At 34.4% G+C, this 72,089-nt stretch overlaps 2 protein-coding genes and 1 non-coding gene across 9 annotated transcripts; 2 read left to right on the forward strand and 1 right to left on the reverse strand.

The window, feature by feature from the left end:
* The first annotated feature begins 24,876 nt into the window (after window positions 1-24,876).
* Window positions 24,877-40,501, forward strand: LOC114759920 (pentatricopeptide repeat-containing protein At1g08070, chloroplastic). Of its 5 annotated transcripts, none has more exons than XM_028949153.1 (3): window positions 24,877-25,213; window positions 25,288-25,355; window positions 37,979-40,501. In XM_028949153.1, exon 3 carries the CDS (start codon window positions 38,012-38,014, stop codon window positions 40,052-40,054), a length of 2,043 nt encoding a protein of 680 aa, XP_028804986.1. In that variant the 5' UTR covers window positions 24,877-25,213; window positions 25,288-25,355; window positions 37,979-38,011; the 3' UTR covers window positions 40,055-40,501. The 5 variants fall into 5 exon arrangements, with proteins under 5 accessions (XP_028804986.1, XP_028804987.1, XP_028804985.1 ...); XM_028949154.1 differs by lacking the exon at window positions 25,288-25,355 and adding an exon at window positions 35,731-35,799; XM_028949155.1 differs by lacking the exons at window positions 24,877-25,213; window positions 25,288-25,355 and adding exons at window positions 29,553-29,572; window positions 35,731-35,799.
* Window positions 40,502-42,829: 2,328 nt separating this feature from the next.
* On the forward strand, window positions 42,830-46,457 carry LOC114759921 (DEAD-box ATP-dependent RNA helicase 39). 3 transcript variants are annotated; one of them, XR_003741989.1, is made up of 6 exons: window positions 42,830-43,441; window positions 44,292-44,381; window positions 44,488-44,661; window positions 45,210-45,350; window positions 45,458-45,997; window positions 46,115-46,457. XR_003741989.1 is itself a non-coding variant. In XM_028949157.1 (5 exons), exons 1-5 carry the CDS (start codon window positions 42,956-42,958, stop codon window positions 45,620-45,622), a joined length of 1,056 nt encoding a protein of 351 aa, XP_028804990.1. In that variant the 5' UTR covers window positions 42,830-42,955; the 3' UTR covers window positions 45,623-46,075. The 3 variants fall into 3 exon arrangements, 2 of the variants coding, with proteins under 2 accessions (XP_028804990.1, XP_028804992.1); XM_028949157.1 differs by lacking the exon at window positions 46,115-46,457 and having other exon boundaries at window positions 45,458-46,075; XM_028949159.1 differs by lacking the exons at window positions 45,210-45,350; window positions 46,115-46,457 and having other exon boundaries at window positions 45,458-46,075.
* Window positions 46,458-66,867: 20,410 nt separating this feature from the next.
* LOC114759927 (small nucleolar RNA R71) lies at window positions 66,868-66,974 on the reverse strand. The gene has a single exon (XR_003741990.1). It is a non-coding gene; the product is annotated as a small nucleolar RNA R71 (small nucleolar RNA).
* Window positions 66,975-72,089: the final 5,115 nt, after the last annotated feature.

Raw genomic sequence — 72,089 nt, forward strand, 5'->3', positions numbered from 1 at the left:
TAGCATTTAATAACAGGTTTTCCGGACAACAATTGGTCGCCGGAGCTCTGACAATTGAAAATAATTTTTTTGAAATTTTTTTACAAATTCAATATAACGGTTAACAACTTTTATAACGCTATTAACAATTTCACTATAGCAGTTAACAAGTTTTTTGGGAAATTCAACAATTGGTCGCTAGAGCTCCGGCAGTTGGAAACAATGTTTTTGAAAACTTTTTTTTTGGTGAAAATGTTTTTGAAAACTTTTACAACTTCAGTATAATGGTTAACAATTTTTGTAACGCTATTAACAACTTTATTATAGCAGTTAACAATAGGTTTTTTGGGAAATTCAAAAATTGGTTGTTGGAGTTCTGATGGCCAGAAACATTTTTTTTTGAAAATTTTTACAACTTCAGTATAACGGTTAACAACTTTTGTAACGCTATTAGCAACTTTCAATATAATGGTTAATAACAGGTTTTTGAGTTTGTTAAGGGCATTACTGAAATTGTAAAAATGCTACTTTTTGAATTTTTTAAAAAACCTGTTATTAACTGCTATACCGAAGTTGTTAATAGTGTCACCGAAGTTGTTAACCGTTATACTGAAATTGTAAAATTTTTCAAAAAAAAATAGTTGTTAAAGTTATAAAAATGCCATTTTTTTTAATTTTTAAGAAAACTTATTATTAAATGCTATACCAAAGTTGTTGATAGAATCACAGAACTTATTAATGATATTACTGAAGTTTTACAATGCTACTTTTTGAATTTTTTGGAAAACTTGTTGTTAACTGCTATATTGAAGTTGTTAATAACATTACAAAAGTTGTTAGCTATTATACTGGAGTTGTAAAAATTTTTTTTTAAAAAATAGTTGCTAAAGTTGTAAAAATGCCATTTTTTTTAATTTTTAAGAAAACCTGTTGATAAATGTTATACCAAAGTTGTTAACAAAGTTACGAAACTTGTTAATGGAATTATTGAAGTTGTAAAAATGCTACTTTTTGAATTTCTCAAAATACCTGTTGTTAATAGCGTTACAAAAGTTGTTAACTGTTATACTGAAATTATAAAAATTTTTAAAAAAATTATTTGCAACTGCCAAAACTCCAGCAACCAATTGTTGAATTTTCTGAAAAACTTGATGCTGCTATACCGAAGTTGTTAATAGCGTTACAAAAATTGTTAACAGTTATATTGAAGTTGTAAATTTTTTTTTCAAAAAAGTAGTTATTAAAGTTATAAAAATGCCATTTTTTTGAATTTTTAAGAAAACCGGTTGTTAAATGTTATACCGAAGTTGTTAATAGAGTTAAAAAAACTTGTTAACGGCATTACTGAAGTTGTAAAAATGCTACTTTTTGAATTTTTTGAAAAACTTGTTAACTGGTATGTTGAAGTTCTTAATAACATTACAAAAGTTGTTAGCCATTGCTTTAGTTTGCTGAATATTTCTTGCTCTCATATTATTCCATATGATTGGGTTACAATTTATAGAGTCCAGATGAGAGAAATCAATCCGGTTACAATCAATCAGTCATAAATTACAAATATTGCAATATCACAAGAAATCAGGAAGTATATTTTCCAGCTACTATCATGGGTAATTAATAGAGAGAATCAAGAGAGAAAATCAGGGGCTTTCTAACACTCCCCCTCAAGCTGGAGAGTAGATGTCAACCATTCCCAGCTTGCTTCGAAGCCCTTCAAACTTGACTCTAGCTAAAGGGTTGGTCATGACGTCAGCAATCTGATCAGTTGAGCGCACATAGCTCAGGTTAATTGTGCCATCTTCAACCTTTTCTTTGATGAAGTGCCGATCAATGTCAACATGCTTTGTTCGGTCATGATACACAGGATTCTTGGTCATTTCAATGCTGGCTTGGTTGTCACACCAGAGGTTCATAGGTCCTTCATAGGAAATTCTCAATTCCTTCAGAAGTCTGATCACCCACATTCCTTCACATACCCCCAGGGCTACAGCTCTTAGCTCAGCTTCAGCACTACTCCTTGAGACTATTGTCTGTTTCTTGCTTTGCCAAGTGACTAGGTTTCCCCAAACATAAGTGCTGTATCTTGTGACAGATCTTCTGTTATCCACAGCTCTCCCATGATCTGCATCAGTGTAGACCTCTATGTTCCTTGTACTCCCCTTTTTAAAGAATATTCCTCTTCCAGGATTGAGTTTGAGGTAGGTCAGGATTCTATATACTGCTTTCATATGTTCTTCCTGGGGTTGATACATAAATTGGCTTACCACTCCAACTGCATAGCTAATGTCAGGCCTTGTATGAGTCAAGTAGATCAGTTTACCTACAAGTCTTTTGTACCTTTTTGAGTTAACTGGTACCCTGTCTGGTTTCACTTCCTGATTACATGACTCTTCCATAGGCGTCTCACTAGGTTTAGCCCTAAGTATTCTTGTTTCATAGAGCAAATCAAGTGTGTACTTTCGTTGAGACACACTTATACCCTTTTTGGATCTAGCAACCTCCATTCCAAGAAAGTACTTCATTTGTCCTAGGTCCTTCACTTGGAATTCCCTAGCTACGGCTTTCTTGAGTTGGGAGATAGAAACCTCATCACTGCCAGTTATGACTATATCATCAACATACACAATTGGGATCGTTACCTTTCCATTACTGTGTTTAACGAAGAGAGTGTGATCAGCTTGTCCTTGGATGTAGCCAAACCTTTTGATCGCCTTGGCAAACCTGTCGAACCACGCTCTTGGAGACTGTTTCAGGCCATATAGTGATTTCTTCAGTTTGCAAACTGAGTTGGGTGGAGCTATTACTCCATCTGGGATTTCCATGTATACTTCCTCCTCCAAATCTCCATTTAGGAAAGCATTCTTCACATCTAGTTGATGTAGGGACCAGTCAAGGTTAGCAACTAGGGACACGAGTACCTGGATGGTGTTGAACTTTGCCATAGGAGCAAACGTTTCTTCATAATCAATCCCATAAATTTGGGTGTACCCTTTGGCAACTAATCTTCCTTTGTACTTGTTGATACTTCCATCAGGATTGAATTTAGGGGTGAAGATCCACTTGCAACCCACTGCTTTCTTGCCCTTAGGAAGTGTGGTAATATCGCACGTGTTATTTTCCTTTAAGGCTCTCAACTCCTCATATGTGGCGCGTTTCCAATTAGGATCTTTCATAGCCTGTTGAAATGTTTCTGGAATCTTCACCTATGAGCTATTCACCACAAAGGTTTGCATTCTAGTAGATAAATTGCCATAGGAGACAAATTTTTAAATAGGATGCTGAGTACACGATCTTACCCCCTTTCTAAGTGTAATGGGCCATCCTAGCTCTTCAGGATCCAACTCTGGATTGGAATCATGTTGCTGCCTTGGAATGGAAGGAACCCTACTACTACTGTCCTGTTCACCTGATTGAGGACTTGAGCGCTCTGTCACCCCTGCATCAATTTCAGCATTGGTTTCCATTGGGTGAGGAGTGTTTGTGGGGTTTTGGTGCTCTAGTGGAGGTGTAGGACTAGGGGTTTTTGGTTCCGGTTCAGGGATTTTTGCTTGTGGTATGGAAGGTTCAAGATGGTCAAGATGTGTGTTGGAGTTGGTCATAGGTTCAAGTGTAATTAGCCATTCTACTCCATAGTGCTCTCCCTAAATGGGTAATTTGGGATAATAAGCATCATCCTCATAAAAGACTGTGTCTTTGGAGATTATGAGTTTTCTGGTAGTGGGACAATAACACTTATACCCCTTTTTGGTGGAGGAATACCTAAGGAAAATACATTTTTCTGCTCTAGCACCAAGTTTGCCCCCATCATGTTTATGAACAAAGACGACACATCCAAAGACCTTTTGAGGGATGATATTGATGATAGGTGAGGTGGGGTAGGTCTCAAGGAGTTTTTGAATGGGGGTACTGAAATGGAGAATTTTGGAGGCCATTCGATTGATAAGATAAGCTGCGGTTATCACAACATCTCCCCAAAACAGACTTGGAACATTTCTTTCCATCATAATAGCTCAGGTTACTTCCAAAAGATTCTTATTTTTTCACTCAGCAACTCTATTTTGTTGAGGAGTATAGACACATGAGGTTTGTGATGGATTCCTTCCTGCTCAAGAAATTCCCTAAAGGCTCCACTCACGTACTCTTTGGCATCGTCACTTCTCAGAACTTTGATGGGAGTTTGGAATTGGGTTCTCACAAAAGAGTGAGATTTTTTGAAAATTTGTAAAGCTTCAGATTTCTCTTTCATAAGGTAAACCCATGTGACCCGGGTGTGATCATCGATGAATGTAATAAACCACTTTGTGCCTGTTCGGGTGTAGATTTTGGCTGGTCCCCAAATGTCGGTATGGATCATTGTAAACGGGCCAGTAGGTTTGTAAGTATGTTTGGGATAAGAGGCGCAAGTTTGTTTGGCAATTTGACACGTTTCATATTAGAAAGGAGAAGAATTTTTATTGAATAAAGTTGGGAACACATGCTTCATATAATCAAAGCTAGGGTGGTCTAATCTTTGATGCCAAAACATTACATTTTTATTTTGAGAATTAGAGCTAACCATAGCTTTCTTTGCTCCTGCAGTCTTCACATTCTTTCCTTCAAAGTAGTAGAGTCCATCCCATTCTTTAGCAGTCAAAATCTTCCTCCCCGAGGTTGAATCCTGAAAAACACACTTAACATCATCAAAGATTACCCGACATACTTGTCTTTTAGTCAATTTGCTCACAGATATAAGGTTACAGGTAATAGCAGGAATAAACAAAACATTATGGATTTCTAGATCATCGGATAGGGCCACAATGCCAACACCCTCAACTTTAGTATATAGTCCAGTTGCTACTTTTACCCTAAGGTTCTCATGGCAATATTTAAGGGTTTTGAAGAAGGACTTATTACCAATTATGTGGTCTGTAGCACCGGAGTCAACAATCCTTGTCTCATCACTAGTTACCATTGCATTAAGGGCTATAATGGAATTACCTGACTGAATCAAGTTCACATTGGGGAGAGATTTTGATTTGTTTTGTTTTTCAAGTATCTTATGAAGCATTTGAAGCTCTTCTCTGGTCAACTGGTCTCCATCATCACCTTTTTCTTCAGAGGAGGTATGGTGGCTCTTTCTATCTTCTCGTTGTTTCTGCTTCCCTTGGGTTGGTTTCCCATATAGTTTCCAACATTCATCTCTGGTGTGGCCTTTCTTGTTACAGTGATTACACCACTTGTTCCCTTTCTTCTTAGATCCCTCGAAGGTTGGGGACCTCCTCGTGACCAATGCTAAGCCATCTACTGGAGTTTGGTTACCTTGAGTGAGGTGTCTCTGGCTTTCTTCGAACTTGACCATACTGAAGACTTCAAATAGGGATAGAAGCGGTTTTAGACCCATAATTCTGCCTCTTACTTCTTCAAAGACATCATTCAAGCCCAATAGAAAGTCATAGGTTCGTCCTTTTTCCACTAGTTGTTTGTAGTAATTAGCATCATCCATATCCTTCCAAGGATGTACTTCAAAGAGATCCAACTACTGTCATATCTTTGTCAAAGTGTTGTAATATTGTGTTACAGTTAAGTTTCCTTGCTTCAGATCTTTGAGTTGCCTCCTTAGATCCAATAAGGCTGCAGTGTTGTCTAGTGTAGAGTAAGTCCTCTTAGCAGCGTCCTAGATTTCCTTAGCTATGCTTGCCAGGAGGTATCCTTTACTGATTTCGAGAGTCATTGAGTTGCACAGCCAAGACATCACCTGATTATTTTCAGCAAACCAGGTGTCAAATTTGGGATCATTATGTGAAGGTTGTTTTGCCTCTCCATTGATATATTTTTCCTTACGCTTCCCACGTAGATACATTAATACACTTTGAGACTATTGGAGATAGTTGCTACCATTAAGTTTGTGAGCCACCACCATAGCTTGATGTTCAGAGGCTAAGGATGGTTCTGGATCAGAGGCTTGAGAGGTGACCATTGGTGAAGAAGGAGTGCTTTGAGTATTTAAAGATGTACTGGACATAAGGGCCATTGGAATATTACGAACGGTCCCAAAAAGGGGTGGGAATTCTGATGGGTTCATTTTCTAGATCTCTGGGAGGTACTGTCAGTTTTCGGCGGCGGCGCGTGGAATTCACGCGCAGTGGCAATGGCAGCACGTGGGCTTCATGCCCGGAGCTTGTGACGACATGTGGGCTTCACGCACAGCTCCATTGGACGTCGTCTTCAAGGGATGCGCCGATCAGAGGATGCCGGTGAGGACTGGAGGGGCGGTGTCGTCCACGGTCTGCTCCTAGCTTTAGATCTGGGACGCCTCACTCTCTCTCTCCTCGCTTTCTCTCTCTGTCTCACGGCAGATGCTCACAAAATTTTCTGGGTTCAGATCGAACCCTTAGCTCTGATACCATGCTTCAGTTTGCTGAATATTTCTTGCTCTCATATTATTCCATATGATTGGGTTACAATTTATAGAGTCCAGATGAGAGAAATCAATCCGATTACAATCAATCAGTCATAAATTACAGATATTGCAATATCACAAGAAATCAGGAAGTATATTTTCTAGCTAATATCATGGGTAGTTAATAGAGAGAATCAAGGGAGAAAATCAGGGGCTTTCTAACAGCCATTATGTTGAAGTTGTAAAATTTTTTTTAAAAAAAAATAGTTGCTAAAGTTGTAAAAATACCATTTTTTTTAATTTTTAAGAAACCCTATACCAAAGTTGTTAATAGAGTTACAAAAGTTGTTAACGGCATTATTGAAGTTGTAAAAATACTACTTTTTAAATTTTCCGAAAAATATGTTGTTAATAGCGTTACAAAAGTTGTTAATCATTATACTCAAGTTGTAAAAATTTTCAAAAAATTTGTTTCTAGCTGCTAGAGCTCTAGTGACCAATTGTTGAATTTCCTGAAAAACTTGTTCTTAACTACTATACTGAAATTGTTAATAACGTTACAAAAGTTGTTGATCATTATACTGAAGTTGTAAGAATTTTCAAAAAAATTGTTTATGGCTGTCGGAGCTCCGGCGACCAATTGTTGAATTTCCTAGAAAACCTGTTATTAACTGTTATACTGAAGTTGTTAATAACATTATAAAAGTTGTCATTGTTATAATGAAGTTATAAATTTTTTTAAAAAAATTGTTTCCGATCGTCGGAGCAATTGTTGAATTTTCCAAAAAACATGTTCTTAACTGTTATATTAAAGTTGTTAATAAGTCAAGGGTACTCTCTCAGTACTATTTAACCATCCTGGGGAGGCTTTCACATCTTAATTCATCCTTGGTCATCTCATATTTATGCCTTAAGAGGTATTACCCTCACAGCTTAACATATCATCTTATTCTCATACCTCAAGAGGTATCACCCTCTCGGTCTAGTATCTTCCCTTTAGGCTTGGTCTACTATAACCCTAGGAGCTACTGTGCCCCATCATGAGCCTCTTCAGGATTCATCAATCTTGGATTTACGTTCTTCCTAGGCTATGTTCTATCATAAGTCTAATTCATACTCATATTTTATACCAGTGGATTGGGTTAAGGAGTAAGTCGCTCATCCCTAGTCGATAACTTGACTGATTATTTCCCAAGACTACTCACAGATGCCAATATTGCCTTTTTAGGCCTTACTCAATCCCTCCTGTAACTTCAACATCATTCCTTACCAAAATCTCATAACTTTTAATTCATTAGTTCTTAATGCCATTACTTATTATTCATCCTACTATGCCTCTTTAATTCCTTGGGCCAATTGTTCATCTCCATGGCTTTTAACTTTACTTTTACTAATGCCAATTTGCTTTATGCTTGGACTCTACGATCCTTACTATCCATTCTCCTTCAATACCCTGTTAAACTGGAGGAACATTCTATCCCTTGTATTGCTATTGTATTACTATTCTATCGTTCTTGACCAGTTTCGCTCTCCATGGGGTAAGGTCAACATATCACGTCTAGCCTCTACTGCTTTTATGGGAGACAACTGATAACCCATCATTTATACAGTCATTGATGGAGGATATATCACTGTCAACTTCATCCTAACTGTTTCTCTGTATTTTTTTTTTTTCAGAGAATAGCTCGCTCTTGGTAGAGTAGTATTAACTCAAAATCAAAGGACCATTCCCAATTTCAAAGAGGTACTCTCATAGTCACGACTTTTCCTTGTATTCAATCTCTATTAGGGTGCCTATTTCACATGCCATATTTCTATTAAAAGGGGTTTTTCTCACTAGACTTTAATTGGTCACTTAAGTAGTGGCAATCATCTGTAGGAATTTCAATCCTAGGTTTCTTATTAACTTGAGGTTACAGTCATATTTCTCATAGATGCCTTAAAGTCAAAGGATTTCATCTAATTCTAAACACTATTGAACATCAAGGCATCATTGGAAGCATCTTTATTTCCCTATTCTGATTACCAGTAAAATCATTATCTATAACATTCTTATCTATTTCTTATTTGCTCTATCCTCTCTTAGCCCTTGGCTAGTCACTTACATGAGGATCCATTGGTCATCACACATCCAATAGGCATAATCTTTCAAATATCTCTATTATATAATATCTAGGTTAGGTATCCATTTCATCGGTAGCCTCATCATTTTGGATTTAGATAAAAGGCCTTTATTGGGTCATCCTGTAATTAGGGTTTCTAACACTTGACCCATCAATTTTATTCATGATCATCAGCCTCATATATTTGAGCTACAGTCCAAATCAAATCTTTATCTAAGATATTTAATTCTATTTTTCCTCAATAAGTCCTGTTAAAACAAAACAGTTTGACTATTGCCTTAGATAGGTCATCATAAAGTGATTCACTAAACCATCTAGTCTTTCATTTCACCTCTCTATCTTGTGATGACTTGTGTCCTCATGACAACATACTTATGTCGTCTTGCTTACCTCATACTTACATCATCACATCATATATTCTTAACCTAACTGTACATGTGTCGTTCATCCAATCGTACATGTGTCACTCATTTATTAGAACAGTTAATGGTATTTATTTCAGAGTAGCTCGACCAACTTCTCTCTACCAGTCCACGACTTTGAGAATCCATCTCTGAGTACTAATACTGTCTATTCCTCATAAGGGATTTCTCTAATTTTCTTAAGTCAAAAGTCAATCTTTAAACAATTTACTTTGGCTTTCTTCGGATAGTGTATAAATATGCTTTTAAATTCTATCAAAGCTAGCCTTAAACTTCATATGACCATCCATAAAACACAATTTCAACATCAAATTTTCTATCCATCAAACTCATATATCATGCAATATAAAGCAAAGCTCAAGCACACATTAATAAGGATACTATACTAGGAGCACTTAATTGATACAAAGATGCATCAATACTCAATTCTTATTGGCCAATACTGGGTAATATAAATAAATAACTCATATTTAATTTAAATACTGTAGCCAAGGAATAACCATTACTTGATTCGTACCTCGAGTCATAGGAGGCGGCTCTTGAATCTCATTTTGTGGAAGGGCAGAAGTTCTTTTCTCATTATGAAGTACCAAAGCATCTGTCTTTCAATGACAGTGCCTCACATAGTGTTCAGTTTCACCATATTTGTAGCAGATATCTGATCCTGCCAGACAAGGCTTGCTCCCATGCTATTTCCCACATAGGTTACACCCTTTTACCCTTCTTTGTAAATTAAATCTCGTTCGTTTATGACTTCTTCTAGTCTGCTTGCTCGTTTGAACTCTCTTTCTTTTAGAAGTACTTCCTAAATTTCTATTCCCAAGGGTGTCTTCCATCATAACTTAATGGTTTTGACCACTTTCTATTACTCTGTAGACTTGTGTCACCGTATTAAAGTCCATTAGTTGCATAAGGGCTATGCGTTCCTTGAGACTAGGTTTGAAACCTTTAATCAACTTTTCTATATTCCACCTTGCAGCTTGCTGTAAGTAAGTGGAATAATGTTACAAATACATATGTCTAGTTACATAGCCTTTAAAGGACTCATCTTCAGCCTATTTCAGAGTAAGGAACTCTATTTCCTTGTTATCTCTCTCAACTTGGGGAACATATTTTGCGTAAAATCATTCCAAGAATACCTCCCAGATAATTGGGGTATTCCTTGCCTGTAGGGTTGACTTCAAGTCCTACCACCATTATCCAACATCTTCTTTTAGAACCAAAATAGGCAGTTGTACTCTTTGTTCAAAAGGGCAATTCATGTTTTGAAATATTGTTCTGAGATTCATAATCCAATCCTCTACTATCTGAATATCAGCGTTTCTTTTAAAAATGGGAGGGTTATATCCATAAAATTTTGTAATCCATTACTGCCTTATGTCCTCTCCTGTAGTTATTCCAGCTTGTTCTAACAAATGGATTTAGAATTGCATCGGCCTTTCAGGGAGTCATGGGATCCTTGGTTCTAGGTGCAGTCAAGGAATACTAGCTGCTATTGCCGCCATTGTAGCTTCCCTATCTTGTCTAGCTTGTGCTACCATGAATTGCTCCATCATCTTTTGCTGTTCATCTAAACAATTTACTAGAGTTTCTAACGGATTAGTAGAGGATCTGGCTTGCTCCTCTTGTTGTGTTCCTATCTAAACATTGGTGTTGAATCTATACATCTTGATATCTTCCTTAGCATTTAAAGAAATGAGGAAATCACATTTTTAACATTATACCTCTTTCCATTTATTACTATCATGGCACAACAGTCATACAAATTTCACCTTTGTGTCAAAATAAATAGACAATCACTTGGTACTATTGATTTCGTAAGTGATTTCTGACTATTCTTTTAAAATTTGAAATAGTCTCTTTTCCTGTAGCTTTACCACTATCGAGGCCTTATCACTCAATTAACATACTAAGGCATAGTGTCACATCTCAATTTTTAGATCCAAAAGCCCTAGAAGTAACCTAAAGAAGGTAGGCTACTAAGTCCCTTTTAAGTAGAAGTCCCAAATATGATAAAGGAAGTCAAAATAGTTTTAGAGACTGAACTACAAAGTGAGAGTTTTTAGGGGCTGAGGTGTAATCAAAGTTAGAGGTTTCAGTAAAGTCTCAAGTGCCCAGAAAAAGAAAAGAAATTAGAAAGAGGCCAAGGGGAAGGTTAGAAATCTCAAAGAGATGGTTGTATGAAATTAAGTCTAAGCAGGGACTAAACTGTAAATTCAGAAAGTTACAACTAACAGGGGTAAAAATGAAAAGTATAAAGAAAATTCTAAGAAAATCCCAAAAAATGAGAAATAATATTCTAAGACTCTTTTGTGAAGGGAAATAACAAAAATACCCCTGAGACAGCTTAAATCAAATTTATAAGGTTATGGTCGGTAAAAAGTGTACTGTTTGAGGTAATTATTTAAAATAGCAAGAGACATAAAAAATGTACACAAAAATGAGGTCAAATGTTTGAAAGGTTGTACTAATTTATAAAATTAGTCTCGCAACTAAAAGGCTAGTGGAATGGCTTTAATAAATTAAAAAGCCAATTATGCTGATAAAAAGGGTATTTTAGTAAATGATTTTTATGCAAAGCTTAAAGGAAGTATTATGGCTTGAGAAAATTCATAGATTTTTTTTAAGGGTGGAAGGAATTTTTGGAGTAGGCAGAATAATTTTCAGAGCTCCAGAAAGCCAAAAGGAAACCCCGAAAAACGAGGATCAAGTAAATAGAGGAAAATATCTAAGGAAAAGACAAAAGTCATGATAGCTCATTAATGCATCATGTAAGGCAATCATGACACATATGAAGGCATTAAATAGGAGAGAAGAGGTAGTGGAATGAGACAAAATTGATGTGACAAATATATTAGTGCTCTAGGAGACCAGAATTGAGAAAGGGGACCGAAAAAGTGCACTCATAAGGTGTAAAGGTACACTTACTTTTTACTTGGCCTATATTGTGCCACTTGTCAAGCTCCCTGTGAAGAGGATTTTGAATTTGAACATCAATTTCATTTGGAGTGGAAAATGGTTCAAGGAGCCTTCATAAGTTGACACCTCACCCTTGTAATTTGAATGAACTTAAGGGGTATTTTGGTCCATTCAACTAAAGTTTTGGCTATAAATACCGCACCTTGGAAGAGCACTTTGGCAGCCATTTATAGTGGGAAAAATCTACCGAAAATTAGAGAGAAAAATGTGGGAGTGAAGGCAAAGAAGAAGGAACAAGATTCAAGCTTCAACATCAAGGTATGTGATGGTTATAGCATCTACCTTGATGTCTATTTCGAATAAGTTACTCTTTGTATCTGATTCTAAAATTTGGCATGATTAAAGTACACTCTGTGAGCTTTAAATCCATAGGTAGAACACTTCATTTGGATATGTGTACAATTTTTGGTGATTTTTCAAAGTTAAGGTTTAAAATCTGGAAACAGTTTTTAACCATTGGAAGAGTAGCAAATTCCGTACAATTTTGGTACTGTTTCACATAGAATTGGTTCCCAAAACTATTTTTCTTTTAAAGAAAACTTAAGGAGATTTCAGTGGGACTTGGAATCACTCAATTTTGATTTTTTCTGGAATTAATTATGAATTTTCAAAGTTGAGTAAAATATCTGGAATTTCTGTGAACAATACCTGTAAAACCCTTAACCTCATAACATTTTAATCTCACCATAAAACCACTACTATGGTAGAAAAGGAAAGAGGTTACAATAAACTACCATAGTAGAAATAGATTGCATAATTTTAGAAATTAACATTTAAACTCGGTTCAAACTCGAACTCGGTTGCATGCAACTAAGAATCATTCGTTCACATCCACTGGGCCTCCAAGCCTCCGGCCCGGGTAACAAAATACATCTACATCAGGCCATATAAATAGTTCCAACAACATAGATCAAAGTTCCACAAACAATAGAAAGGGCCTCCGGCCAATTAAAAGTGAGAAAATACACTTCCTCCGGTTTACCATAAAGCCGGGCAATCAAAATATTTCAAAAGACCCTACTGTGGCAATATACAACTGGTCATACATAAACAAAGGCTAGAGGCCTAAAGCTAACCAAGCTCAAGCCTCTGCGTCTCTTCCCGAAGGCGCACGCCTAGCACCTTCACCTGAAAACATTGTAAACCACGGGGTGAGACAAACGTCCCAGTAACCAACCTTTCCAATTCAAGGTACTACTAAATAGGTGCTCGTGAGGTGTCAAGTGGGGCATTTCACAAGTAATATAATAAATGACAGCCACAACAATTCATGCAGGTACAATGATGCAATCCCATCAACCATATCCCTCACTTTGGGGGATTTTCAAGAGCCGAACCCGGCCTATCCCTCACTATGGAGGACGTAAGGAGCCATAAAAGGCCTATCCCTCACTCTGGGGGACGTAGGGAGCCAAAAGGCCTATCCCTCACTATGGGGGACGTAAAGAGCCAACCATCATGCATTAATGGAGGCCTTACCACGTGGTAGTAACTATCAAAAACTCTCACCAATTCCCAATTCATGCATCATGCTCAAACCATAATCAAATAGTAATTGAACATTTCATAATTAACTTCTTGCAGTGGCATATCTTTCACAATTCCAAGATTCATTCATCATTAATCGAAATCCCACAAGACGGTTTTCCTTTTTATATACAACATACACTTTGAACATAATTACTACTTGGAGCACAAAACATAGATCTACTCACAATACCACAGAAACAAGTACTAAGGATTGGAAGGTGGTTACCTCTCATCTGAGCAAGGAATAACAAACCAACAATGTGGCCCCGTGCACCAACAAGACTCACAATCGGTCTACACAAGCACACAAGCACACAACCATCATGTATTAGCTTTCAAACTAATAATGTGGCCAAAACAACATTTGGGGACACAAAATTCCTAGCTCCAACCAAAACTCTACCTAACTCAAAGGGTATAACCATCCAAAACAACACTCTAAAGTCATAAAAGTCTACTAAAAATCAAGTCTCCTTCCAAGCATCAATTAGAGTTCAAACCTCAAGGACCCACTATAGGAATTCTACGCCCAAACATCCCATTTGAACAATTGAAGTTCTAACAATAATCTAAACCGATTAAACATCCAATTTAACCCTCCTTAACATAACCCAAATCACAAAACTTAGAATCAACCTCTACACTGTCAACCTCAATCACAAACCTCCCATTTCCATAAACCCTAGCTTCAAAAGCTCAAGATCCTTTAAATCCAAGAAAACTACACCGATTAAATACTTAAACTAACCCAAAGCAATCAATTAAACTCAAAACAATCGGTCAAAAACCTCAATTCCATCACAACTTAGAAAATCCTAGGGTTCCACCAAAAATCTTCAGAAATTCCAAGAAAGAAAGTAGATTAGAGGTTAAAATCACTTACTTGAGGTAATGAATCCTTAGAAATGTCTTTCCCAAGCCTCAACACCAAAACCCTAGCAGAGCTCCTCTCTCCTCCTTTAGATTTTCTAATTTTCGCACACTGAACCCCTCCCACGACTATATAGATTCGGGACCTTTCACCGCGACGAACCCATATCTTCGCCGTGGCGAACTAATCCCGAGAGGGATTACTCGCTAAAAACTCGACTTCACCGCGGCGAAAGCTTCCCGAGAGGAAACTCTCGCTCGCCCAGAAAAACTTTGCCGCGGCGAAACCTTCCTGAAAGGATACTCTCCCCTGGAACTCCCGGTGCGCTGCAGCGAAGTTTTACTTCGCCACGGCGAACATACCCTGAGAGGGGTACGTTCACCTATTCCTCCAACATACCTCAATTTCAACCCAAACACCAAGATCAACATTTAAATCACTAATCTATCCTCAAAATCAACCAAAAGAGGTAATTAAAACCCGATAAAACTCAGGATGTTACAATACCCGTGAAGCAAAATTTTCAGATTTGATCTTCTTGAATCTAAGGCCATCTAAAGTAGTCCTAATTGACAAGAAATGAACCTTAAGGATGGGAAATGATGAGGTTTATGTTAGAAAAGTTAGGGAAAAAAACCCTAAAACCAGAAGAAAGGATTGAGGTTCAAGAGAGTTAGTCTTAAATATTATGTCATCTCTTAGTCCTAATAGATTGAATGATCAATATGGCTATGTTTAGGACCTTGAAACATCCAAGAGGATGTTTGGTGATGTTAACCGAATGCCCATATGGTTGGAAAGTCAAGGGAGTCAAAGGAAAAGTAAGAGGAAAGCTTGAAATGCAAGGTAGTGAACTTACCCTTTATGTGCTTAATGTGGTATGCTTGTGTGTTGGTTTGTTTTGTTGATATTTGTATGATGTTGTGACATGATGATTGTTGCTGGAAATGCTGTTTTTAATATGTTTCCATGGCTATGCATTTTTATACCAAGCATAAAGCATGATGGCATATCACTGGTTAACTTAAGTTTATAGAAAACTACATACGATACACTAGCATCCATCTTGTGCATGTATGGAGTAATGTTTGCTATTGAGATTCCTCCGAATCTCATTCCTTCCTAACCAACCATTTAGGTCAATCAATGATGGGTAATAATGGCATGAGAAGCAAGGAGAAGAAAGTTGAGAATTATTGATGCTAATGAATGAGATTATGTTCAATGTATAATTCTCCTACGTTGTAAATTATGTTATGAATGCCATCAATGCAATGTATGTGTTTAAAATGTTTATGGCATGAATGAAAATCTATGAGCATGAATGGAAAAGATAAAACCCAAGTTATGTATGCCAAAGAAATAAAAAGAATTAAAGCAAGCAAAAGTAAAAGGATAAAACGTAGGTCCTGGAGTAGTTAGTTTCGAGCTTCAGTTTGACCTATCAAATGAACGAGCTAAGCTATGAATTTGGTGTACCTATAGTAAACATCTCAAGCTTTAAAATGAGAGATAAATCACCTTAATTAGACGTGTACACAATGAGATATGAATTTTCAAATTTGAAGCATAGAATCTAGAAGATCCAGATTTTACCAAATGAACAGTAATCTTTATCCAATAAACTGTACGAATTGGGCAAGGATAAGTCTAATTAGATTTTTTTTCTTAAAAAGCATTGAAAGAGCTTTCTGTGGAATTTTAGAACACTTTGATACGATTGTTTTAGAATTAGCTGAGTTTTCAAAGTTGGACCTGGAATCTAGAAAATGTACAGTGAACAATAAAAATCTGAAAATAAGTGTTTTGTGGAATTTTTGAGCTCAGGACCATCCAAAGTGGTTCGAAATGGCTCTAAATGGATTCTAAGGTATGTTACATAGACTAACATCCCCTACCTATTTTGCTCTATTAATGCCATCTTTCTCGGGAAAATTTTCTTAACTTTACTTATATCCTATTTAGACTTTTCAATTTAGTCATTGTTTTCCTAGAGGAGATTCTGCAAATAATGGCTACCCATCTCCCAGTTATTCTCTGTCATTCCTTCTCCTCTATGTCTACTTCCCCTGATGTAATCATCTCAACTACTCAACCTTAATTAGACTAATCTAGGCAACCCATCCCTTTCGGTTTTTGTACTTTTCTCATAATGCAGCAAACTAAACAAACAAATATAGTATTGGGCACACAGCACAACATAATGTAATATTGTACGAGCATAATAATCAGTCATCAAACAGCTATTCAACACATTTACTCATAGCACACTATAATAAGCTAGAACCTTTACTCTGATACCAAAAAGTGTCATGCCTCTCTTTATTAATATATGATACCAGATTTAGGACCTTTGGAATTATTATTCAAGCCTTAAAGGTAAGAAAATTGCAATTTTTAAAATTTAGTCTCAAATTACTATTCATTATTCATTGAAATTTTTGCAAATTTTGAAATTTCATAGCTAGTTGTAGAAAAATTGAAATGAGATAGTTCCAAGCTCTATTTAAAGATTGTAGTATGTTCTTTAAGGAAAAAATACTCATTGGTATTATATCCTCATGAAACAAAGTCAAAAAATGTGTAAAGTTGCACTGTTCATTTAAACATTTTTCAATTTTTCAGTATTTTAGCCCAATTTGAAAGGGCATAACTTTTAGCTAAAAATGAGATCTATAAGTTAAAAAACCTCAGGTTCCAACTCATCCATTTGCTCATTATTTTATATGTCTCAAATTCATCCAGTTTTAGGGTATTTTTATCCCTTTAATCAGTTTTCTTGAATTTTCTTTTCTCTCTTTCATACCACAGCAATTCAGCCATACCAAACCATAGAATAGTAATGCAACTTTATAATTATGTGGTCTCAAGGTTTACCACATCCATAATCCATCACAAAATCATATCAAAATTCATCAATATACAACATAATATTACAAAGCCATAAAAGTCATATAGTTTCACTATCCCAAGACCAATTTCTTGTCTTTATCCTTACTTGATCCACTTCCTATTTAGTGCATAATTTAACATAGGAAGGAATAATATTTTATAGAAATCTCAGTAGCAATGAATTATAATTGTCATGTCAATCATGCTTCATATAATGTGACATGTTATAATGCTTAATAACAATTTCCAAACTCACAAACAACACGTTATTCCGTTAAGAAAATTAGCACATATTCACATTTCATATCACTGTGCATTTGGCACCATAGTATAACTTATCATTTCTTGGCAAAACAAAGCAAGCAACGCATACATATTAAATCAGCTTTTTATCCTCGATTTAATTCGGCTTCCTCAAGGATTTAGTGTTCTCTTTGGTTCTTCTCCACAAAACCTATCAATCCAAGTATAATTACAAGCCATATTATCAACTATTCAAGCTTGATAATAAGTACTTAACCTTAAACCTAGTTAAATCCTCTTTTTCTTTGATTTTCAATGTTATTGTTTCTTCTTTGATTTCATTAATCTCTTAGTTCATTCCTACACACTTTTTCATATAAAATCCAAATATCAAGTCAAGTCTAACAAAATCACTCTCCTTCCCTTTCAACTAGTGTTGGCCAAATAGTACCCCCATTTTTGTTTAAAATTTTTAATTTTGATTCTAATGATTCCAAATACTTTTTCTTAGTGTTTATTTACATAAAAACACATTTAATCTCATTGGAATCATCAAAACACAGCAAAACAAACTCCTACACCAAGAGCACAAGGTGGCCGAATGGTAGGCATAAAATCCGTAACTTGCTTTTCTTCCAAAAATTAATCCAATCATCACTTAAATATGATAATTCCAACTTATTTTTAAGGATTCTATCCTTCCCTAAGTCATGCTTCATTTGATTGAAAATGGACAGCATAATGACCTGGGATTATGACTTGAATTTCTAACCAAAATAAGCTTTAAACTTAACCAAAACAAAGCTCAAACTTACCTTAATAAATTCTTGACCAAAGCTTGGTATTTCCTCCTTCAAATGCACTATCTAAGACTTACTTCTAAGCTCAAAAATTCAGTTTGACAGCATCTTTTCTTTTTTGTAAATTTTTAGCCAATTTAGTGTAATTAGGGGGTATTTATGGAAAAATTTCTGACCTCTTCCCGCTTCATAAGTAGCATGTTGTGCTGTCACATATGAGGCCAAGTGGCTGCCATCATATGCTTCAAAATTTCTGATTTTGCCAAGTGTCCAAATTTAAGAATATTCCATTGGTTTTTAGGGTTAATTAGGCTTAAATCCATTTAAATATTGGGCCACCATTTTGCATGAAATTTTTGGGCTTTCTTGGCCCAAAATATGACCCAATTCTGATCTGGAATGATAAAGGAAGATGACCCAATTATAAAATATCAATTCCAAGCAAAAATGAATCTTATCAGTTACTCTTTACTTGTAACTTTTCATAATTATTCTAGGGCTCCAAAATTATATTTTTCTTCACAAAAAATCCTATATTAATAAAGGAAGGCATTTTGAAAAATTTTAGAATTTTTCTCCACCTCTAACTGTTTATTTTGAATTTGCTCCGAGTAGGGTTTTATCTGTAAGACTTTTGAAAATAAATTTCTTAAAATTAATTCCTGTACTTTCAGGGCCTAAAATCAATTTTATAAATATAATTAAATATTTATATAATTATTCCACATTTTTTGGGAATTACTGGGGCCTCTAAATATTTAAAATAATTATTTTCACTCAATTTTTTTTTTGAAAAACCTCTGTTTTAAGGAAATTCTGTAATAAGCTATTTTCGTACTATTTTCACCTTTAAGGCTTCTATTGAGGTTTCAAAACCTCTAATTTACTTTTTTATTATACTCTGAAATTTTTTTAGAATTTTTCTTAAATTTTTCTATTTCACCCTTCCTGAACCGATAATTTTAAAAATATCAGTCCAAACAACAGTCAAATCTCAACTCCAAAGTTGTTTTGCCTTTGAATCTACTTTATCACTTGACCTTTTGCCTAATTTATTATTCACATCTCTCGGGTCAAATTTGACGGGATGTGACATATTAGTTGGAAAAGGTTTGACTTTTAAGAGGTAATTAATTTTGGTGTAATGGAATTGAGTTTTGAAAGAGAATCTGATTCTATCATAATAGTCGAAACTGATTCCTTTATGAGGCTTAAGAAAATGTTGAGCATCTATGTAACTATAAAATTTTTTTGATAATTCTACATTTATTTATGTTGACAGAATTAACTTAGTTGCTGGTGCTTAATGATTGCTATTTAGAAGCCAATATAGAGGTAGTGAAAGATGAGGGAGAGTTTGTATTAAACCTGATAAATTGATCATGTTAAGTACTTGAGATGCCTGCAACAAGGAAAGTCTAAGTTTATGTGACTGGCAGTATGCTTCTTTGATGGATGATTACAGCAAAAAGGTGCTAGAAGTGAAGATTTTTACTATAGGCATATTGGTATAGGTCGTATGCTAGGGTTATAATTCTGACTTGTACTTGCTTTCTGGTATTAGTGAGTGTAACATTTTTTTTTAAATTCATAAAAATGACTTTTTTGGCACAAAAAAAAGATCATCAAATGGAAGGTGGATACTTCAATGGCAATTTGCAACTTGCTCACATGAACTTCAGGTTGTTCACGCTTGGATCATGGCCACACTTCTCTAATTGGTAAGTTTGACATATAATTTCATCTTTGAGACTTTATGAATCTTCCCATCATTAACATAATTAATATCAATTGAAAATATGACAAACCTTATTATGTACTTGAATTAAATTAATGCATTCATATAAAATACTTATTAATGCATTTCCTTTTCAATTTCTATTGAGATATGTATTTTAATTAGTGCCATCATGTGAGGAACAAATTTTCAATAGCAACCTTGCTTCATTCCATTCATGTAAAAGGATCAAGTATCCTTTAGGTTTATATGTAGACTAAAGTTATAAAACATGCAAATTCTAATGATTGCATTTTTTGTGCTCAAAATTTGATTTGACATTTTTGTCCAACCAAGTTAGTTTAATATATCCAACCATATGTTTGAACAGAATTTGAGCAGGAAAGTTACTTAGGATACTTTAGAAGTATTCATGAAATTGTCATTAACTTAGCATGCTTTCAAAATATTGCTATGATTAATATTGTTGTACGTAAAAAGTAGGGAGAATTATAATGAGGTTCTAAGGAAGAAAAATAATTACAAAACAAGCATTCTCTACTCTGAAAATTGTCATTACAAGTTGTTTAGGTTGTTATTGAGATTTTTTTAATATTTATTTAGCTAGAAATTTAATTTCTATTATGTTGACGAGTGAGAAGCAATAGAACTGGCAATACAATTTGAATGTAATCCTGTAGCAAGCTGGAAAAAGCTGTATACCAATACTATAAGGATAATGAAGCTGAAGGTACAAGTAATATTATTTAGCTAGAAGCAATATTATTTTACCTCTTCAGCGAATAGTTTGCGATACTTGGCCCCCAAAATTGATTTGGTTGTGATGTTTTGTTGGTTGTATTGTAAATTATAGATGTGCATGTATTGCATATCTCTTTCATTTTCATTCATCTTTCTTTCTTTCTTTTTTTTCCTTTTCCTTTCTTTAATAACGTTGATGGTCTTTGTCATTGTAAGTTTAATTATACTATTGACTTCCTTCATAGTTATAATGAATACAATTCATTGAATATTTAATTGAAATTAGTGCACCATATTTGACTATTAAGGGCATCATAATTAAAATCGGTGAAGTTTACTAGCCTCATTCAAAGCATCCAAATTAGAACCATCAAAATGAAATGCAACAAAAAATTATAATTATAGGGCCAGTGTAAATTTAAATAAAGTAAACTTGCCTCGTTGAAGTTTACTCAAGAAATTAAAAACCGGACTGAATACTAAACTAGTTGAGATAGTGGTTGAATGATCAGTCGGACTAGGTTTAACTTGGGGTCAAACCAGTAATATTAAAATAATATAATTTAATTAAAAATAAAAAATATAACAATATTAATAATCACTATTAATAAAATATAAGAAAATATAATAATAGTTTAATTGTAATAATAACAAAGTATAAAAATATTAAGAATTTTGATCTTTATCATTCATTAATAACTAAAATTAATAATTACTGATACTAAAATCATTGTTAAAATTCTTTCAATCTATAGTGATTGAGATATTAAGGGCTGAATAAAAAAAATAACACCAATATTAATGTAATCATCGAAATTGGTTCATATCGGTTTTTATCGGTTCAATATCAGTTTAACTCCCATCCAACTCAGCAACCAAACGAAAATGAAACTAGTGAACAAACCAACTCCCTGGGAGTTTACTATATTTTTGTATGACATAAAAGCAGTTTGTCCTTTTGATTCCTTGGGCAAAGCCATGAGATTCACCAAATTGCCCAATGGCTCATGCACATAATCTTGGCTTATTATTTCCATTATAAGTTTTGTTGGTTGTGTCGTGGTAGCCAAGTCATTCTTCAATTACTACAGCAATCATAAAGAAATTCAAAACTTGCCAAGTCTCACCTATTGGATAGGTTGTATTTTTGCAGAATTTACTAGTTCTTATACTTGCTCTAATGAGTTCTAATTGCAACTAAAAATTCATACATGACATGACAAAGGAATGATAGTAAAAAAATTTTAGACAATAACTTTTCCATGCTTAAAAAGGTAAGCATATTGATTGAAGCTCACTATGCTCTCATTATTAGGGGTGTGCAATCGGATATTTGGTTCAGTTCGGTCTAGAAACCAAAATAACCGATCACCGAATTAGAATATTTTTAGGCACCGAACCAAACTGAAGTTCTATCACTAATAGAATAGAAACAGAACCGAAATATCTCGGTTTGGTTGGTTCATTCGGTTAATGCTACTGACTTTTTCCTCTGTTTAAACCCGCCATAAAATCCTAGGTGCGAGGGAGATGAAGCGGTAAGCACAGCCACAATAGCAGAGACTATAGAGAAGAATAGAAGTGTCAATGTGAAGATGAAATGGAGAAGAAAAGTGGAGATGAAGTAGAGACACCGCAAAGAAGAAGAGCAAAAGCATCAATATATTGTTTTTGAAGAGAGAGAGAGAGGCGCTATTGTGACAGCAATGAAGAAGTGTGAGGGAGAGGGCAGCAATGAAGAGTAAGAGAGTGTGAGGGAGAGGGCATTCTACCTGAGATCAATGAGCAAGAAGATAATAGTATTGTTTTTTACTTTTTGAAATTGAGAGGATGCTGGGAAGGAGGCTGCGGCTAGAGAGAATGAGAGATGATGAGCTATCTTACATTAGGTTAGGGTTTGAGATATATTGGGCTGGGTTTAGAAGTATACTTTGGGCGTGTTAGTTCTTTTTGACCGAATTGGGCTTATTAGTTTATTGCTAACTTAGTGTCATATTATATACCTTGGCCAAAAAAAATATATATATATATATATGCTAATATACACACACACATGTAGGTTTTTCGGTTTAAAATTGAAATTTTTTTAATAAATCGAACCGAAAACCGAAAACCAAAATTTATTAGAAATAAAAATCGAATCGAAACCGAACACCGAAATAACCGAACTGAAAAACCGAAAATACATTTGGTTCGGTTCGGTTATCGGTTTCGGTTCGGTTCGGTTATCGGTTTTGCTCATCCCTACTCATTATACTAGCCTCTTTTATCAACAAATTCAAAATAAAATCATGCCAATAGACTTTTCCTTAATTATAGCTACCCCATACCATGTAGCCTCCCTTACCATCAGGTCATAGTTACTTTTACCGCATAAATAGCAAGGACCATTTCGTCTTCTTATCATTCACCCTGCATTATGTGTGCTATGGTATTTTTATATCTTTGAATAAATCATCTATGAATTAGAAGCATGATAGGATGAAAAACATTTTTGCATAATGGCAAAAACTATTGTAAAAAATTAACTACTATTGGAAGATGTAGGAATTTGCAAATAACATGATATCCAAATGTTAAGTGGAAGCATAGTCATAAAAGATAATGTTAGATACATACTATGATCTCTTGTGCATTGAAGGCTAAAATGTCATAACTTTTGTCTAATTAATACTAAGAAATTATTTTAAATTGATTTGTACTGGACACAAATGTAACGAAACTATTATAATAATTTAAACGGAGTTTAAATATTGCATCTAGAAGTTTTCTTATCTTCCTCTTTTATATGCTTTGTTGTAATAGTGCGGTGAATTCATGAAATGTTTTGGATTATAATATATTGCTTCCGGTATTCTCGTTGACTAATTTGAGTAGATTAAAGATAAGTTTACGCGTTGTCTTTCCCAAAATATTTTTGCTAATCAAGTATATTGGCTAGAGCTATCATTATTACAATGACTACTTTGAAAAAAAATGAATAAATATGAAAAACAAAGTGGATTGAGATCTTATATTTAGGACTAAAATAAAATTCAAATGAACTATGATATTAAGGACCGAAGGTAGTAGTTATTTATAGTGGAATGTGTGAGTTTTTTAACAAATTAAAATATAAAAACTCCAAACTACAAACCCCGCACACCACGCACGCTATTTTATACTCTTCTGGTCCTATTTATAAATAACTTTTAATATGTATTATACAAACTAAGAAAAACTTTAAATTTTATTAATTCTTATTTAAAACTTAATAATTTTCTGACTTTATTTCTATTCAATAGACATTATATTTCATGTAAATAAAATTAACATATAAATAAAATTATATATTGATACAAAAAATGTATCAGTACTTTATAATGTGAAAAAATGTCTTTTTTCTATAACGAGAGAAGTGCTTTATAATATGTTAGTGATTAGCCTCGTATATTGATCTTAGGCTTTGTTTGGTTAGAAAGTTGTTGAGGGGAGGGGAGGGAAGGATAGGGGAAGGGAGGGGATGAGATTAGTGTGTTTGGTTGGGAAAAATAGAGAGGAAGGGAGAAAAAAATTGTCTTTTAGTGCTCTTCTCTCTTCTTTTTGCTCCCCTCCAAATTTAGGGTTTTTTGGAAGGGGAGGAAATATTATGTTTAATATTGACTAAACTACCCATACTAACTTTTCTATATTTTAAGTTTATCTCTCTTATTAGAAATCTTTTCTCACTTCTTTCTCTTTTCAGCCACTAATGATATTTGATAATATAATATTTCTATTATGACAGTAATTTTTTTGTAATATAATACGATAAGTGTACATTAATAGAGGGTGATGTATTATAATTATATAATATATACATATTATATATATTAATACCCATGAATGTGTATTGTAATTATAAAATTAATGAGATATAATGTTAAACCTTTTACCATATTTCTTTATTTTTTTTAGTTTTATCATAATTTTTTATCACGTGTAATTGAGGTAATTGATTTTTTTAAAATTGATAAATTAAGAAATGATAATTTTGATATAAATATTATAATAAAAAAATAGTCTAAATATAGAGATAATGACATATTTATCAATTTATAATCACTTCCCTTCTCCTCCTCTTATGAACCAAATAAAAAATCTTTTTTCCCTTTTTCTTTCCTCTAGCCAAACAAAACCCATTTCTTCCATTCTCCTCTTCTCCCCCTTCTTTTAATGAACCTCTCCTCCCCTGTTCTCTACTGAAACAAACAAAGCCTTAACCCAAAAAATCTCCCGCCCCCGATCTCTTCTTCGACGGCTAGCTTCCTTCGCTGCCGAGCCGCGGATTAGCAAGTCATGTCACCATCACACATCTTTAACGTTCAGCTCTTCTCATCGACAGTCTTGGTCTTCGTCCAATTCCCCCACAAACAGCGGTCTTCTTGTCTTGGCCGGAGGGGGCGACACTGGGGAAGAAATGATGGAGGTCATTAGCGTCAAGTCCCAGTTACCAGATAATCCACCTCACGCCGTCAGTAGCCATTGCACCGATTAGGTATCTCTTTTTCCTGATTTCTTTATTTTCTTCTTGAAACGGTAAATCTTCTGATAGCTATGGTGATGCATTAGGGATTGATACAAACTGGAGTAGAAAGAATAAGAGGCTTAAGCTTTCTTCTTCTTTTCCTTCTTTTACGGTAAGTGTAGCACAACGGAACGTATTGTGCTAGGCTTGGCACATTGAAGACATGCATGCATGGCGTTTGATGAAAGTCCTGAATGAAAGATAATTAACTGGGGGGCTGTGTATTGATTATTTTGTTTGTTTCAGAACTGGAATAAATATATTATCTTTGAACTGGTCATTCTAGAAATTAATTCACTGCAAAAACTTCTTTGCAAGTGTTCTTTCTAGAATTATAATTAGTTTGCTCATCATTTTTAATATGACATAATGTATTTGTTATACTTCCTCTCGTTATGTTCCTAATTAGTTGGCTGTTTTGGCATAACGGATGTTCAATTGGTGTATGGTAATCTGCTGGTTATTGTATTTTATTTCCCTTAATTCAACCATTGAGAGATTCTTACCTTCCCCTAATAGCAGCCTTATCTTTTATTGAACCATATTAAGCAGGACATTTTTCTTTGGGTTGAGATTTTTCTATTTTATGTTCTAAAGTTCAGACTTTATTAATGGCAGTTCCTTCTGCTGTATTCTGTTTCTTATAAACAATAACCTATGGCCCATGGGTTACAGTGTTCTTTATCAAATTTTCTGATAAAAAAGTTTTAGCTGATGGTTGGTTATTTAAATTTGAAGAATCTAATGATTCTGAAGTTCTATTTTATTTGAATAGAATGATAAATAGATACAATTCCCTCAATGAATGAGGTGATCAGACTGAGATTCTAGGGATCAGGTGAGATATTAGGAGTCTAAATCAATTCCTAGGACACAATCGGAAAGGAATTAGGATCTATCTAATAAACAGAAATTTAAATTAAAGAATCAAACAGATTTGCACAGCCCATGACCCGAATAGACTGAATAGCCAATACTCCCCCTCAAGCTGGAATGTAGATATCAAGCATTCCCAGCTTGTCTCTAAACTTTTCAAATTTGCCTCAGTCTAGTGGCTTTGTAAGAACATCAGCTACGTGTGACCTAGAGTTTATATGAGATAGGTCAATGATCTTTGATTTAATCTTCTCCTTTATAAAACAGCAATCAATATCAACATGTTTTGTCCTGTCATGATGAACAGGATTATTAAACATTTGAAGTGTTGACATGTTGTCGCACCAAAGCTTAATTGGTGTGTCTACACTGATTCTGATTTCTTTTAGGACACGTATGATCCACATTCCTTTGTGAACCCCATTAGCCAATGCTCTTAACTCTGCTTTTGCACTGCTTCTAGAAACCATAGTTTGCTTTTTGCTCCTCTATGTTACCAAATTTCCCCAAACAAAAGTAAAGTATCCCCCTGTTGACCTTTTATCAACAAGTGATTTTCTATGGTCTGCATCTGTAGATACTACTCTATCTTTTGATCCCCCCTTTTTGAAGAAGACCCCTCTTCCAAGTGTTATTTTCAAGTATTTAGGGATAGTATATATTGCTTCCATATGTTGTTCTTGTGGTTGTGAAGAGAATTGACTAACCACTTCCACTGCATAACTAATATCTGGTCTTGTGTGTGATAGATAGCTAAGTTTTCCTACCAATCGTTTGTACCTTTCTGCATCAACTGGTATGCCATCCTTTTTATATTCAAGGTTGACGGAGGGATCCATAGGTGTTGGTGATGGCTTAGCTCCCAACAAGCCAGTTTTTTTAAGTAGATCCAGTGTGTACTTTCTTTGTGACACTGAGATGCCTTCTTTCAGCCTGGCAATCTCCATTCCAAGAAAGTACTTAGACTTTCTAAGTCTTTCACCTCAAATTCTGCTGCCAAAATCTCCTTTAATCTCGCTATTTCTTCACTGTCTCTCCTGGTTATAACAATGTCATCTACATACACGATTAGGATAGACACTTTTCCTTCTGAATGTCTAACAAATAATGTGTGATTTGACTGGCATTGCACATAACTAGATTCCTTCACCACTTTGGTGAATCTTTCGAATCATGCCCTTGGAGATTGTTTGAGACCATAGAGAGATTTATATAGTTTGCATGCCCTTTTTAAGTTTCCATGTTCTGCTAGTCCTTCAGGGATTCTCATATACACTTCTTCCTCGAGATTCCCATTTAGAAAAGCATTCTTTACATTAAGTTGGTGAAGTGGTCAATCAAGATTGGCTGCTAAGAACAATAATATCCTCATAGTATTTAATTTTGCTATTGGTGCAAATGTTTCTTGATAATCAATGCCCTCTGTTTGAGAAAAACCTTTCGCCACTAGTTGAGCCTTAAACTTGCTTATAGACCCATCTAGATTGTATTTAGTCGTGAAGACCCACTTACACCCTGCAGCCTTCGTTCCATGTGGGAGACTCACAATCTTCCAAGTTTGATTTTGTTGGAAGACAAAGCCCAAGCCCAATAAGCTGTGTTTTATTTGTTAATTTCATTCTTTGTATTTATTTTATCAGTTCGATTAGATTTATTAGCCAAATTAGGATAGATCTCTTTGATTTATCCATTTATCCTAGATTTACCCTAGCTTATCTAGTTATATAATGTACTCCACTGCTTCAAGTATAATGCAAGTATCACTATTCGCTCTACTCTCTCATGGTATCAGAGCTGGCGACCAAGAGAGAGAGAGAAAGTGCCGGCCTTAATTGCAACTAAGACCAGTCAGACTGGTCGCACGAAGACACGCCAACAACATGACCTTGATCGCGACTAAGACTAGTTAGACTGGTTGCAGGAAGAAACGTCGACAACAGAGCCATTTGATCACGCCTAAGTTAGCGATTGGGACCGAGTAGCCTGTCGCACAAAGATATGCGGACGATCGAGCAATTTGGTTGATCGAGACTGAGGAACCTGTCGCACGAATGTACACTGACGATCGAGCAATTTGGCCGCATTTGAGTGAGCGACCGAGACCGAGTCACACAAAGGCACGATCATAATCATGCAACCCAGCGAACCTAACATGAACGAGATGGAGTCTGGAGAATTTCCGCCTCTGTTTGGCACAATGAGGCGATCTTCATCGGCGTTTACAACACGTATAGCACCATCATCTTCTTCTTCCGCGTTGGGCTCTTCTGGAACGGGTCCCTCTGCATCGGGTTCTTCCTCTTTGATGGGAATAGAACCTGGAGTAACTACCGAGATGCCACAGATGTTGATCACTCACAAGTTGAATGGAAGTAATTATTTACAATGGTCTCAAAGTGTCCTAATGTACTTAGAGGCAGAAGAAAAGAAAAATACATAACTGGGGAGGCTCCACAACCAAGTCCTGATGACTCAAAGTATGATACTTGGTCTGCCGAAAATAATCTTGTGATGACATGGTTATGTAATTCCATGACAGTAGACATTAGTGAAGGATATTTGCTTGCTAAGACAGCAAAGGAGATATGGGATGCTGCAAAAAGAACATACTTAGCTATGGAAAATACTGTTGCTCTATTTCAAATCAAAAAATTGCAGAGAGAGATGAAACAAGGAAGCATGACAGTGACACAGTATTATACTGCTCTCGCACGTTTGTGGCAGCAGCTGGACATGTTTGATGTCCATGAATGGAAGTGCAGCAATGATGCCTAACTATATAGTGAACTAGTCGAAAAAGAAAGAACCTATGAGTTCTTACTTGGTCTCATTGACATGTTTGATGACATAAGAGGAAGAATTATGGGGATGAAACCGCTGCCATCACTATTCGAAGCTTTCAACATGGTCAGATGTGAAGAAAGCAGAAAACAACTCACCCTGAGTGTATCTGCACCCTCTGAGAGTTCGGCATTAACAGTACATGGCATCAATGGACCAGAACTGAGAGGAAAGAAGAACTCCAGAGGATGGTGTGATCATTGCAACAAAAATAGTCATAGTAGGGATATATGCTGGAAATTACATGGCAAAGCAGCAAATCTGAAACAAAAACAAAGACCAGAGAGTAGGGGGTATGCTGTTGTGACTGAGGAGAATGAGGAGAATGGAGAAACTCTTAGCCGAGAAGAATTACAAGTACTCAAACGAATTCTTGAGAAGCACAATAACTCTACCTCTACTCCTAAAGCAAATTTAGTAAAGTCAGGTAATTCTATTATAGCCCTAAATGCTATGGTAACCAGTGATAATACCTGGATTGTTGACTCTGGAGTTACAGACCATATGACGGGTAATAAAACTTTGTTCAGAATTCTAAAGTATTGTCATGATGAGAACCTTAAAGTGGACGGACTCTATTATCTTGAAGGGTCAAGGATCACCAATAGACATGTGGGCAAGGCTTTGTTTAGCTCAAAATCTTCAAATAAGGATGTATTATTATGGCACTCTAGGACAGGCCATCCCAGTGTTGACTATATGAAAAACTTATTTCCAGATTTATTGAATAAAAATTTAGTTTATTTTCTTTGTGAAACTTGCCAATTTGCAAAACAAACTAGAACTTCCTATTCCAAACAATCCTATAAACCAACAGCACCTTTTACCTTAATACATAGTGATATTTGGGGACCCGCAAGGGTTAAATCAACCTCTAGTGCTAGGTGGTTTGTGACCTTTATTGATGACCACACTCGAGTGACTTGGGTATACCTAATGAAAGAAAAATCGGAAATTTTTAACATTTTCAAAAGTTTCCACACGTTTATGAAAACTCAATTCCAAGGGACAATCAAGATATTAAGAAGTGACAATGCAAGAGAGTACCTCAGCACAACCTTGAGAGAATTCCTTGACCAGCAAGGAATCCACCACCAAACCTCATGCACAAACACCCCGCAACAGAATGGGGTAGCTGAACAAAAGAACCGACATCTCCTAGAAGTCACTCACGCTATTATGATTGCCAGAAATGTTCCAAACCTATTTTGGGGAGAAGCTATTCTCACATCAGCCTACTTGATCAACCGAATGTCCACCAAAGTACTCAACTACCAAACTCCCATCCAAAAACTTCTTGAAACCTATCCAAATTCACCCCTAGTCTTAGGCATTCCCTTAAAAGTATTTGGATTGTAGTATATATACATCGAGATGATGGCAACAAACTTGAATCAAGAGCTCTAAATTGTATCTTTCTTGGGTACTCTCCTACCCAAAAAGGTTTTAAGTGTTATTGTCCTACAACCAGGAGAGTTTATGTTACTAAGGATGCTGTTTTTTCAGAAGATGATGCCTACTATCCCAAGTTGCTCATTCAGAGGGAGAATTATGACACTGAAGAATGGCTAACTTTGGATGTCCCTGTTCAAACAAGCCTAGACAACCTTGAGAACCTAGCTTCCCTTGCTCAATCCGAACTTGAAGATCCAAACCCACAAACTTCCTCTACTCAACAAAACCACAGCCATCTGGAAAATAGTGTTGAGGTGAACACAGGAATGGACCAGGAGGGTAGTGCTGAATCTGATAATGAAGAAGAAGAACAACTCTCAGAAGAGGAGCAAGATAATAGAGTCTCTCACATTCCGAGGCATAGCCAAGTCTCCAATCCAATGTTAGATCCAGAAGAACTTGGGTGGCCAATTGCTCTCAGAAAGGGGGTAAGATCCTGTACTCAGCATCCAATCAGTAAATTTGTTTCCTATGATAAATTATCTTCTAGAATGTAGACATTTGTGGCCAACTTATCCAGTGCAAGAGTACCTAAGACGTTCCAAGAGGCTATTGGTGACTCTAATTGGAAACAGGCTATAAATGAAGAGTTGGAAGTATTGAAACAGAATGAAACATGGCAAATCACTGATTTACCAACAAGAAAGAAGACTGTGGGGGTGTCAATGGGTTTTCACCATCAAGTACAATCCAGATTGAAGCATAAACAATTATAAAGCAAGACTTGTAGCCCAAGGATATACATAGACATATGGGGTTGACTATCAAGATACCTTTGCTCCGGTAGCTAAGCTCAACACCATTAAGGTTCTTTTATCAGTAGCAGCAAATCTAGATTGGCCACTTTATCAGTTAGATGTGAAAAATGCTTTTCTAAACGGAGATCTTAAAGAAGAAGTATATATGGAGATACCTGCTGGCTTGAAGAATTCAACAAATTGCTCAAAGATTTGTAAACTCCAGAAATCATTATATGGATTGAAACAATCCACTAGAGCTTGGTTCGGAAGATTCTCGATGACCATGAAAAAAATGGGATACTCACAAGGGCAATCAATTCACACACTCTTCATAAAGCATGCTGGTGATCAAATCACTATCCTAATAGTATATGTAGACGACATTGTGATTACAGGAAATGATGAAAGTGCCGTAAGAAAGTTAAAGAGATCATGGGCAGCTGAGTTCGAGATGAAAGATTTGGGACAGATGAGGTATTTCCTTGGGATGGAGATTGGTAGAACCAAACAGGGAATAAATGTCTCTAAGAGAAAGTATACACTAGACCTGTTGCAGGAAACTGGTATGCTTGGAGCCAAACCTGCAGAAACTCCCATGGAAACTGGCTGCAATTTAGAATACAAGAAGGATGGCATACTGGTTGACACTGGAAGATACAAGCAGTTGGTAGGAAAGCTCATTTATCTAGCTCATACACGACCAGATATAAGCTACGTTGTGGGAGTTGTAAGTAGTTCATGAATCAACCGCAAGAACAACATGTGGAAGCTGTGTACAGAATCCTGAAATATTTAAAGATGAATCCAAGGAAAGGGTTATCCTTCAAGAAAGGAGAATCCAGAGGAATAGAGATTTACACGGATGCAGATCATGGGCGGTCCTTGCTAGATAGAAGGTCCACTACTGGATACATCACCTACTTATGGGGAAATCTGATTACCTGGAGAAGTAAGAAGCAACCAGTAGTTTCCAGAAGCAGTGCAGAGGTAGAACTAAGGGCACTTGCCCTTGGGGTCTGCGAAGGAATCTGGATAATTAGAGTCCTAAAAGAACTTAGACTACTGCATACTGGACCAATAATGTACCCTAGTTTATCAAGTTATATAATGTACTCCACTGCTTCAAGTATAATGCAAGTATCACTATTCGCTCTACTCTCTCAGATTTTTATCAAGTGCCTGCAACTCCTCATCTATGGCTGCCTTCCACTTAAGATCCTTAGTAGCTTCATCAAATGTTCTGGGAATTTGATCCCTATCAATTCTGGTAACAAAACTCTTCATGCACAGTGCTAGCTTATCATAAGGTACAAAATGACTAATAGGGTGTTGCGTAAACTTTCTTACCCTCTTTCTAAGTGCAATAGGCCATCCAAGATTATCAGGTTGGGTTGATTCTTGGCGTTTCTTAGAACCTGAAGAACCTCCACTGTTTGACTCTTGTTCCTCATTGGAATCTGCATCTTATTGGTCATCATCATTTCCTTGTATTGCATTGTCAGGCATCGTGCTAGGGTTAAGTGCATCAAGGTTGGTTTTGGGTGGAGTAGAATTGGTTTCAAATTCTGTTTCTGGAGTTGTAGAGGGCTATTGAGGGTCAGATTCTAATGTGGAAAGTTTTGTTGTGGCTGTAGTTACAGCATGTTCAGTTTCTGGTTAGGATTTTCTGTTTCTGGCACAGGATTTTCTATTTCTGGTGTAGAAGTAGTAGGTATGGTAAGTTGGGTTTTTTGTGGTTTAGGGGAAGGATTGTGAGGTTTGTGAGGTCAAAAGCTCCCATTCTCTGAAATTATTCCCCTGAATGGGAGACTTTAGATAGTAGGCTTGGGTCTCATCAAATTTGACATTCATAGTACCAAAGAATTTATGCAAGAATGGGGAATAGCATTTATACCTTTTTTTGAGTAGAGGAATAGCCTAAAAAGATGCACTTTAGAGTTCTCGGGTCAAGTTTATCCCCATGGTTGTGATAAATGTATGCTACACATCCAAAGACTCTTAGTGGAAGGTCAAGAGTAAGAGAGTTAGAGGGATATGCTTTTGTGAGTAGGTTTACTGGGGTTTGGAAACCAAGAGTTTTGGATGGGAGTCAGTTGATCAAGTGGATAGCAGCAAGGAGGGTTTCTTCCCAGTATTGTTTAGGAACATTATGGGTAAACATAAGGGATCGGGTAACCTCTAATAGGTGATGATTCTTGTGTTCTGCGGTCCCATTTTGCTGTGGGGTGTCGACGTAACTGGTTTGGTGAATAATTCCGTGTTCTTGAAGATATTGCTATAGGGTGTGGCACATGTACTCTTGACCATTGTCACTCCAAAGGGTGAGAATTTGAGTTTGAAATTGAGTTAGGATCATTTTGTGAAATTTGATGAAAGTGGCAGGTAGGTTAGATTTTTCTTTCATTAGGAACACCCAGGTAAGTCGTGTGTGATCATTAATGGATATAACAAACCATTTAGCATGAGTGCGGGAAGGTAAATGAGATGGCCCCCATATGTCACTGTGGATGAGATTAAAAAGCTTTGTGTATTGATGTGAGTATGGTTTATAGGTTGCTTTGGTTTGTTTTGGGAACTGACAGACTTCACAAGTGAAAGGAAAATCATTCTTATTGAAAAACTGAGAAAATAACTTTGACATATAATGAAAATGAGGATGTCCTAGTCTATAATATCATAAAGCATTTTTATTGTCTGAAGTAGTAGAGAAAACTGAGGATGGCTTCACGGAATTAGTAATATCTCCCTTGTGTTGATTCTCTTGGGCTTCTAAATAGTAGAGATCTTCTAGAATCTTAGTTGTGCCAATTGTCTTCCCTCGCTTCAGATCCTGAAATACACATTTAGCAGTAGTGAAATGAACATCACAATCCTGATTCTGAGTGATAGCAATTACAGATAATAGATTGCATTTCAATCCAGGAGTGTAAAAGACATTAGACAGGATTATTTCTGGGGTATATGCAATTCCAAGCCCTTTAACTTTCAAGGCTTTACCATCGTCTACCTTTACATGGATATTTATGGGACATGGTCTTATGTCAGTCAAAAATTCTTTGTTTCTATTTATATGATCTGTTGCACCTAAATCCACAATCCAAAGTCTTGAATGGTGTATGTTAGCTTTTAGTGCTAATATAGTTTTACCTGTATGGGCAATATAACTAGTGGTAAGAGTTATTTCCTGGGCATCATGTTTTTTTAGGAATTTTCTGGGTAGATTCAATTCCTCTTTATTGAATTCTAGTTCATTCTTGCTATCTGTAGTTCCAACAAAGCCTCAGCCATCTTGTCTTCCCTTCTTTAAGGGTTTTCCATGTGGTTTCCAACAAACCTCTCTAGTGTGGCCCTTTTTTTTTTTGCAATGGTTGCACCACTTGCCTTGCTTCTTGGAGTCATCTTGAGGGCACCCTTTTGACACAAGGGCACTTGGTTGATTAGGTTCACTCTTCAATTCGGTGGAAGTAAATCTTTTTCTGCTTTCTTCATTCCTAACAGTGAAGAATACTTACCTTAGAGGTGGCAGTGTGTCAAGTCCCATTATTCTTCCTCAGACTTATTCAAAACTGTCATCCAATCCAAGCAAGAACTTGAAGACCCTTTTTTCTTCTTTTATCTTTGCATAGAGGGCTGCATCTCCTGTACACTTCCACTTGTAGGATTCATACATGTCTAGCTGTTGCCATTGAACAACTAGGTCGGTGTAGTATTGAGTTATAGAAAGATTACCTTTCTTGAAATCGTGAAGAAATCTTTCTATCTCCAGAATGGCAGCTTTGTTTTTGAGTGTAGTGAACATGTCTTTTGCAGCGTCCTAGACTTTTGCAGTCTAGAAAAATGTGAAGTTAGCGCTAATTTCAGTTGTCATGGAATTTATCAGCCAAGCTTGCACCATAGAATTTTCAGCTTCCCAGGTAGGATATTTTTCATCATCTTTGGCTGGTTTCTAGATAGCACCAATCAAGTATCCATATTTGCTTTTGCCCATAAGATATAGCCGAACACTGGACGACTATTGCATATAATTTTCACCGTTGAGGCGATGAATTGTGATGGATGTAGGGCTTGATTCAATTGAATTCTGATGACTGGTAGAACCAGTCGTTGCTGCCATCAACCCCAATTGGATGTTTGCGGAAACCGTAGGGTTGTTATGGCCTTCATCGTTGAAGCCCATTCCAAATCGGATCATCTCTACTCTGATACCATGAAGAATCTAATGATTCTGAAGTTTTATTTTATTCAAATAGAATGACAGTCTTAAATAGATACAATTCCCTTAATGAACGAGGTGATTAAGCCGAGATTCTAGCAATCGGGCGAGATATTAGGAGTTTAAATCAATTCCTAGGATACAATCGGAAAGGAATCAAGATCTATCAAATAAATAGAAATTTAAATTAAAGAATCAAACAGATTTGCATGGCCCGTGGCCCAAATAGACAGAAATAGACTGAATAGCCAACAAAATTGATTTCTAGAATACACATTCATACATAAGTGCATATGCTAATTTACTTGAACATCAAATTAAGAAATGGAAGCAGAATACTTGATGGTGCTTTTTATTCGCAGATTGTTTGTTGATTGATTTGGATGGGAATGAAACCTAATTTCTTCCCTTAACTATGTGGCTGAGAACAGGTTGGCTTGTCGGTCTCCATATTTTGCTAGTTGATATAGTTTTGTCTCTCTGCTTTTATTACTTCTTGCCAAAAAAGTTGTTTGTTTGGTAATTGTTTTGATTCATTTATTCTTGGAAGCTTATGGTTTACACAAATTAAAAAATGGAAACAATACAAAAATTAATGCTGCCAATTAGTTTATGATATGAAGTTTCTATTTCGTCTTATTTGAAAAGTAGAAATACTTAGATTTGTCTTGGCTTAAAGTATTTGTTTTTTTATCTCACTTCTATAAGTTGCCATACATCTTACATAACCATAAATTTTTAATTTTTGATTGTCTTATGGAAATTTTATATTTTTTAATTGGAGATTAAAAATGAAACATTTAAGGTTCAGGCTTTTGACGATTAATGCATTGATGGAAAAGATTTATTTCTTGGCATCGGTTCTTCACTATAAATTGATGTGTTTCCTTGTTTAAATTTAAATTTGCTTATTATAAATTATATATATTTGTAGATCAAGATTATGAAACACTTTAGAACAAAAATTCTGAATAAAAGAACAAGTGTTGTCACTAAAAGTTCCTATCCTTCCTCTTTTGATTCTAGTTTCTCGTGTCTTTTATTTTATGATATTTACTCAAGTTGATTGCATACAAACTTTCTATTTTGATTTTGTTTCATCTCAAATGTTCACTCTACTAAAGACAGAAAAAAATTAACAAGTTCGTTATTTCATTTTGTCCATGTTTATTGTGCAATTGGTTAAAACTGAAACAACTGTTGCCATGGATGGGATTTTTATAGCATGAATGGCTCAGATATTCCATAAAGCTAAATTCAAAATGATGCTGTTTTTGTATAAGTGGTCTTCATGGCATTTCCTTAGTTGTAGATGCAATGGATTGTTGGATGAACTTCACTAGGGCTGATTTTTAATTAATTCAGCAGTAAGAGTGAACTTGGGTCCTTTTATGCATTTTAATATTAACTTAGATTCAGCCTAAATTGAGCATGAATCATGTTCATGTCTTGCTTACTGTCCTAGTATCTGTCATGCATGAGTTCAACTTAGTCTAGCTCAGACTTGAGCCAAAATCATGTTCAGAGCTTGCGTACTATCTCAATGACTTCCAAGCATGATTTTAGTGTTGTTTTAGCTTCAAATGAAACAAATTTTGTCAATATCATTTTTTTTTTGTCCAGTGGGCTGTACTATGGTTTGGTCTTACACTTTGGCCCAAATTTGGGCTGAAGTGCTGAGTCAAAACCATATCATATGTCTCGTCATAGCCATGGTTTGATCTTACTTTTGGCTCAAATTAGAGCTCAAGTGCTGAGTTAAAATAATGCGTGCTTTCCCATGCTCCTGAACATGGTTGGATCTTGCTGATGGCTCAAACTGGCAATAGAATTCTGAGTTCGATCAGTTCCTTCTGTCTCATGGTTCTTAACATGATTTTATCATGCCTTGTAACTTGACGTTTGTCAAAACTCAAAAGTGTGGAGTCAGAGGAAAGCCTTCTCCCCTCAGTTTCTATGCATGATTTGATGATGCATATTAATTTGACTTTATGTCAAAATGCTAAGTTTGAGGAACATGTGCTATTTTATAGTTCTGGCCATGATTTAATCATTCCTCCTAACTTGACTTTTGGCCAATTTGCGAGGTTAGAGGATTGCTTGCTGTCCTTTTACTCTCATTATGTTGTAATATTGATTGCTAACTTGACTTTAAGACAAAGTGCAATGTTATTGGAATGTGGGCTTAGCTGTTCTGGGGTATTTTTTTTTTTTTTACCTTTAAAAAACTGATATTGTAGCTGTCCTACTTGATCTAATTCTTTATTTCCTTGACTATGAAAAAAATTAAAAAATTTAGTTGTCAGTTAGAGCTCATGCTCGAAAAAGTCATGTGGGTTGTCATGTGTAGTGTTATGTTTTTCTTTCTCCTCCTTCATTAATTTTGACCCTCATCCTTCTCCAAATCTCCTATTTCTAAGCTTTTAACTGTTGCAATCTTTTTATATTTTGTGATAGGGTAAAAGAGTAAAATGATATAATTTTTTGTTCTTATACCAAAATTATACTTCTATCGTAGTTTGAAAAGTTAGATGGACTCTCTCTTCTTTTTTATTTCAAAAAAAAAAAAAAATCAAGTAACTTATCTGGAATAGCTTTACGAATTTCCAGGGATAGGTTGTGTTCAGCATTTGAGTCTATAGGATGCTGAAGCTGCCACATGTTTCTTCTCTCCATCCACATCTTCCTCCAAGTCTCAACTTATTTGAGTTCTGTAGAATCAAACAAGAAGCTAAACAACTTCATGCCCTATCCCTCAAAACAGGCATTTTCAGTTACCCTTCAATATCTTCCCGACTTTTAGCTCTCTATGCTGATCCCAAAATCAATAACCTTGATTATGCTCGCTCTGTCTTTGATTGCATGGAAGCACCCAGTTTGGTTTCTTGGAACCTAATTATCAAGTGCTATATTGAGAACCAATGTTCACATGATGGAATTCTTCTGTTTTATGAAATGATTCATGAACTCCTGCCTGATAATTTCACTTTGCCTTGCCTAATCAAGGGTTGTACTCGTTTAAATGCAACTGAGGAAGGAAAACAGATTCATGGGTTGGTCTTGAAAATTGGGTTTGGTTCAGATAAGTTTGTACAAAGCAGTTTGGTTAGTATGTATTCTAAATGGAGTGAGATGGATTTGGCTCAAAAAATATTTGATCAGATGGACAATAAAGATTTAGTAAGTTGGAATTGTTTGATTGATGGTTATGCCAGGAATGGAAATGTTGAAGTGGCAATGGAACTGTTTGATAAAATGCCTGATAGGGATATCTTTACATGGACTTCTTTGGTTGACGGGCTTGCCAAATGTGGAAAGCTTGAGACTGCAAGAGAGATATTTGATCAAATGCCAAGTAAAAATTTGGTATCTTGGACTGCCATGATAAATGGCTATATGAAGTATGGTCAATCTGATTTAGCCGATCAATTGTTTCACCAGATGCCAGTGAGAAATTTAATAAGTTGGAACTCAATGATAGCTGGATATGAACATAACGGGCAGTATTTTGAAGCTTTGCATTTCTTTGTGGCATTGTTAGGTGAGGGCCTTATACCTAGTGATGCCACAATGCTCAGTGCTCTATCTGCTGTTTCAGGGTCAGCTGTTCTTAATAATGGGAGGTGCATCCATTCATTTATGTTGAAACGTGGATTTGAATTAGATGGTGTGCTTGGTACATCACTGATAGATATGTATTCCAAATGTGGTAGCATAGAGAGTGCTCTAGCAGTTTTCAAAGCAATAGCCAACAAGAAATTGGGGCATTGGACAGCAATAATCATGGGTTTAGGAATGCATGGTATGGCTGAGAATGCTCTTGAACTTTTCCTTGAAATGCTTGAAGTTGGAATGAAACCACTTGCTTTAACTTTTGTTGGGGTTTTAAATGCTTGTAATCACGGAGGATTGGTAGATGAAGGGCGTCGGTTTTTCTATATGATGATCAATGAATACAAAATTGAGCCGACAATCGAACATTATGGTTGCTTTGTGGACACTTTGTGTCGTGCTGGGTATCTTCAAGAGGCAAAGAATATCATCGAGAGCATGCCAATGAGACCAAACAAAGTGATCTGGATGAGTTTGCTCGGTGGTTCTAGGAACCATGGAAACTTGGAACTCGGAGAGTATGCTGCTCACAATTTGATTGAGGTAGATCCAAATGCTGCTGCAGGTTATATAGTGCTTTCTAATATGTATGCTGCGTCTGGTAAGTGGGATAAAGTTTCACATGTAAGAGAAATGATGATGAAGAGAGGGGTAAGAAAGGATGCTGGATGCAGTTTCGTAGAGCAAGGAGGTAAACTGCACCGATTCATTGCAGGCGATAAAGCACATCCCCAAACTGAAAATATATATGCTAAGTTGGGTGAGATGAGAGAGAAGCTGAAACTTGCAGGACATATTCCAGACACAAGCCAAGTTCTGCTGCATGTTGAGAACGAAAATGAAAAGGAATTTGAGTTAGAAATTCACAGCGAGAGGTTGGCCATTGCTTTTGGCCTTCTCAATATGGGAAAGGGAAGTCCTGTTCGGATAATAAAGAACCTTCGTGTCTGTAATGACTGCCATGCAGTAACTAAACTCCTGTCTAACATCTACAATCGAGAATTTATAGTGAGAGATAGCAGCCGCTTCCATCATTTCAAGAATGGATCATGTTCTTGCGGTGACTTCTGGTGATAGCTTTTCCAATAACCTGCCATGGATGCTTTGGCAGCTTTCCGCAGATATCTTTACCAACAATTTGCTGTCATCAGGTCTGTGAATATCCCTGCCTTCCAATTCTCTTGTTGGTTCAATAAATGGGTTTAATCTTTATACCTGAAATTATTCTGGCTTTGCTGCATTATAAGGATTAAAAAACATGCATCTCAAAAGTATACAAGCTTACGGTTAGTCCAACCAAGTGGCTTAAGCTATTTTGGTATAATGGACAAGCCTATCATAGGGCAATTGTTCCTGATTCGGGTCAAATTTGTTGTTGATTTCTGTTTGGTTCCTGGGAAGATAGTTGACTAGTGACCAATTATCCCCACAAATACCTTGTATAATTTCTTTTCTGGGGGAATGAAAATAATTCTGTCTTTGGAAGCTTTAATAAAATGCCAAGTACAATTCAGTTAATAATATTCACTCATACTTCTATCGTAAAAGAATTTTGTTACAAATCCTTTTTCCTGTTTAATTATATCACCAGTAATGGAAGCAGATGAATGAGCGAGTATTCATGGCAAAAAAAAAAAAAAAAAGAAAAGAAAAAGAAAAAAGAAAAAGAAAAAGATGAATGAATGAGCGAATATTGGAACCCAAAAGGCTTCCATCTTGAGTATTTTCATTGCGGGCAATAGGATGGACAGCATGACCCGAGAAAGTTCTGAATAGCAAAGAAGAGTTGCAACTTTTCTTTGGCATATTAGGAGGTGTTTGGCAAGATCGAAAAAGACTTTTTAGAAGCATTTTCTCGCAAAACGAAATACACTCCTCTATATATTTATTTTGTATACCGTAAAAACACTTTTAAAATTACGGTTTAGCTTCCATTCAAACACCCTTTTAGTCCATTTTAAATGATGCCACATTAGTTTTAAATTAAACACGTCGTATTGTCTCGCTATTGTTGTTTTACAAACTTAGCAGCCATTCATGATGTATAACAGAATGAAAAGAAAAATTGATTTTGTACATAAGAAAGGCTTAATAAAAAAGTATTTTATTATAAAGCAATGAGTATAGAAGTATAATTCATATTACACATTTCATTTTATTTGCAATAGAAATGAAAAGATTTTATCGCACTAAGCAAATATTCATTTTATGTGCAATAGAAATATTACGTAATATTTCCCTTTTGGCATAAATATAAATATCCAAATTTAATAAAATTTCCATTAAAAACATAAAACACAGCTCAACGAATAAACGAAGAAGGGAAAATGGGGCTACACAGCTATGCTTTGAGGACCTGTTTTCTTGTCCTCTCTTTTATTTAAATCATATCCCGCAAAGTGCTATATAGTGCACGTTGCTACTTTAACGGTGTTTATGATAGTTTAACAAATTTTAATACCTTACGCTTCTAGATACTAATGTTTTAAGATAAACTAAATTTTAGGAATTAAAATTGTGGGTTTAAAATTTAAGAGAATAAAACTAAAATAAGTGCAAGTTTTAGAGACAAAAAATTATATGGCTAAAGTATACATTTGGTCTTTTAACTTTATACAAGCTTTTAATTTGATCTCTTAATTTTAAAAAACATACATTTGGTCCTTTAACCCTAAAATCATTAAGCTTTAATGATGATTTTTTGTAACAATCATAGATGTTTTAAAAATTAAATTTAATATATTAGCATTTGAGAATATTTTATCAATATTTAAGACCTTAATATCATCATTTAAAAAAAATTTAGAATTAAAGGATTAAAAGTATACTTTTTAAAACTAAAGGGCCAAATTAAAACCTTGTACAAAATTAAAGAACCATATGTATACTTTAGCTAAATTATATTAACTCTTTAAAATAAATGAGCTCATTTAATGAATAAAGTTATTAATAGTTAATGAAATTTAGTCAATGCTTAAATTAAAGTTGTAAATGGTTTGAAAGAGTTGCCTTATTACTTCTTCAATGAAAGTTTATTAATAGTTCATAAAATAAAGTTAATACTCGTACAAAAGTTCTAAACGGTTTGAAAGAGTGGTTTTGTTATTTGTTAAACAAAAGTTATTAATAACTTATGAAATGTAGTAAATATTTATGTAAAAGTTGATGATGACATAAAAGAGTGCTCTTATTATTGCTAAATAAAAGTTGCTAATAATTCATAAAATTAGTGAATAGTTAATACCTATGTAAAGGTTGTGAGTGACATGAATGAGGGATGTTGTTACTTGCTCCATAAAAATTAATTATTGATGAAATGTAATTCATGCTTATACAGGAGTTGTGATGAATGATCCGAAAAAGTAACATTGTCTTAGTTTCTTAACTTTGACAGAAATTACAAATTTTAAATCAATTTTACTAATTTTGAAACTGAAATTAACAAGTAAATCAATACTCAATTCCTTTGTTTTTTTTTAGTGAATCAATACTCAATTCTTAAACTTCAAATGGTAATAACAAAATTTCAATTAATTTTAGAATAAAAATTATAATTTATGTCTTTTTGCTTGAAATTCAAAATTTCATTTTCGTTTTTACATTTTTTTTAGAATTATGCATATCGGTACTCTTTAAATGATTTCACAATTTTCAGGGATCATTTTTCCCAAATCAAATAAGTAAACTAATTTTTTTAATAAAATAAAATAAAATTCGTTGCCTCAGGAATGCTCAATTTTCCCTCAGGAAATGATTTAAGCGTTACAAAGGATTTTTTTTATTTTTTAACATAGCTATAAAAGGGTTGAGCAGTCCGAACGCTGAAGCCAGCCTTCTGCAGTTTCTGATCTGAAGCGAAGGAGGAGATTAGAGGATGTAGCTGGCTGTATTATACGCTGATTGACAATGAACAGACACGCTTGGCGTTACGAGTTGTTCTCTGCCTGTTGAAGGCGTAAGTGAATCAGAGACGCCATGAGAAGGTGCAGAGAGATTCTTCGACTCTACTCTTCTCTTCGCTATGGAACTGCGAAATCACCATCTTCTCCTTTTGATTCGCCTGGGTTTATTATTCCTTTAAGCTATTCTTTCTCCTCAAATCCTGATGGCAATGACGACAAGAGGTCACCCAACTCTCAAAGGGATTCGTTGCTTCTAGAAAAATTTAGACTTAGAAAGCTCGAAGGTTCTTCTACAACTTCACAAGGTAGCCCCCAAGCATCGGAGAAGGAAATTGAAAAGGATTTGAAGAATGAGGATGAATCCTCTAATGTAGTGACCGATTTCAAGGTGCTGGGTTTGTGTAAGGAGCTCATTGAGTTTTTGGAGAAACTAGGGCTGCTTATTCCTACTGAGATTCAATGTGTGGGAATTCCTGCTGTCTTGAAAGGCAAGAGTGTTTTGATGAGTTCGGTGTCTGGGCCTGACAGAATTTTGGCCTACTTATTGCCTCTTATTCAGGTAAACTTTATAATATTTCTGTACCTCCCTGGAGTTCTTGTATTAACTGGTTCTGGAAAATCTTTCTTTAAATTGGCGACATCTTCGATCGTGGATTTTGGAAGTGATGGGTTGAATGCTTGGCTTTAAGTATTGGTATATGCTATCTTTACATATGTTTGAGAAAAGAAATTACCCGGCATATTATATGGTATGGTTCCTAATATCAGTTCTATTTTCTCTTTGATATGAAATCAAATGGAAAATTACCTAGACGATACTACATTATTCTTTTCCTTTTTTCTTATTTGGTCTGCTTGAACTTTCTCGTATTGCACATGTTATGAAGTTCTTTATGATAAGGGAAACTACATCTCCAAGGTTCCTTGTTTTGATCAATTTTTTCTATTAATTCTATCAAAAGTTAAACATTATTTTCTACTTCATATTTTTTGTAATTTCGTGCTAAGAATGCTTGAATGACTGAAAATTATGTGAACCACAGCATGAGGTGTGTTTTGGAGAGGGAAATGAAAGGGAACAAAAGGGAACGGGAGTTTTTGTCTAAACCATTCCTTTATTTGGGAGTTTGTTATAAGGTGTTTGTAACTAACACTTGAAATTATGCCAAAGCCATCCCTCATGTTTTTTAATTTTGAATTCCGTACAATTTGGATCATTTTGGAAGAAATAGTTTTCTCAAACGGTGGAAGAGAATTGTGTTAACTTGTTAGCTTTTGAGACAAGATACAGAGTTCCTTATTTTTGTTACCAAACGAAGGATTAGATAAACATGAATAAAAAGCTATTGTAATTTTCACTTGAAAAAAAAAAAAAAAAAAAAGCTATTGTAATGTGTTAACTTGTGTAGCTTTTGAGGCAAGACACAAAGTTGTCCCAATCAAAATTGCGGCATCCTCGGGCCATTGTTCTCTGTGCCACAGAGGAGAAAGCTGAACTGGTGATCTTCCTTACCCTTATTATCTCCTTAGTCCTGTGGTTTATGGAACTCTTTTTTTTTTTTTTTTATTGATTTCCCTCAACCTTGCAAATTATTGTCATTGCAGTGCTTTAATGCTGCAAAATTTATCATCCATCACACAGAATTGAAATCTGCTAAGGGTGATTTACCAAATAATGAGAAGTCAGATGCTTCAATTGGCCTTGTAATCGGACCTCCTTGTGAGATTCTTCAGTACATTGAAGAGGGAATGGTTATTCCTGAAGAAATAAGATATTTGGTTAGTATCAATGATTTATGTTTTAGTGGTCGTTCAAGATGATAGTATGACTAGCCTTTACTGAACAATTTGAACTTATGCGTTAAAATGGTAAATTGATCAAGCTAGGTGTTTTATGATATTTATCCACACTCCAAGCCTAAAGGACTTTTCTATTATGGGTGAATGTTGAAGATCATAATAGAAGTATTTTGGACATCACTCAACATTTTAGGTGAGGTTGTAAATGCCAATGATCTTTAAGATCTCTTAACATTTTCTCTAAAGACCAAAGCTGAAATTTTAAAACCATCCAATGTGGGTGGTAATTAAATAACATAGATGTCTGCTTATATACACGCTCACACACGAACTTAATTCTTTGATGTAGTACTTGAAGGCCTTGCTTTCTGAAGAGGATAGGGCCCAAGTATGCCACTAGTGATCCAATGATGAACTCCTGAGAATACACACTTGTTCATGCTATTTTTGGATTAAAGACTGAATGTTGAAACTACGTAGTGCTACCTTGCATTGATCATACCTGTATGTCCCCATTTCCTAAGTAGGTAGTGGATGATGCCGACTGCATGTTTGATAGTGGCATCAGCCTTGATTTTTGCAAGATTCTCAGACACTTGCCAGATTATACTAAAGAATCCACTGCCAAAGGGTTGCAAACTGTTTTGGTTACTTCAACAATAACAGAGGTTTGATGATCCACATTAGTGTTGTTGGATTCGTAGTGAAGTTGTTGCTGCTTAGACCTTTTATCAAATTGGTTTTGCTTGAGTTCATCATATTTCATTTGTGGTAGGTCTTGGGTGAAGAGTCTCCTGTTATAAAGCGCCCGGAGAATAATCATGCAGGACATGTTTCCGCGATGTTGTTGGAAATGGATCGCGCAGAAGTCTTTCAACTGACAGAATCATTGGATGCTTTAAGGCAAAAAATGACAGAGGCCATGAATTTTCTCAAATGACAAAAAAATCTTTATACTCCTTCAGTCCTAAATGTAACACTTATTTTATAGTATAATTTACATTATAAAATGAGTTTTATGTTTAAGATTGAAGGAGTAATACATTTCTTTGTCATAGCTAAAAAGAAAACAAAATGGAAAAGAAAAAGAAAAAAATAACGGAAAAGAGAGTCAAATTAGAATTTATAATTTTTCATATAGTAAAACCATGTTTAGCTACGTGTGTTCTTCCCGTATATATTCTTTCATGTCATTGAGCACATTTTAGTGATAATTTAGTTTGCTGACTTTTAACAGACAGATTTTTTTTTTTTTAAAAAAAAAACAGTTAGTGCGGAGACTGATATGCTATGTTGCTGCTGCAAGTCTGTAACCGTAGGTTTTTTTCCCTTGGTCCAAGCTGTTATTTTTATGTTATCTCATTTTGATCTAAGTAGCCCAAATTTTATGCAAGTTTTACTCTTAATACTCTGTTTTTTTTTTTTTTGCAAGTTATGTGTGTGTGTGTGTAGAGACACAAGCACATATAAAATATTGGTGGTTCAGAACAAATTTGTAAGTATCCACTGGCGTAACTACAGCACTTGTGTTACTGCAGCACAGACGATCGAAGTTTCAACTGCAAGTACATGTTGGTTTGTGGCTCTGCGCAGTCTTAAGCTTGATGGCTTGTAGATTGCTTGTTAAACTAGTTTTAAGTAAATATAGAATGTGGCCTTTAATTTTAATTTTACGTTTTAATTTTAGACTTGTTCCTCCATATCAACCAATTTCACAAAATTTGTCATTTGAAAGTTTGAATTCGTAAGAAAACTTGTACTTCCTCCGCTTAAAATATTTTCATGATATATTAAGGGCAATTGATACCTTTTAACATTAATAAAGTTTATTTCCAATTTGTTTGGAAAAAAAATTGATATGTCAAGTTTTACCAACTCAACTATTTTTTATTTTTGGGAATGACAAGTTCCACGCCTAAAATAGAACTAATCCAGTTCCAGACAGTCTAATTAAAAAAATCTAAAAAACATCAGCATATCTTCTTTTCATAGAAGCTTGACAGCTAACTAGTTTATTTGGGTGAATGTGGCTTGTACTTGAAATGAGGAGGGTATTATTAAACTTCGAAATCCTAATAATTGCAATCAATCAAATCAATTTTATTTGTATTAAAAATAATAATTGTGCCTTTTTAATCTGATTTTTCGTAAGCATTAATATTAGAAGCAAGCTTGATTTTAACAGTCAAACAAAATGCTGAAAAGTTAAACAAATGTCAAGTGTAAATTCAATTTTTCTTTTAATAAAAGACAAATGAAAGTGAGCAATATACAACCATCCGGACCTCTATATGATAAGATCAAATGAAAAATGCCTATATGAATGAAAAACACTGGAAAGATTGCCTCTTGTTTGCTATGAGAAAATCGCTCTGGTGCCTCCTTCATTGGAGGAAGATGACTTCTTATGAGGAGCGCTGAGAAGATCAAGAATGGACAACTATTAGCAGGAGGAATATCAAGAACAAATGAATGGCCTAAGCCGGAGATATGCCATAGCCTACATAGAAATCTGAACTCTCTTTTGCTGACACGTTGAACAGTATTAATAGACAAGAAGAAGATTCAGATGATGATAATGACAAGGAAAATGGCATGTTTGATAATACTCTTTCAGAGAAATCTGACGAGGAAATGGAACCTCAGACATTTGAACTTCCTGTGCGTATTAGGGAAGACCCCAATAAAAACTTTCCTACTTTCCATTTTTTTGGCATAGTAAAGAAACACCTTTACAAAGCCTGAAGAAGAGTTGTTAGCATGAAGTTATTGGATATAAATATTGGCTTTAAAGCACTTAAAACTAGATTGTAGTCGATATGGACAAGTAAAGGAGTTCTTAAGCTAACTAATATTGGCCATGGATACTTTGTATGAAGCTCTCTAATAAGGAAGCTTACTTCAACGCCTTAACTGGTGGCCCTTGGATTACGATGAACCAAAATTTAATCCTATAAGAGCTAAATAGCAAGGTTGCTGTTTGGGTTAGACTACTAAATTTTCCTTAAGTATTATGATGAAGAGGCTTTAACTATTATTGGGAACAGAATTGGGCAAACTATCAGAGTTTACATGAACAATTTTTGTTAGTTAAGAGGGCATATATGAGGATTTGTGTTCTTATTGATCTTGGGAAACAACTAATGCCGGGTTTTTCACTTGATAGGGAGGATTACTATCTCGAACATGAAGGGCTTCATTCATTATGTACAAAATGTGGCATTTATGGTCTTTTGGGAGGGGGGTGTCCCTCTAAAATTCTTGAAATAGAGGACAATGTGACGATTAATAATAAGCAGGCTCAAGCATTACAGAGAACAGGAAAGGAAGTTCTAGGTAACATGAATATAGAACAGGATTGCTAGAGATTTGTCCAAAAACCTTGCTAGCAGAGGAAAGGGAAGGAGAAGAATGGTGAGAATTTTCTGCAACCAGGTTCCGGTATGAGGTTTGATATGTTGGCTGAGGTGGATAATCATTTTGATTTCACAAAAAGAAATAGAAGATAATGTAATACTTGAGGATGGAAAGAATGTACACATGGATAATGTTTTTGCCAATTTTGTGCATAGTACTAAGGAGAGAAAAGTTGCGCAGAAAAAACGACAAAGCAAAGATAATTGTTTCATCATGAGTATGGTCTTAGAATCAGCAATGAAGATGCTTGTATGGTTTGACAAGCTTGGACAAGATCCGAGCAAGTGTGAGCAAGGTGCTTGTATGGTTTGGTAAGCTTGGATATCATCCAGGCAAGTGTTAGCATGTGTGGGCAAGATACTTGAACGGTTTGACAAGCTTGGATAAGATCTAGGCAAGGTGCTTGTATGGTTTGGCAAGCTTGGCCAAGGTTCGAGCAGAGTGTGCCTCTGAAATGGAGAAGAATCATGTGAGATGTTTATGAACCACATGAGAAGTAATGAAATTTTGATGCTTATTCTGGAGGACTCTACTAAGGAGGAAACAACTTATAGATTGATGAAGGCAAGATTTTTGTTGACGATACAGAGGAGAGGTCAAAGGTGGATAACATGGATGTTGCAAACCTTCCTAATATTTTGCATGACCTGGGTAATAAAGGAGGAACTAGGGTTAAGCATTTTGGGCCTATTTAGAATAGCCCAATTCGAGATGAGACTAATTCAAGTGGTCAGAGTGAGGGATGCAATTCTCCACAGAGGACAAATTGGGCCTGCTTTCTTTCTGTAAGCCTCTTTATGGCTTATATTTACTATTGGAATACTAGGCAGTCTTGTGGTAAAGGCCTCATTCACTACTTGAAAAAATGTCTTTCACACCGGTTAGAATAGGCATTTGATATTGGAAAGATGACCGATATGGAAATGGGTTGTTTAAAGATCTTATATTTTTATATTGGCTCTGAATCATTCTCTGGAAGCTCATCCTCTTTATCATAAATGAACCGCTTGCCCTGAAATGACTTGGTCCAAGGAGGATTCTCGTTCGTACAAATGGTACTTCAAACTTGGAATGAGCATGAAGAAATTAATGATACTTCTTTATCTTTTGAGTTGTTCTACCAGATCGGTCACTCAAGAGATAAAATGGAAAAAATTAAAATAATGAAAAAGATCTGCAATTTTATGAGATTTAATAAAATCCCAGATGAAGCTACGATTAAATTGGAGCTTCTTTTGGAATTTTATCATATCTCATGAAATCTAGATCTTGTAACATTGCAATAAACAATCTAACAGTCCAACAATAAGAAATATCCCAAGAGTAGAAAAAATTAGATATAATGAGACCGTAAAAAAACTAGCCAAGTTTTTCAAAAATGATATCGATTCATACTGGTTCATATAATAAAAATATATTTGTTAGACAAAGTTCAAAATTATTCATTAAACAGACAAATAGAGAAAGAGTATAAACTTAAAACAAGTATAGCAACGATGAAGACGAGTACAAATCTAGGCATACATGATCATCTAGATGACAACACAATGAGAGCTTGAGATAGCACAGATCTGGATATGATGAGCACAAATCTTGATGTGATGAGCATATATTTGGATGGATAGGCACAGATTTGTATGGTGTAAACATAGATCTCTCTAGTTGACGATTATAGAGAAGTTGATGAACCTAAAGAAGATGACAAGTATAGAGAAGATGACATGCTATGAAGGAAACGAGCATGAAAAAGACGTAATAACACAAAGAAGAAAAGCATGAAGAAGAGGACTAGCATTGAAGTTACCAATGAATAAAACAAAGAAAAAAGATTGTGAGAGAACTTAGAGAGATTACGAGAGAATAAAGTTTTGTTTGGAAGAGGCAGCTACAAAATAAAGTAGGTTACACTTTTATATTTTAAATCACCTTCTAAAAGCTTGTAAATATTATTTTTTTAAAAAAATATTTTTCAAAATTTTTACAATGGTTGTAATAAATACCTGGTGTGAAACGTATATTTTAGACCGATTGTATGAAGAACTAGTTTAAGAAATTGTACATATCATTTTTTAAAAATATATTTTTAATACTTTTTACACCGGTTGCACAAACAACGGGTGTAAAAGGTATATTTTAGACTGGTTTTATGTGGAACCGGTTTTAAAACGCATTAGTATTTAAAAAAATGCCACTGATCGTATTTTTTACACTTTTTGCCTCAACACAGATGGTAAAAGCACACAGGGAAGCGTGAAACTGAGGTTTGTGGCTTATTGTGGCTTAGAAGATTGTTTGGATATAGCTTCTTTTCTAACTGACTTATGGGAAAAGTAACTTTTCTAGCTGACTTATCCAACATAATCTGGATCAACTTTTCTAATTGACTTATGGGAAAATTATGCAAAGCTTATTATCTAATTAGTTATGTGATTTCATTTACTTTAATTAGAGACCAAATAAATTTTAATTTGTATTCATGTTTGTCTATTATGTATATTTAATTAATTATCTATAATGTGTTTTCAAATTTTTCTCCATAACAAATATTTTTATTCTATAATTTCACAAATAAACTATTTATATTTTATCATAATAATTTTACATATTTTTTTAAACTATTATCACATTAAAAACATAAAATTTCAAATACTACTATTCAATAAAGTCCATACCCTTTTCAGTCATTTTACAACTAAACTAACTTTTCTATTAATTATTTAAACAACTTTTAACTTTTCAACTGACTTTTTATAAGCACCTATCCAAACATAAATCACATTACACTAACTAACTTTCACTTTGACTTCAGTTATAAAAGTCAGTTAGACTAGAAGTCAGTTTTGCCTAACGTCAATCTAAACATACCCTATGTTTAATGGATCCAAGCCCATTATTCTCATTCTGTCAAAAACAAAGTGTGAATCGGGAAATAAATTTTGTCACCTAGATTGTAACATCTTAGGTGTAGAAGTGTAAAAAATAGCTTGGGATGGGCAGACTACCATGCCTCTTTTGGTAGGAGTTTCAGAAGTTCTCTAAAAAGACGAGAGGATTTCTAAGGACTAAATTGTAAAGTAAGAGTTTTCTGAGACCAATAGACAAGAAAGCTAGAGGCTGTACTGAAGTTTCAAGAGCTGAGTAAGACCAATGAGGATGAATATGGGTCAAATGTCATGTTAGAAACCTCAAAAAGATAATTCTTAAGGCTAAACCCTAGTAGGGACCTAATTATAATTTTGAAAAGTTTTGAGTTGAAAGGGGTAATGATAGAAAGTATGCTCGAAAATTCTCAGAAAATGGGAAATGAGGTCCTAAGGCCTGTATAAGGTTAAAAATGATGAAAATACCCCTAGAACAAATTATAAAACTTTCAGGGTTTTGACTAATTGTGGGTTATTAGCCAAAATTGAATTATTTAAAACATCAATAAGCCTTAGAGGATTGGAAAAAAAATGAGGAATAAATAGTTGAGAAATTATTGTAGGTTTTAAATAGGATTCTGTCTTTGTAATGTAGAGAGGGTGACTTAATACATTTTAAAGTCTATTTGTACACTATCCGGGAAAAGTCAAAATAAACTGCTTATATGTCAAAGTTTGGTTTAAGAAAAATCAGAGAAATTTCCCATGATAAAAATGAGTTAATGATACCTTGAGATAGATTCTCGGAACCATGAACCGATAGAAAGAATTCGGTCAAATTTTACTTTGAATTAAATATTATTAACTGTTTAATGAAGAGACAAGGAGAAAAATATCCCTTTCCATGTGAAATTATTTGTAATGAAAAAAGGGTATTAGAACAGGTCTAAGTGATACTGGATAAGTTAAGACTCGAAAAAGTACCCGATATGGTGTAAAATTGTGAAATAGGTGGAGGAATAGAAAAAAGTATAATTATGCACGAATTTTTATTTATTTTCCTCCCTATTTTGATGATAATTTGATGAAGACAAGGTTGGAATCACCTTTTGTCAAGGCAAAACTTGAAAAAAGGTCAAAATAATATTTACGATTCGAATCACATGTTAAATACGCAAAGACACTTGGCAAGAAGAAAATGTGCCACCTAACTCAATAACAGAAAGGAGATGATGTAATGCAAAATGAAGTAAGGAAGATGATGCAAGCTAAGACACTTGGCTGGATCATAAAGAAACAAAGCCTAATCAAGAGCTATGTGTCATGATGAGTAAGCATGGTAACTTTATTTTTTACCATGGGGTAAATCTTAAGACAAGCATCATAAATAATGTAACATCTCGATTTTTGAGTCTAGAAGTACCAGAAGTAGTCAAAATTGGATAGGCTATAAGATCCCTTTTAGCAGAGGTCCTAAAGATGAGAAAGGAAGTCAAAGCAGTTTTAGGGACTAAGCTGTAAAGTAAATGTTTTCAGAAGCTAAAATGTAATAAAAAAACAGAGGCTCCAGCAAAGTCTCAGGCCTAGAAAGAGAATAGAGGCTAGAGATAGGCCAAAGGTTAAGTTAGAAGCCTCAAAGAGATGGTTTTATAATGTTGAGCCCAACCAGGGATAAAACTATAAATTCAGAAAGACATAAACCAATAGGGGTAAAAATAAAAAGTATACAAAAAATTTCATAAAAATTTCAAAAAAAATAGAAAATAATATTCTAAGACTCTTTTGTTAAGAGAAATGATGAAAATATCCTTGAGGCAGTTTAAATGGAATTTATAAGATCGTGGCTAGTAAAAAGTACACCAATTGAGGTAATTATTTAAAATAGCAAGAGATCTCAAAAATGTACACAAAAATAAGGTTAATTAGTTACAAGATTTTACTAATTTATAAAATTAGTTCCACAATCAAAAGGCCAATGGAATGGATTTAATAAAATAAAAAGCCGATTATGCCAATAAAAGGGCATTGTAGTGAATGGTGTTTATGCAAGGCTTAAAGGAAGTGTTATAGCCGGAGAAAATTCATAGATATTCTCTAGAATTAAATAGAATTTATGGAGTAAGCAAAAGAATTTTCTGAGCTCTGGAAAGCCATTAAGAAAGCCAGATAAATGTAGACCAAGTAAATTAGGAGGAAACTTGAAGACTAAGTTTTGATCCAATGGCTAAGATTCAATCTCCCTTCTTTTCCACTAGATTCTTGGCACCTAAACCTTCTAGAAGAATGATGTAAGAGATGATGCAAGAAGGTGATGCAATGATGATGTAAAAGTGCACTTAAATTTTCAAAATTGCCCTTACCTTTTCTATTAACTTCTAAGGGTATTTTAGTCCATTCAAGGCCAAAGTTTGGCTATAAATAAAGCCTCTCCCCCCTTCATTTTTGGCCAAGATGAGTTTAAGAGGGGAAACTCTTGCAAAATATTTTCGTGAAGATCAATCAAGAGGAAACCATCTACCTAAGCTTGGATATAAGGTTAATTTTATGTTCTACCTTGTATTTTGCTTTGTATTCTTGAGTTTGATAGTTGAAAAATATGGAATCCCCTAAGGGGAGGTGCTGGCCAAAAAATATAAGTGATAGGGGAGGATGATTTTGATGTTAAACTTAGTTAGAACACATTGATTAGAGGTTGTTTCAAGTGGATCTATGTTGAAATTGGAAAAATTGTATGATATGGTTGTTGGGTGTAGCGTTCGGCCAGGTCTGGTTATGTAACCTAGGATGTGATTTTGATGATTCTAAGGCTTCTAAGGGGTTTAAAATAGAAAATAGTGTAGGGTAAACCTAAATAACATGCATTGGAAGCATTGGAATTAAAGTTGAAATTTTCGGATTTCTTAAACCCCCTATTCAGCCAACACAAATTTTTGGAGAAGGAGTTGGATTTTCATTAATCTAAACTCATTTTTTATTTTCTTGGGCAAAATTTTGTAGGATTAGCCTAAGAGAACAATTTTTACGAAGCTAGAACATTAATTCAAAATTAAGGGAAAATGTTAAGTTCAAGAAAGCTAGTCTTAAACTTTATGTAATCTCTTGGTCCTTATGGATTGTGTAATCAATATGGTTATGTTTAGGACCTTGAAACGTCTAAGAGGATGTTTGATGATATTGACCAAGAGCCTATATGGTTGAGCAGTCAAGGGAGTCAAAGGAAAAGCAAGAGGAAAGCTTGAAGTACAAGGTAGCGAGCTTACCCTTTATGTGCCTGATGTGGTATGCTTATGTGTTGGTTTGTATTCATTGACTATATGATTTTGTGACATGATGATTGTTGCTAGAAATATTGTTATTAATATGTTTCCATGGCCATGTATTTTTTACACCAAGTATAAAGCATGATGGCATGTTATTAGCTAACCTAAGTTTATGAAAAACTATATATCATACATTAGCATCCATCTTGTGCATATATGTGGTAATGTTTGCTACTGAGATTCTTCCAAATCTCACCCCTCCCTAACTAACCATTTAGGTAAATTAATGATGGGCAATAATGCATGAAAAAGGGTAAGAAGATGGAAGCAAAGAAAGTGAAGAATTTATATGCGCTTTAATGTAATGATTGAAGTCGCTCGTAATGTAATTAATTTTAGACATGTCAAGCATGAAATGTGATGTAATGTTTGATGTATGACATTTTTGGCATGTCACTCAAAGTATAAGAATAAATGGGAAACCATAAGGCTAGTTGTTTTATGCTTGAATTATGGGAGAATTAAAAGTAAGAAGTTAATGAAAGATAAAATGTAGGTCCTAGGGCAGTGACTTGTAGCTCTAGTTTGACCTAGTAAATGGGGGAATTTGATCACAAATTTTGGTGATCATATAGTACACATCTCAAACTTTAAAATTAGAGGTAAACCCCTTCAATTGGATGTGTATATAAAGAGATACAAGTTTCCAAAGTTGAGGTATAACATCTGGAAGTTTCAATATTTACCAAATGAATAGTAAGTAATAAACTGTATGAATTGGTCAAGGATAAATCTAGTTTCATATTTTTTTCCCTATAGAGAATTGAAATAGCTTCAAGCAAAATTTTGGAGCACTTTAATATGATTTTTATAGAATTAGTTATGATTTTTTGAAATTGGATCTATAATCTGGAATTTAAACAGTGGATAGTAACCCTAGTAATTATGTTGAAATTTTCAATCCACAGGCTTGTTTGGTGATCTACTTGAACCATATCGCTTAGGAATGCGTACTCTGAGGGGTAAAAGGAAGGACATTACAAATAACCCTCTCCTCCCACCACTTAGAGATTTCGGCCAAGCATGAAGAGAAGGAAGGAGGCTGAGTTTTGCAATGGAAAAAGGAAGAAGAGGAAGTACTTCAAGTTCTATGCAAGACCAAGCTTAAAGACAAGGTAAAGTCATGATTTTTAATGTAGTTTATGATGCTTTATGTCTTGCAAAGCTTGGTTATGGTTTTTGATGAGATTTGAAAGCATAAAACCTTAAGGCAAGGTGCTATCCAAACATGTTTAAGTTATGAAAATGATTGACTGATAATGGAATCATGTTTGAAGGCCAGAAAGGGACAAAAACCAATATGCTTTGTGATGAAATTGGAATAAAACCAACCTTCTCTTAACTTTGTGATAGTTTTTGCTAAACCTAGGGTGTAAGTTAGGATTGGATTTTGATGATTTTGATGCTTTTAATATGTTTAGAATGAAAAATTGTGTATGGTAAAGGTAAGAAAGTAAGTTTAAAAGCATTGAAATTGAAAATAAAAACTTTGAACCCTAAGACCCTAGTGTTTAGTCAAGGCTTGTTCATAGGGAAAGAGTTAGATTTTGTTTCATTTGAACTTGAAAATGAATTCTACATGCAAAATTATGGGGGAATAGAATGTGAAATTAATTTTAAAAAGATTGGAGTTAAAGCTCAAAAGTTAGATGTTAAAGTATGTTAAAGAGCAAAGTATGAATGTCATTCCACGATACTAATAAATGAATGGTGTAGTGACCATTCTTCTAAAACCAATTTAAATGAAATCAAATAATTTAGTTGAAAGATTAACCATGATAAAAAAGAAAAAAAATTTAAAATTATAAAATCACTATTGTGGTTAAGATGAGTAAACTTATATCACGAGTAATATCAATTATTAACCTAGGTCTTAGACTTTTGAAGTCAAAAAATAATAGTCAACCATTAATCCAAATGAAATCTCATACTTTTGAACATACAAACTTATAAATCCTTTCAAAATCAGCTAGGAAGCTCTATTAATCAAAAGACAATATTTATAAAAGAGTGCGACATACAAGTCTTAGAGGCCTTTGGCCTTCTAATAGCACTCCTAGCAATTAGCAGAGATCAAAAGTATTAGTTCACAAAATTAGAGTGAATAAGTCCTATGTGGCAATATATAATAAATCAGTACATAAAACAAGAGGGAGACTATACAAGCTATAGCAGTATGCTAAGCCTTTGGATCCCTCCTTGATGGACCAATGCCTGAGCAATCTTGATGACATTAGAAACCATAGGGTGAGACAAAAGTCTTCGTAACCTGCTTTCTGACTCATCATACATACTAACATGTGCTTATGAGGTGTCAAGTGGGACAGTTATTAAATCTTAAGAAATATAGATATCAATAGATTTATAAAAATGTGTGTAAGGATAATCTTAATTAATCTCAATCATACAAACTCTCACCATGGGGGTTAACACATAAATCACATCAGTCTATCCCTCACTATGGGAGATTAATCACACATATGAGCCTATCCCTCACTCCAAAGGATGAATAAGGAGCCATAAGGGCCTATCTCTTACTATGGGGGATGAAGGAAGTCAACTAATGTGCACTAATGGCGGCTTTAGCATGTGGTAGAACAGGACTCAACTTAAAATCCAAATAACAACCAATCAATCACAACAAAACTAGAAATGTATCATTCTTTTCTCAATATAATCCATGAGATATAAATTATATATTAAATATTTCTTTTAAACTTCTCAATCACGATTCCAAAATATCTCACAAGACAATTTTCATAGCTTAACAAGTGTAACATATATCACTAAATTTCAAATAATATATCATTGTTTCAACATAGCACAAATATTGATAACCAACATATTAGCAATTATAACAAGTAGAAAGTGGTTACCTCTTGCCAAAGTGATGACAAAGATTACTACAAGGTTAACCCTATGCTCAAATTGATAACTAGTTTATACAATTAAAAGAATCACATATTAATATAAACTAATTAATTAATTAATTAAACTTTTTTTTAGTGGAAATTTCTAAATTTCCAAAACTCTCATAACCCAAAATTAAGCATTTTAGAATTAACTTGTAATTTCTTAATGACCAATTTACTCATTTACATCCTCCAAATTATTTACTTTAATAAAAGAATTTTTTCGAAATTATTAAATCTAAAATTGTTATATTTTAAATTCTAAAACCTCATTTCAAATTTAAACCTTGAAACTAAAGCACCAAAAATTCCATAATACCTCAAATATATATAAATAAATAATTTGTTCATATTTTTCATAGTATAAATATCATATTTTTAATAAATGAAGAGCTTTTAAGTTAAAATAATTATTTTAAAATATCTATTCATCCAATAAATAAAACTAAACTAATAGAAATAATCTATTAAAATAATTCTATAATATTATGGTTATCAGTTATCAAGATTAAAATACTTGCTCCAAACTCTAGATCCAAAAATTTTCTCTAAGTAGCACAAAACCATTATCATTGGATAGATCTAAATGAGTAGAATGACTTTCATGGAGAGAGTTTAATGATAAGAAGTTATTTTACTTACCAAAAATATCTGCAAAGTTGAACTATAAGAGTGGAGATGCTTTGGCCGTAGGAGGAGGAGAAAAAAGAAAGAAAAGAAGATAATGCGCAGCGAGGAAGGGACCGAGGTTATAAATAGGGGTTGGAGTAAACTACCCCAATAGGCCTAAGGCCATTTGCAAATTACCCTTTATTTTTTTTATTTCTTTTCTCTCTTTTTTAAAAAAAAATTAAAATTCTAATTATTATTATCTTCTTATAATCTCTTTTATATTTATAAATCAATTTTTTTGTAAGTATTCTTTACCTAAATAATTGTAAGGTAAAATTATGTTTACCATAAAATAATTATTTTTTCTAAGTATTTAAATCATATGAATAAAAACAAGGATGTTACAATTCTCCTCACCTAAAGAAGGTACTTACTAAGGAAACAAGTGAGGGTACTCACGACGCATCTACTCCTCAATCTTCCAAGAAGCATCACCGGGACTCATGCCTTTCCAAAAGACCTTAATAAGACGTATGGTCTTATTTCTTAATTATTTGCCCTTAGCATCCAAAATCCGCTCTTGCAAGGCAGCCTCTTCAGGCTCAATAACATGAGATAGATCTGGATGTGTAACATCCCAAAATTTGAAACCCTAGTAATGGGAATGTGAGAAATGAGACATGATTGATAAGCATAAGATATGAGTAAAGCATGAAAACTCAAAATGGGACGAAACCGACTTTATCGGGTCCCTAGGGGCAAAACAGTAATTTTGAGAAAAGTTCTCAAAAATTTCCTAAAATTAGAAAAAGGTGGAATTAGGGGTTTTTGAGTCACATATAATTATTTTGGGATTGAGAATGACCCAAAAATAGATTTTGGTGAAAATTCCCCAAAAAAATTAATTATTTTTGGAAAAATAGGAAAAAATAAAAGGGAATTAAAATGATATAATTATTTTAATTATCTAAGGACTCCAAAAATTCAAAGAAAAATATGGATACACTCCCTAGGAATATATATGAATTTATAAAATTGTTCCCAAGCATTGAAAATGCAGGAAATAATTTATGGGGAATTTACTTCTGAATTCCTATTGGTAAAGACCCGATTTTGGAGAAAATATCAAATAAACACCTAGAGGTTTTGAAAAATTCCCAAAACTTCCAGATCACACTTTTGGAATAAATAGGGATTTATCATTAAAAGAAATGGAATTTGTGAAGCCCTTAGCTATTTTTCCTAATAGGGGGCAAGAAATTGGGTATTATGTGACCAAATGATTTTTAAAACTACCCTAACCAATTCCATTGCTTCCTAATCATTTTTTACCATTTAGTTAGCATCCAACAAGGCCCAAATTCATGCCCATCATGACCAGAACAACTGGCTTGTGTGCTAGGTAAATTTTCAACCATTGGATCAACTTTCTTGAAATTTGAGTCAAAGCATGTGTGACTAGGATTGCCCCCTCATTTTGGTAGACTTATGCACTTAATTTTGGGGCAGCAAATGAGGTCTATAAATACCCCCATAATTCACCTAAAATTCGTGCAAAAATCTGGAAAAATAGGGGAGGTTTTGCACAAATTTTTCTTGACTTCCAAACACTTCCAATCCAAGGCTAATCATCAAGCTTTAATCCAAGACTCCTTAAGGTATGTTTAGGCTTTAAATTGATGCATTTTGAATGGCCAAATCGTGACTTAAATTGAGGGGGAAGTGCTGTTCCATTTCTGTTTTGCTGGAAGTTATAGGAGAGGATGACAAATTGAGTTATGAGCTTGTATTATTGATGTTTGGTGCTGTTTCGAATGGGTTATGGAAGAAATTACCCTAGGACCTATGACTATTCAGTTTGGCCAACTCAAGAACTCAAGGGTAGGAATTGTTTCAATGAGTTTTAATGGTTCCAATGGATTTAAAATATGATTTTGTGTAGGATTATGCTATGAAAGTATGTTTAAATTCATTGGAATCAAATGTGGAAATTTATGAACCTAAGGGCAGGTGTTCAGCCATCTTGAATTCATGGACTTATGATTAGATTTTGATGGTTTTGATGCTTCCATTGAATTCCTTGGGTGTTTTTGTGTAGGGTTATGTGGAGGAATTGAATTTTGAAGCTTTAAAAATCAAAGTTGGAAATTTTGACATCTTCCCTTGTAAAAAATTCGTTTATGTTTTGACCAGAACTTAAGGAAGGGATTTGATTTTGTAAAATTTGATTTGGTATTTAAATTCTACATGAAAAATCATATAGGAATGGCCAAGGAGATTTCTTGAATCAAAGGGAAAACAATTAGGCCAAAAATCCAAAGAAAGAGGTTTAATGTTTAAGTAGTGTGTAATGTGTTTGAATAATTGTTGAATAATTGGCATTAGTGTTGATTTGATAGGTACCTTGCCAAATCCTCAAGAGGACATCTTGAACCTAAAGGAAATCAAGAACCAAGTGTCAAAAGGCAGCATTGAATTACACTTTGATTGCTTTCTTGCTTACATTGATGTGTTAATGTGTATGTGTGCAATATATGCCATGATGTGACTAAGTTTTATTGCAAATGTTGATTGCAATGTTTGAATTATGTTACCTTGGCATTATGTCCACTGAATATGTGTATGAAAGCATGAACACATAAACAAGATAAATGCACAAAAGCATTGGACGTAGTGTTTGCATGAATGCATGATAATTGTGATTCTATGCTATTGGGATTTCTTTGAAATCTCACTCTTATGTTTAAAACCATCTAGAAGGAAGTTCAAGCAAGAGCAAAGACAAAGAAATTGTCCCAAAGGCCTAATGAACAATTAACATACCCTAGTGTAAATTTTGGAACTTGTTATATATGTAATATTATGACTTTGGAAATGTTTGTTAGATAATAGCTCCTAATGGGAGCCAAGCATGTATGCCTATGTTTAAACTTGTGAAAGTATAGTAGAATGTATGTTCAAGCATGTGTTAAGTCCCAAATAATTAAGGATGGGTAAAAGGTTAAGAAAGAACCAAAACAAGTGTAGTTAGGGGATGAACTTTCCCTAGAAAGGACCAAACTTGGTACATACGAAAGAAATAGCAAATGTTTGAATCTGGACTTGAAATTTGATAGACTTATAGATCACATTTTTAGCTTTAAATCAAGTGGTAGATCATTAAATTTAGAATTTTGTACAAAGAGCTACGCCCTTTCAAAGTTGGGAAAAAATACTGGAAATTTCAGAATTTACCAAATGAACAGTACATAATTGCCTGGAAACTGGTATTGATCTGTGAGAAATTGATACTTATGAATATTTTTTCTATGTAGAGCATTTCATAAGCTTTGCGTGAGACTTGGAGCCACTTCGTTTGATTTTTCTACATTTAGTTATAATTTTTCAAAGTTCACTCGATTTTTAGGGGTTACATAAATAGTAACCGAAATCAAAATTTAAAATCTCGGTTTTTACCTACTTTGAGCATCATGTGATAGGATGATACTTCTTCAACTGTGACACATAGAACACGATGTGTAAACTAGATAGATGTGGCAGCAACAAATGTCTTGGGCTGATTCAAAAAGTTGGCCCACAATTCAAAACAAAATCCCAAATCAATTTGAAACTTTGTCGGTTACTATTCACTAGTAACATTTCATAATTTTTTCAAACCTCAAAAAATTTATTTCTCTCCATGATAATTCACCTTTTAATATGATAACATGATCTAAAAATTTTTAGAATTTTGCACCACCTCTAAGTATTTATTTTGAATTTTCTCTGATTAGGCCTTTATCAGTATCACTGCATGAAAATAAATTTCCTAAAATTAATTCCCCAACTTCCAAGGTCTAAAACCAATTTTATAAATTCAAATAAATATTTAGATGATTTATCTATCTTTTTCTAAATTTATTGAGGCCTCTAACTATATAAAATAATTATTTCTTCTGATTTTCCAAAAATTTATCGAAAAACCTTTGTTTTTGAGAAATACCGGAACAATTTATTTTCACTGTAATTTCACCTTTTTGGCCTTAACCAAGTTTTCAAAACCTCTAATTCACACTTTTTCTATTTTTTGGAATTTTCTAGAACTTTTCTCAAATTTTTCCGTTTTGTCCTTTCTAGACCAATAATTACGAAAATAGCAGTCCAGACCTTATTGGGGTTTCACATCAAAAGTTGTTTCATCTCTCCATCTAGTTTCTATATTGACCCTTATCCCAATTTTTAATTTCCTATATCCAGGTGAAATTTTCCGGATGTGACAAAATATGTTAAGAGAAAGTATTTGAAAGTACTGGAATAAAAAATGAAAATTCTAACCCTAAATTATACCCTATTCGGCCAAGCTTAGTATGATAAGGAGGTGTTTGATTTTGATAAAACCAATTTGATATTTAGATTCTATATGAAAAAATTGTATAGGAATGGCCCTTGAGATTTGTCAAAACAAAGATGGAATTTAAAGTCAAAAAGTCAAAGAAAGAGAGGATTATAGAGTTATCTTGAGGCCTCATATTATTTCATGTGTGATGGATGATAATTTAGCATGTATGTATGCATAAATTCATAGGTATTGAATAAGAGAACAAGGAGGAACTTAAAGGAATCATAGAGGCCGAAAATCTTGGATTAAAAAGAAGTAGTATGGAATTTATAATTTTAGTGTTAACTTGTTTGGTTGTTACATAATGTGATTCTTAAACATATGCCATGTTATATTTGAAATTATTTGATGATGATGAATTGGTAATATGCTTTGATATGTTGATTTTGAATGGATTGGATTGATACTTGCATGGCATGGATGTGAATAAATGTTTATGAACTTGTTGTGACTTACCTTGCTCGCTCGACATTATTATTGTACTTCTTTTGCCATTGAGATTTCTATGAAATCTCATTACTCTCTATGTATAATGTCACATTCTGTTGAATTTAGTATTGATAGAAGGGATAAAAAATGTGGTTAAAGGCCAATAGGGAAAAAAGATTGGCTAAGAAAACTAGGCATAGTGTGAGACCCAAAAAGGGTCTAGACTGATATTTTCAAATGTATTAGTCTAGGAAAGAGAAAATGAGAAAATTTGAGACAAAATTCTAGAAAATTTCCTACAAATGAAAAATTGGTGAATTAGAGGTTTTGGAATCTCAATGGAGGCCCTAGAGATGAAATTGGTTTGAAAATGAATTATTACGGAATTTCCTGAACACAGAGGTTTTCAGAAAAACAATAAAAAATTGAAGGAAAATAATTATGTTGAATAGCTAGAGGCCTCAATAATTCTAAGAGGAATATGGATTAATCATCTAAATATTTATGGAAATTTATCAAATTAATTTCAGGCCTTGGAGCTACAGAAATTAATTTTAGGGAATTTAATTTTCCACAATTTTACCGATAAAGGCCTAATCGGGAAAAATTCAAAATAAATAGCTAGAGGTGGAGAAAAATCCTAAAAATTTTCAGATCACATATCCTTATAGAGAAAAATATATTTTTGGAGGCCTAGAAAAATTATAAAAAATTACAAGTGAATAGTAACCAATAAACTTCATTTTAGTTTGGAATTAATGATTATGAGTGAGCCCTACTTTTTTCTTTCTTTTTGGGGTAAAATTGGGATTCATTTTGGGCCAAGGAACTAAAATTTTGTGCAAATAGTGGCCCAACAATTATCAGTAGGAATGTTTTAGAGACTGGACATTTTGGCCAAGGAACTAAAAAGGCTGAAACTCTTGGACTAAAAAGAGGTAGCATGGAATGTACAATTTATACTGTTAACTTACTTGGTTGTTGCATCATATGATTGCTTGAATAATTACTATGTTATGTTTGAGATTATTTGATGAATTGATACACTAGTCGATTGCATTGTATGCCTTAGCAACATGCATTAACAATGGGATTCATTAGGGAATTGTGATGCTTTTGCATAGCATAGAATATCCATGAATCTATATGTAACATACTTTGCATGCCTGACATTATTATTGTTATTCCTGCTACTGGGATATCTATGAAATCTCATTCTCCTCAATGTATAAACCATTAATAGGAACATCAAAGGATATGTTCAAGAATAAGGAGGTGGTATAGTGATGGAAGGAATTATGTTACGGAAGCATATGGAAGTTACTTACCAGCTTTGTATATGCATGACATTGTTATGTAATGTTATGTATTATTGTGTATATGTATGGATTATATTGAGATATGTATCAATGACAAGGATACCTTATATTTGAACAATTTGTCAAGGAATCATGGGAAAGCCTAGATGAAAGGAAAGAAAAAAGAAAAAGCAAGAATGGTATGGTATAGGGATAAAAGTTGACTTTTTGAAAGTAAAGTTTGACCAATGAGAATTTGAGCAATTGAATGATTCTGAATCTAAAATTTGACATGTATATAGATCTCATTTTTAGATTTAAGTGGTAATTCACTAAATTTGGAGTTTTGTATAGAAAGTTATACCCTTCCAAAGTTGAGTATAAATCCTGAAAAATTAGAGAATGAACAAATGAGCAGTACTACTTTGAATGAAATCTGAGATTGATGCATGAGATCTGGATACTAATGAGTATTTTTCCTTTGAAGAGCATGTTAAGGACTTTCCATAGAACTTAAAACCACTTTGTTTCGATTTTTCTGCATTTAGTTATGAATTTTTAAGATTGGCCAAGATTTTAGAGGATGGTGAACAGTGCCTGGGGCTCTTTATGACCCTAGGTCACAACTTGGGAAGTTGAGGTTGCGACCTGGAAGCAAAAATGGGCTTTGTGACTTCAAGTCATGACTTAGAAGTACTAAGTCGTGACCTGAACAAAAAATTTGAATAGTTTCAGACTTTTAGAGGTTTTCTCATACCTAAGGCCTATATACCTAAAGGGTTCCAATTGTTATATAATGGGGTAATAAAGGAGGTGTGACATATAAACAACCAATAGGTCCCTCAAGTGGTGTGACCAAGGGTAGGGAGATGGTATTTCCATGAAGGAATTATGTTGTGGAATTATATTGAATTTATGTTGATCATTATGTACAAGCTTTATAATATTTATGACTATGTGTTGAGTGGCCTTAAAGGGGTCTAAATTATGAAGAATCACTTGCTATATGATGTGAATGTGGTTGAATCATGTTGGAATGGTTATGGTATCTGATATATTCCTACTTTATAATATATTTTTATATATAATTAAGGGATTTTATAATGTTTAAAATGTTTACAATGCAGAAGATACTCATATTTTGAATTAAGAAAATTATTTAAATTAATTTCTTAAAAGTGTATTTTTTATTATATTTTTATAATTTCCCTTTTGAAAGGTATCTTTGCTTTAATTTCAAGTTTTATCCAATATCATTTAAATTCAAATTTTTTTTTATTTTGGTTGCCATGAAGATCACACCAAATCAATAGAATTCAAATTTAAAGTTCTATCAAGATTACACGATAAAAGAAGATAAAAGATCAAGCTAGAAGACTCAAGGGTTTCCTCATCCAATTAGGACAGATTCAAAAACTATAAAAGGAGATCAAAGAAGCATTGGAGAGGGAACGAAACCATCTACACTACATAAGTACAAGCATACACTTGGCTTTTTCTTGTGTCTAGTTGTTTCACTATCTTTTTCTTATCATTTTCCTTTTATCAATATGGTGTCATCTAGCCATATGTGTGGCTAGTCCTCTTTGTTCCTGAAGACAAGATGACGTGGCTTAAGTTCTTGTTTATATTAGGGAGTTTGTTAGTTTTCATATTTCAATCCATGACTACGTTGCTTTTATGAATTTCCTAGGTTAGCATTTTGATTTCTTTTGTGGTGATATTTGATTTGTGCTTCAATTGAACAATTATATTTTGAAGCTTTTAATGAATAATTTTTTGATTTCCTCATAATTCTGTGAGTGTTTTATCTTTATAGATTTCTATTTTGATTTGCACAAGTAGTTCATGCTTAAGACTTTTCGATAGATAACTCTCCTAAAAAAACATGATATAATTGTTTAACTGAATTCACAAGCTAAGTGGTTTTCTAAATGATTAATTGAAAGATGATTATATGCTAGCTCTCTAGGTATAATTATTAATTAATTAATCACGACTTAGATGTTATCTAGGGTTTTTTTTCTTTTGACTTAGTAATTGTTTTTATACAAACTCCTCATCCTTTTGAATCGTGATAGCCACTCATCAACATCCTTGGAAAGTGCATCATTTTGATAAAATCTTTGTTCCTTTTGCTTTCTTTTACTTATTGTTATTTTCTTTTTATTTTTCTCAATTTATTTTCTTAAAAAATCAATCAATTTTCTTTCATACTCCTTCTTTCTCTGCATTATGTTTTTCTTAACTAAGAAGGTTCTCAAAATTTTAACAAAGCTCCTCATAGAGAGAGACGACCTAGGTTAACCTCTATACTATATAGGGTTAATTTAGTTAATTAATCTTAGAGCTAACATGACAAGGCGATCAAATTTTGGTGCCATTACTGGGGAGCCAAGTTTATTTTGACTCATTTTTAATTTCTAATGATTTTATTATGCTGCGAATTTCTATGCATGCCTAAGGATACAGCTTTAGTCCCTTTTGATTTTGAGCCTGAAAGAACATTTAGGTTGCATAGAAAACAAATTTTGCATAAAATTGACCAAGTTAGTACTTCTAGTAAAAAGGAAACTAGTGAGTCTAGTTCACCTAGTAACTCTAATTCTGAATCTGTTGGCTCTGTGCAAAATTATAAAATTGTTTATAACAACCTAATGGATGGTCAACGTGATCTTAAGGATAGGCCTACTGGGACCATAAGAGAATTAACATCTTCAGTTGCTGATTATAATCTAAGACATGCTGCCCATCCTACTTTTAATTCTGATTTTGAAAACAAAGGTCATGTACTAGCTAACTTGCCCAAATTTCATGGTCTTGTAGGTGAGGACCCACATGAACACTTGATGAGCCTACAAATGAACTATACAACCACGAAACTTGTTAGGGCCACTATTGATGAGATAACTTGAGAAAGCCTTCATAGAGAGATTCTTTCCTGCATCACGAACAGCCAGCTTGAGAAAAGAAATTTATTTCATCAAACAAGACCCACAGGAGATATTCTGTGAGTTTTGGAGTCATTTTCAAGAGCTACTAAGCAAGTGCCCTCATCATCAAATCCCCGAAGAACACCTTACTCAATACTTTTATGAGGGATTATGAGCAAGCTACTATTGATGCTACCTTAGGAGGATCTTTATTAGATCTTTCAGTACAAGATGCATGGGAGATGCTTGAGAAAAGAGTAATAAATAGTCAATAATATAGTACTAGAGACCAAAGTACAACAACTGAACTTGCCTCTTTTACATCTAATCATAAGATGAAAAATGTAGCTGCACAATTGACTACTTTAACCACAGCAGTAAATGATATTAAAGCTAATATGGTCTCCCCTTCTTATGCTGTAACACGTGAACGCGCCTACTAGCTGTGATATGCAACTCTTTCACACATGTTATTGCCATGTGCCCCTAATAATATTGAAGAGGTTTTTGCTATGTGCCAGGGGAGACCTAATAAAAAATGGGACCCTTTTTGTAATATTTACAATGAGGGGTGGAAGATGAATGTGGCCCTTAGGTATGGTGGAGGTGACAATAGAAATAATCATGAAAAGTATCAACCTCCTCCAAGACAAACACAACCATATAGGAACTTTCACCAAATTCCCCATGAACAAGCACCCAAGACAGATGATCAACTTACTGTTCTCTTGAAGGTTGTGCAAGATCTTAGTAAAAACCAAGTTGCTCTAGAAACGAAGGTTGGCAATATTAATGAATTTATGGCAAAGTTGTCTAACAGCCAGAATGAGCAGCAAGCAAGGGAGGGAGGATCGATTCCCTCTAATACTGTCATTAATCCCAAGCCTTTAAATGTTATCACATTGAAGGGTGAAAAGCAAGTATTAAAGGTGTCTAAGTTGATCCCACTAATTGAAGGTGTCTAAGTTGATGCCACTAATGATATGATTGAGTTGAGAAATGACGCCACTGAAGACGTCGCTACTACTCTTGCTGTGCAATTTGAAAGCTTGGAGGAAAAGGCACTCAAGAAGCAAACCCCCTTTGTTGCACTGAATGAGGTAAGTATTCAAGATATCCCTTTTCTATATTCTTATCTTTCACATAAAAGGATTTCTGAAAAAGAGCAAGATAAAGAGGTGTTTGAATTATTTAAAAAGGTTGAGGTTAATATTCCTTTATTAGAGTTAATTCAAACCATGCCTAAATATGCTAAAGTCCTTAAGTACTTATGTACTCTTAAATGAAAATTTAAACCTAATGAAAGAATACAAATTGGCTCTAATGTTTCTACACTATTCATACCTCAGCTACCTATTAAATGCTAAGATCCCAGATCTTTCACTATACCTTGCACTATTGGTAAAATAAATATTAACCAGGCTTTGTTAGATCTAGGGCTGCAATCAATGTTATGCCTAAATCTATATATACGTCACTCAGAATTAAGAATATAAAATCAACTAGTGTGGTGTTGCAACTTGCTGATAGAACTATTAAGCATCCTGATGACATTTTAGAAGATATTCTTGTACAAGTTAAAGGTTTGCTATTTCCTGTTGATTTTTATGTGTTAGATATGTCTAGAGAAACATTGCATGATGGCACATTAATACTTGGTAGACCTTTCTTATGCATTGTATGTACTATGATTAATATGAAAGATGGGTCAATCACCATGGAAGTAAAAGATAACAAAATCAGCTTTAACATGTATGAGGCTATAAAACACCCTTATGAGAATTATTCACTATTAGAAGTAAATGCAATTGATATATCTATTAAGGAAGCAACTAATGAACATGATTTTAATCTAAATAAATGGTTGGAAATTAGTTCTCTACTATCTTCCTCTACTTCTTGTTCTTGTGATGATAAGATTATATGTGCTGCTTGTTTGGAAATTGATAATTGTCTTTCCTTATATGATTCATCTATATCTTTATCTCTTTCATTGCCTTTTATAAGCCATGATTTTGAGGAAGGTTTTGTTTTAAATTTTGCAGACTTGAAGGGGTAGGTGATGATCAAATTGCAAGTGAATCCCCTTATCCATCCATTCTATCTTCTTATAAATTTAAAACACAAAGACAACCATGTATTGAAGAAGGAAACATTACACCAATTCCTCTTGATTCCTCCTCCTTTTCTTCATCCTTCACATCTTCCTTTTCATCCTCATCCCCCATGTCTTCATCTTCTTTTTCTTCTTCCTCTTCAAACAAAAGGAATCCTATTCCTCTAGATACATTACCTTTTGTGCAACAAATTGCATTAGAGAATAATGAAGGATCTAAGCTCAATAAAGCTCTGAACAAAATAGATTCAATGCTTGAGAAGGTAGAAGAAGCAAAAGATGCCTCCCATGATAGTTCGTCATGCCATTCAAAGCCAAATGTCTAGGGGAGTACTTCTGTTTCAAAATTAATTTCTTCTATCGTTCAACCCCCTGATTTAGAATTAAAGCCTCTACCTTGTAATTTAAAATATGTTTTTTCAGAATTAAATAAGAAGTTACTTGTAATTATCTCTAATTCTTAAATTGTAAATCAAGAGGCTAAATTGATTTCTGTTCTTAAAAGAAATAAATATGTTATAGGTTGGACGTTAGCTGACATTCCAGGAATTAATCCTTCTATTTGGACACACAAGATTCTATTAAATAAAAATTCCAAACTTGTTAGGCAACCTCAAAGAAGACTTAATCCACTTATACTTGATGTTATAAAAAAAAGAAGTAACTAAGCTTCTAAGTACTGGAATTATTTATCCTATTTCTAATAGTAGGTGGGTCAGTCCTATTCAGATAGTTCCTAAACAGAGTGGTATTACGGTAATTAATGTTAGTGGTAGTCTCACCCAAGAGGGGGGTGAATTGGGTGAGTTATAAAAATTTACAGAATTAAAAATAAATACTATCGAAACCAGAGAGTGTAAGTTTAGGAAGATTTCACCGTAGAGAGAAAGACACATGATTTATACTGGTTTGGTCTTAACCACTTGACCTACGTCCAGTCCTCAGAACACCTCTGAGTATTTCACTATCTTCCAAGATTAATTGGGCTCTTGGTGTCTCAGTACAGTAATTGAGTCACTCAATCACTCCCTTTTACTTCCCGTAAGGTTACAAACCCACTCAAGAGTCCACACTCTTGAGTATCACACAAATGTAATTAATGATGAGTGAGTAATCTCTCTTACAAAGTGTATAGATGATAAACACTGACACTCAGTATATTGAAAGAACAGAGTATTAAATGCAACGGTAAATGATCACAGATGATAGCTCAGGTATTTTTTTTTGGTAATAAAGGAAATCTAAACTAAATTACATTGGGACCCATCTACAAGTGCTCACTCCATTAATATCCTCCTTGAGAATTCCCTCGATCTTCTCAGGCGGTGTTTGCCAGAAAACGTCTCTTTCATGTTTTTCTATGCTTGCTCTAGCCAAGCTATCTGCACACCTGTTGCACTCACGATAAACGTGTTTGAAGGCTAAGTTCCAATCTTCTCGCATCATAGCATAGATCCTCTGTGATAGTGCATAACAACCTGGGATTTCTTCCTACTTATTAATGCATTGCATCACTATTTCAGCATCCACTCGATCTCGATCTTCCTAAAGCCCATTCTTCTACACATCTTTAGTCCCTCATAAATTCCCCAAGTCTCTGCCATTATGATATCACAGTCTCCAAGTCACTTCGTGAAACCACCCAACCATTCACCTTCATTGCCTTTAAGTACTCCCGCACACCCTGCCTCGCCTCTTCTATTAACGCTTCCATCTGTATTTAATTTGCACCACGTCAAGGCTGGTGGGTTCCATCTCATCTATATCTCAGCCGTCTCTGTCTTGCTGAAAGGTTCCGCTGTGGGTTGATGTCGGTAGTTCTTTAAGAGTTGCATGATGACTCTTTCAGGTTGCGTAGGACGCTCAAAGTTTGGTTCATGAGTTTGTTGGTTTCGCCATTTCCACAGATATTCAATCCTCTCATTAATGCTTCTTCGCGCCTTTTATAGTTGAGGTCATTAAGTAACCGTTAGACAGAAGAGCTTCTAGCTGTTGTGACTCTGTGTGTTTTCCCAGTTGCAACAGTTCCACCATTAATGCTTCTGAGCTTCTAACAAAGTAGGTTACAGGCTACGTAATCATCCGTTGAAGAGCCGTTGGGATTTTCCTTCGTAATCTGCAACAAAAATTTTATTCAATAAGTTGATCTTTGCAGTGTAACCCTTAAAGCAAAACTGAATAGGTGATAATATGATTATTCATTGTTTTCAGGTGGAATCAAATGTTTGTTGAATATGCGGAATAATAATCTGAACAAATTTGATCGAAGTGCTGATTGATCACTGGTTGATTGATCCGGCTATCGATAATCAAAGTGAAAGCTTTTGACTCAGTTAATGAGGATTATCGATCAAGTGATGGATCATCGCTTTATCGATCAAGTGATCGATAAAATGCAGCAGAGACACTTATGTTGATATGTAAACCAGAGAAAGATCAAAGTCACTTTTGATCATAAATCACTTAGCAAAATAATCGAGATGATCATGCATACTAAAAACAGTTTGAAAGGAAATAGATAATTGAATATGAGAAATATCATAGCTAACTAAAATTGAACTGAAGGAGTTCCATGATTGATCAGTTAATCGAATACTTGTTGATCGATCAGATTATCGATAATCCAAATGTTACAAAAATGAAACTTCAGTCAATGTTGATCAAACTCATTATCGATAAACTTATGATCGATAATGTTATCGATAAACACCAAGTGAAAAATATTCAGTGAAGAGCAAATACTAAATGGATTGATCGAATAGGTGATCGATCAGTGAATGTTCGATCAGGTTATCGATAAAATGTGAGATAGAGACTTTATCCTGAAGCATTTTATCGATCACGTTATGTGAAAAGGAACTATGCAGAATGGTTCAATTATCGATAATGTTATCGATAACTAGACTATAGGAGAACCAAGTAAGAGTAGATAAAACAATGATTATCGATCATGTGATCGATAATTTAGTGATCGATTAGGTTATCGATCAGCAGCTTTGATAAGTACCTGCATTCAAAGAGTTAGCGAACAATATTCGATCATATTATCGATAACTGGTTGATCGATAATGTGATCGATAAATGATGACAGAATCAAAGTGCAGAACGAGTAAAGTCTATTACCATTTAGG

The sequence above is a fragment of the Neltuma alba genome, unplaced genomic scaffold, assembly GCF_004799145.2.
Source record: "Neltuma alba isolate B1F8T4 unplaced genomic scaffold, ASM479914v2 tig00010918_pilon, whole genome shotgun sequence".
Classification (NCBI taxonomy): domain Eukaryota; kingdom Viridiplantae; phylum Streptophyta; class Magnoliopsida; order Fabales; family Fabaceae; genus Neltuma; species Neltuma alba.

What these genes read in the sequence shown, in the direction of transcription:
- LOC114759921 (XM_028949157.1), top strand. Translation starts at nt 42,956, where the DNA reads ATGAGAAGGTGCAGAGAGATTCTTCGACTCTACTCTTCTCTTCGCTAT. An exon ending in CTGAAGAAATAAGATATTTG is followed by an intron (nt 44,662 to 45,209) that starts GTTAGTATCAAT and finishes TTTCCTAAGTAG; the next exon opens with GTAGTGGATGATGCCGACTG. An exon ending in TTACTTCAACAATAACAGAG is followed by an intron (nt 45,351 to 45,457) that starts GTTTGATGATCC and finishes CATTTGTGGTAG; the next exon opens with GTCTTGGGTGAAGAGTCTCC.
- LOC114759920 (XM_028949153.1), top strand. Translation starts at nt 38,012, where the DNA reads ATGCTGAAGCTGCCACATGTTTCTTCTCTCCATCCACATCTTCCTCCA.